Here is a 72,089-nt window from a genome sequence, read left to right as displayed (position 1 = left end):
TTGAGTCATCGAGGGAGCTGGAAGATGGCGATGTCACCATGCGAGTTAGAAATGGAGCACTCGTTTCAGCTAAAGCAAATGGAACAGTCCATTTACATTTTGAGAACAATTATCTTGTTTTGAACAATGTTTATTTATTTCTGGATTTTCTAGAAATTTAGTTTTTTATCTATGTTGCATGAACAATTTTTTGATATTTCTTTTAGTAATAATGAGATTGTTATTTCAAAGAATGGTTTCAAAACATTTCAAGCAACACATATAAACAGATTGTATATGCTCAAACCTAATGAATGAATGATTAATAACTCAGAATTATTTAAAGTAGCTTGTTATCCCTATTTTTCGCCCGTGACACGTGGCATGACCCAATGGGTCCGTAGGCCGTCTTAAAGAGGTCTAGGCCCATCCTGAGACCAATAAGCAAGGAAGGAAGGAAGAAACCCTGATAACCTGAGCACCATCGAGCCCAATAATGCTCAATGGGCGTGAGCGTAACAAAGGAACCGAGACAAAGATGCAGGCCAAACTTATCTCCCTGGTCCCGACCAACCTACATCTTTCGGGATGCCAATTGAGGTGGTAGACTAACTAGTCGATGGAAATAGACCTTGTTAAGAATTCAGGGGAGATATTCAGTGTCACAATGTATGTCTTGGAAAACGAACCCGAGTCCTTGTGAACGAACCAGGATTCTGGTAAATAAATTGGGACATCAGTAAATGAACCCGAACCATACGTCTAGATAGGGTAAGCTTGATCTTCCCTGATGCTGACATGTCCCCGAGAAATCCGAAAGTTGGCCTCCTCAACTAACCTGCAGAAGAGGGTACAAACGGAACGTACACTGTTCCTAGGAAACAATGCTGCCACTACTCTGATAGATCATGTCCCCAGGATCCCCTTAGAAGCCCACGTGGACCAGTCCTAGCTAACGTACTATGGGAAGTTGTAAGGCTTGGCCATGCCCAAGTAGGCCCAATGGGCCCATATTACTACATTTTATTATGTAGCATTCTTTGTATTATGACTCCATTAGCGAACAAACTGTGATTACATCCCTATTGGGCTCGGATTAGTCTGGCCCAAGCCCACTGCACTTGACTGCCTATAAATAGGGCTAATTGTGCACTGTAGTAGGGATCCCAGATTTTCACTTGAACGCAATTACTCTGCTAAAACTTGTAGAAAACTCCATTTTCATAAAGTTCCCTAAAGTCTAATACTACTAACTCGTGGACTAAGGCTCATTAACACCCCAACCACGTCAAAACTCTGATTGTTCATCTCAAATCCTTCCTTTTCACCTCTTGCTTCTTAATACATTTATAGTTTTCAAAAAACTCAGTAAACATAGCAAAACCGCAAGGAAAAAAAGATAAAAAGTTTCAAATGAGGATGACACATATCTTTGGCATCTTAGACTTGGTCATATAGGTCTAGATAGGATAAACCGGTTAACAAAAGATGGACCTTTGAGAGAACTAACATTTGGAACTCTTCCGGTTTGTGAATCTTGTCTAGAAGGTAAAATGATCAAACGTTCTTTCTCAGTGAAAGGAAATAGAGCTAAAGAACCTTTGGAGCTTGTACACAGCGATGTTTGTGGTCCAATAAAAGTACAAGAAAGAGGTGGGTATGAGTACTTCTTCACTTTTACTGACGATTACTCAAGATATGGTCATACTTACTTAATGCTTAGGAAATCTGAAACCTTTGGTAAGTTTCAAGAATTTAAAGCAGAGGCTGAGAAGCAATTAGGTAAGACTCTTAAGACACTTTGATCTGATCGAGGTGGAAAATATTTGGATTTAGAATTTAAAGATTTCTTTCTGGAGCATGGTATCCTATCCCAACTCACACTGCCAGGAACGCCACAACAAAATAGTGTTTCTGAAAGAAGAAACAAGACCTTGTTAGACATGGCTAGGTCTATGTTAAACTACTCTTTGCTTCCTCTCTCATTTTGGGGATATGCATTTCAAACGAAGACTTATTTTGAATGTAGTCTCATCTAAGACCATAAGCAAAACACCACTAGAACTGTGGAATGGAAACAAACCTAGTTTGCACCATTTCCACATTTAGGGCTGTCCTGCTCATGTTCTTAGATCTAAATCAGGGAAACTTGATTTGAGGTTTAAAGTTTGAATTTTTTTGGGCTACACTCCAGAGACAAGAGGCAGTTATTTCTATAGTATCAAGGATAAAAAAAGTATTTAATTTCACAAATGCAACCTTCCTTGAACACGACTATATGAATAACTATAAACCTCAGAGCAAGGTAGTTTTGGAGGAACTCCCAGCTGATAAGATTCCATCACAATCATCTTCATCATTAAATGATAAACGAAAAATTGAGGAAACCACTATTCCTGAAAAGGAAATCCCAGTGCAACGTCATAGTGGGAGGATTGTGAGACAACATGTTCGCTACGAATATGAGGGACATGTCCTTGTTTCTGATACAGACGAGGATGATCCATTAAACTTTTACAGATGCAATGAATGATCCTGAAAAGGAGAATTGGAAAGAAGCCATGAACCAAGAAATGGAATCTATGTATTCCAATTCTGTCTAGGAACTTGGGGACCCACCTGAAGATGTTAGGCCTATTGGGTGCAAATGGATATATAAGAAGAAAATAGGTGTAGATGGGAAAGTAGAGACTTTCAAAGCAAGGCTAGTAGCCAAAGGTTATACTCAGAGAGAAGGTGTTGATTATGAAGAAACATTTTCTCCTGTGGCCATGCTTAAATCCATTCGCATCCTCTTATCCATAACTACTGCCAATGGAAAATGGACATCAAGATAGATTTTCTGAATGGATATCTTGATGAAAGTATCTATATGGTACAACCATAAGGGTTCATCAAGAATGGAGAAGATCAAAAGGTGTGCAAGTTGCTGAAATCCATTTATGGATTAAAGCAAGCATCTAGATCTTGGAATATCACCTTTGATAAAACAATTAAAACACATGGCTTTGAACAGAATATCGATGGAGCATGTGTATACAAATACATCAAAGCAAAAGTGGTAGTTTTCCTAGTTCTTTATGTTGATGACATTTTTTTCATTGGGAACAATGTAGAGACATTGTCAAACATGAAGAAATGATTAGCCAAAAAGTTCCAAATGAATGATTTGGGCGAGGCGAGCTATGTTATGGGAATCCAAATACTAAGGGATAGGAAGAACAAGCTTTTGACACTTTCTCAGGCTAATTATATAGATAATGTGCTTGAAAGATTCTCTATGGAGAATTCCAAGAAAGACCAGTTACCGAACAGACATGGAATTACTCTCTCCAAGGAACAATGTCCTAAGACAACTCAGGAGGAAGAGGATATGAGAAAGTATCCCTATGCTTTAGTAGTTGAGAGTCTAATGTGTGCTGTGTTGTGTACAAGGCCTGACATATGTTATGCAGTAGAGATTGTAATTCATTATCAATCAAATCCTAGTTTAGAACACTGGATTGCAGTAAAGCACATTCTCAAGTATCTTAGGAGAACAAGAGATTATATGCTTGTATATTCGGGGGGTGAGATGAACCCTACTGGATACACTATTCTGATTTCCAATCAGACAAAGACAGTCGAAAGTTGATGTTTGGGTCAATGTTCACTCTTGGTGGAGGAGCTGTGGTCTGGAGAAGTATTAAACAATCCAGCATAGTAGATTCAACCATAGAATCTGAATAAATAGCGGCTTGTGAAGTATCTAAGGAAGCAATTTAGTTGAGAAAGTTCTACATTGGTCTGGAAGTAGTTCCAAATATGGATAAGCCACTAATCCTATACTGTGACAATAATGGAGCAGTAGCTAACTCCAAGGAACCAAGAAGCCACAAGAGAGGAAAGCATAAAGAAAGGAAGTTCCATATGGTTAGAGAGATTGTACACCGAGGTGAGGTGACTGTTATAAAGATAGCGTCGGAACAGAACCTGACTAACCTGTTTACCAAGACACTTCCTACTAAAGTCGTTCATGGGCCATGTGCGTAATACGAGATTAAGGGAGATGAATCACTTTGTTTGAGGGCAAGTGGAAGATTTTTAGGATTAATGCCCTAAAAGCATGTAAAGAAATTTTGTAATGCCCCGACTAATTCTAGACCTCAGACCATTAAAAACTACTAAACATAACTACTATTTTGGAATACATTCAAGAAATAATAGGACTTTATTATAAAAATCCAAAATACGGTACGGGATCCCATTGTTTAATACATAAAAACAAAAAGAAAACATAATCTTTAATGAATTGTCCAAAACTATATGCGGAAAATAAATACATAATTAAAGACTTAAAATAACTTCATCCTTGATCTTCCAGCAGTCCATTCAATCAGTCCATCCCTAATACACATGCCAAGCTGCCATGAATCTATTCCGCCTTCCAAGTTTATTTTCCTGCACCATCTAAAATAAAAGGAATGAGCCTAATGGCCAGCAAGGAAAATCTACTAAAAACATATATCATAAATCATAGGACTATATCATAAAACATATACTATAAAACGTATGACGTAAAAACGTATATCATATAGGACTACAATATTAATGGCCATTAACTCATTACAGTAGCATGTAATAAAACCATCTAGGTCCTCAGTCTACTAATCGAGGTAGGTTAGATCACAAAATAGTATATGATAACCCATCTAGGTCCTCAGTCTACTAATCGAGGTAGGGTAAATCATAACTCTAATCCACGATAATGATAAAAATCTTGGGGTTTGCTATCTAAGCAACCATAAGCCCCAAGCGACTAACAACATATTCATACATATATACATAACACATAGCATATAAAAATATCATAACACATATAATCTAACCTATTTTCCTTACCAAAAACTGGGATATTGGAGACAAGAACGGGATTGGAAAACTCCTAAAATCACCAATAAGAATCACGAGTTTCTAAAGAAATGGAGATAAAAAAGAGATCTAAACCATCAAGATAGAAACTTACCGAAGAACCTTAAGTTTCAAGAACTTAAACACCTAACCAAAAGCCATAATAATGAGTTAGGATTTGAAAGAAAATGAAAAAAAAAAAAAATGAACTACGATGGATTAAACCTGAGGATAAGAATACCTTGAATGAACTAGAACTCTGATCTACACCTCGATACTGAAATAACACTCTATCTTACTTCCCAAGTGTTTAGAAAAGCTTATATTGAAAAAAGATTTTATCCCAAAACCCTAGTGTTTTCTCTCTTAGAATAAACTTAGAAGCTTGGAGCATCTAAAGAAAGCTTGAATAATGAATGAAATGGCTGAGTTCTAGGTCCTATTTATAGAGTTCAAGGAGTGAAACTAACCCTTTTAAAATGAATAAATAAATGAATAATAGTTGAATAAATTTGAATTTTCGTTTCAACAGATGCCCAGAACTCGGTCAAAAACGTTTAAGAGCAAGTCCAAGTGGTTGAGGGCTGTTTCTAATTTAAATCCACAAAGTTTCAAAAATGGCTCCAAGAGCCGATATATCGCCTACCCTAGGCGATATATCGCCCTTACCTATGCCCCAAGCTTTCGTGGTTTCATTCATGCGAAATCGACGTGTTTTCCGTATCATCCGTAGGCGACATGTCGGCCCCTATAGCTGTGATATATCGACATACACTGATATTTTAAACACATTTTTGCACATTTTCAGCATACTTGAAGTTTGTGAAAACAACTTTGACTGAGTAAAACATAATCCTAACAACTGCTAGAAGGTTCTAGAGCTTCTAGATCTATCTTTTATTAATTTATTCATCTAAAATCCTTAAATCCTTAAATAAACATACATGTGACAAGTGTCACGCTCTTAATAATTCTATCTAAACCTTAGGTTATAATAAATATTATTTGTAAGACCAGCTATATTAATCAAACCTTATGTTAAAATTAATATTTCTAAACTATAGGTTAAACTTATAAAATCCATAACTATTTCTATGAGTTTCCAACTAAATCTCGACTTGAACCAATATCCACGAAAACTAAAATACTCCAAGCTACTACTATTACTACTGCTATCTAGCTAAGTATAATTCCGAGACGATACACATTTTATTGAATTTAAGTAAAAGGACGATTTTATTATATTTGAATGTTATAATTATTGTTTGAATTAATTATATGCTAATATCAAGAAAATTCCTTATTTATTCATAAGAATATGTTCTTGTATTATTAAGAGAGAATTAAGATCATATATAATGAATAAAATAGTCAGTAACATATTAAAGTATGAAATCCTTAACGAATGGTTACTAGTACGATTTGCTAAGCATCCGAGATGCGAGTAATCTAGATTCAGATTACTAAAGTGGATAGACATCTTAGTAAATGTGTTGTATATAATAGAGATTATATATGACATGACCGATGAGAATTAATTATCTTTATAAACTTCCCGTTCGACATAAACATTTAATTCTTATCATAATAGATAAATATTTGTAGATCAGTCTAAATCCTGAGTATTCATGAACTCTTGTTTATGTTTATTGGATCTTTTGATTCACTCGTTAAGGTGTCTTAGTATAATGAGGCTAATGACTTTTTTTTTTTTTGGAGATTCAATATCATGGATGGCTGAGAACATGAATTACAATAATGAAATCCATACTTTCCTAATGGATCGAATATTGGTTCCCATATGGGTTAATTCTAGAACTGAATAGTTATTGAGCTCAAATCTATAATTTGATTATAGATTAATTATTCGCTAGTGAATGAATGGTACTTAAGGATCAAGAGGTAATTAGAAGGGTAAAACAATATTTTTGACCAACTCTAATTAACGAATCAATAAATAGAGGACATAATTACATTTATTGATTATATCAATAGACTACAAGAGAAAACTCTGTAAATATAATTCTATAAATACCTAGAGTGCAATTCCATATTTATAGTGGAGTAATCACATAATTAATAAATAAGATTATTAGATTGAAGAGTTTATTTATTAATCTGGTTTATTGGAGCTTCGTATTATAGTTCCATGGTCCCCAGATCACCTTTGTCTTACACTATCAAGGATAAGGATGTCAAAAGAAAGATTTGTAGAGGGAGGGACTTAATTGTAAATGAATTGATTTTCCAAGGAAAGGAAATAATTATGTGATTGTTATGAGTAATTTATTAATTATGAATTAATTAATTATTTAACTATATATTTTTTATTTTGAAAAACTATATTTTAAAATTTATATTAATCTTGTTTGGATTAATATATAGAGAGAGAATAATAAATATCTTATTTAGAATATGATATTTATTTATTTATTTTAAAGATGATACTTTAAGATAAAGTTACTTTTGAATTAATTGATATTTACATTGGGATAAATATATTGTCTTTAAAGTTGATTAAACAAAAAAATGAGAAAAATTAGGGAAACTCTAATTGATGTAGGTGACACACTCACTGTACAGCGAGTGTGTGGCGCCACACACAGGGATTCCCCATCCTGGGATTTGAATTTTGAATTTCAAATTATTTGTTTAATGAATTATTTAATTATTATTTTTAAATATGATTTAAATAATTAATTAAATATAAATATTATATCAGTTTTAATTTGAATTTATTTTTAATAACGCAAAGATTAATTAATTAGATTAATTATCTTTATAAATCTGATAGTACGATACTTTCAGATTAAGGTTTTTTTATTAAGGAATTTTTAAGCGATTAAAAATTAGACTCTCTCTCTCTAAGAAAAGCGATAGTTTTTTCAAACCTGAAAACTATTCAATACCTATTTTCTCAGTCAAACCTCTCTAGAACTCATGTGTTGAGTACTTCTAGGGAGTCACAAAATCAACCTTTTGAATCCTACGTGCCCACACACGTCCTTGTGTGTTTGAGGGTTGTCTGGAAGATCAATGTGTGAGCTTTCAGAACACTGGAGAGGAAGATCGTTGATTTTATACAAAAAGATTCAAGGACGCTTTATAGGCTACAAGAGGTAATCCCTAATCTGTTTTGTATGTTATTTAATATTTATACATGTATATGATTCTGCCTAGTATTTATAACTATTAAAAGGGGTCCATATATTTCGCTGTGTACCTCTGATTTGAACATTTAATACCAACATCTTCATGTACATGTAAGATAGTTCAGTGCCTTTATTTCAACTATGTGTGTGTTGTCTCATACTCTTTTGGAGGCTTATTGGTTTATCCCATGCCAGGTCATGTCTAGGTTTATGGGTTATGCTCTCTTATCTGAGGTGCTGTTCATTTGCTTAGGCACATATTTTTTGTTTTTCCCTATGTTTATATACATACTTACATGTACACGCATATTTGTCAAGCCTTTTAGTCATGGCCCCAAGTGGGTCTTCTAGGATCCTTCATGGTGTCGTGTCTATTGAGGTTTCCTCCTCATATTCTGAGCATGATTTGGAGGAGATAATAGAAGGACATGGGACTCTAGGGTCATTAGCACCTTTTTGGAGTGAGGTTTGGGGCTTCGAGAGGAAGCTTGACCCTGACCTTTGTGGTGAGTTTCCGGTTTCTCCCTCCTTTCCGGTCAAGGGACGTCGCATTGCTTGGAAAAGTTGGGACTGCCTACTTGAAGGGGGGGTGTACCTTCTACGCCCCCATATTCTTATGATGGGTGTAACACTGACGCTACCCCTGTTCCGTTCGAAAGAAGACATGGGCGTGCAAGAGGAAGTGGCATTGGAAAAAGTTTGTTATTAGACTAAGTTCTCGTTTTTCCTGTATTTCAGGTATGTCTAAAAGAAAAAGAAAGCGGCCTCTCCTGTCCACCAGCCATCTCCTGTCTTCGTTGCAGCCTCCATCATCTCCCAGATTATGCTGAAGCTAGCAGATGTGGTGCAGAAGTATAAGCTTGAACCACATATTCACTGCATCCCCCTACCGAGCAGTGTCGCGCCCATGCCCCTCCTCCTAAGACGATGGCTTTTAGCTAGTATATTCTTAGGTCTGGGGGAACTCTTCCACTACATCCTTTTTTCGTCAACGTGTTAAACTACTTCAGCATTGCTCCTTTCCAATTGGCTCCTAACACCTGGATCACTTCATGCTTCCTGTTCGTGTTGTACCAAAAATATTTTGCGTGAGTGCCCTCGCCCCAAGATGTGCACTACATGTACAATCTCAAGAAGGTCCCCAGTAGTCTTGGTTTTTATTATCTTGGGAAAACTTTTGAGGAGAAGGATTTCGGGGTTGGGTCCATTTCCAACCCAGGGAGTTGGAAGCAAAGTTTCTTCTTCACCAAGAGCATTTCTACTGCCCACAGAGATTTCTGTATGTCAGGTACTTCTTCACTACTTTTTGTGCGACCATTTTGGTTATAAATTTCCCTTCTCACTTGAGTAACCTATTATGTACACTTCTTCACCCCATTGCCCCTCTTCTATTTCAGGTGTCGAGAATTCCCCTAAGATTAAAGGGGATTCTATTATCAGGGACATTGTTAAATTTCCTAACTCAGACAAACGGGCTAAGATTCTCTTTACCGAGGCCAACCTTCACGAGTACGGAATGCTTCCAGCTAGCCAATCTGCTTTTCTCCTACCACTTCATGATGGGAAGTCCTGCGAGATAGACACTGGTAGCTCCGAGGCTACCCCGAAGGACAACGATGGTTCTTCATCACCATGTATTATTTGTATTCCAGCATCGGCGTTTGCTAGAAATGTGCTCCTGTTGTACTTCTGAAGCTATCACCTCCTACTCAATTAAAGAGGTGCTTCTCTATGCTTTCGCCTCTTGTGATGGTCCTCTTCCGGTTTTGTCACAGGAACCAACCTTTCTTGGCCCTTCTCGACATGATGAAGTTAGCATGCCACCCCTGCTATATTTCTCTCTCGAGTCCACCTTTCTTTTGAGGAGAGGGATTTCAGATCTTCTCCCTCCCCTTCGCACTTGGCTAGTGGTCTCGAGCCTTTCTCTAGGTTAGCAGAACGAGGGGAGGATTCCCACTCATGGATACATTCTTTTGCTACTCAGCATGGGAAGGCATTTACTCACAAGGCAGAGGGATTTTACGAGGCTGAGTGAGGGGTCATGTTGTACTCGACAGAGGATGACCTGAGCGAGGTTCTCTTGAGGTCGGCTACTCAGGTGAGACTTTTAATACGTGTCCTTTTGTATTCTGGTTACCCTTTTCCTTTATATGATTATATTTTATTTGCACTGACCCTTTTTGTTTGTGTAGAGCTTCATCGCCGCTCACCGCTTAGGTTCTTTTGAGACCAAAGTGTCTTCTCTAAGGTCGGAGCTTAAGGTTTCGAGAGGTGACCTCATTCAAGCCAAAGAAAACATGGATAGGCTTGAGCTTTAGGTTCGAGATCATGAGGGTGGACTTGCTAGGATAGTTCGTGAGAAAAACGTCGCCGAGGCCAAGCTTTCTACTATCGTTGAGGAGAAAGAGCTTCTTTGTACCAAACTGGCTTCCCTAGAAGTTAATTATCGAACTCAAAAGGATGAGGCTGGTTCCTTGAAGGCTATAGTTGCTTCATTGGAAGAAAAGGTTGGCACCTTGACTGTTTATATAAAGACATGTTAACCTCTTGGGTTTTTTTTTTTATTTCTCATCCTTTTAAATAGATTTTTGCGCGCACTTATTATTTTTGTGTCCTTCTCGTCATTATGTATAGTACTATTTTTGCAAGGGTCTCTTTTAGGATCCTTTTTTGCTAGACGGCTTGGTGGCCATTCTAGACTTATTGGGGGATACCTTCGTTATAGCCTCACCCCATGTGGGGGCGTTAGCCTTTGGTAGGAGGTTATCTTTGTGAAGCTTCTTAATTCTCTTGATATTCGTAGGGGTAGCTAATCAATTTGAATCCAAGCGACATCTTGTTGTGTTTTTTTCTTCTTTCATATATATATATGTGCCTCATATCCTGCCCCCCAAGTGCTTGGTAAGATTCATTCCATTGAGCATTTCGATAATTTCACTCCCAACGGAGACTTTATCTGTTATATAAATGCTTGCTTACAAAAGAGATATAATATGCGAGATACGAAACACTTTCATTTATAGCAGGCATATTTCAAAGGTATGTATAGCAACATTGCATCTGCTGTGAGGATATCTGGGCAACCTCTTTGATTTTTATCTACTGAAATTAACATAACGCAAACAAACTAAGTACTTATATTTTTTCATTAGATGTGAAAGTCTTAAAGGTAGTATTTCTTGAGATGTTTCGCGTTCCATGCTCGAGGTACTATAGTATCATCCAAGCGTGCCAGTTTGTAAGTGTTTGGCGGTATCAGCTGGGTGACATGGCAGGGTCCTTCCCAGTTTACCCCAGCATACCTGCCCCTGGGTCTCGCATTTTGGGGAGTACTTTTCTCAGCACTAAGTCTCCTACTCTGAATGCTCTTTCTTGCACCCTGGAGTTGTAGTACCTCATAGCTCGTTGTTGGTATGTTTCCAATCTCATTTGTGCCATTTCTCTTCTTTCTCTAAATTTTCAGCCATTGCCGTATGGTTGACTTAGTCCTCGTATGCCTGTACCGTGAAAGAAATAATCTTCACCTCGTCTGGGAAGACAACCTCGCATCCATATTCTACGGTGAAAGGGGCCTCCCTGGTTGTCGAGTGCGCCGTGGTTCTATAGGCCCAAAACACATTGGGTAGCTCATCGACCCAGGCCCCTTCAGTTTTTCTTACTGCGTTTTTACGATCCTCTTGAGAACCTTGTTAATGGCCTCCACTTTCCCATTGGCTTGCGAATGTACCACAACTAAGAAGCTTCTCCTTATAGTACTCCTTGAACGTCCCCCCCACAAACTGAGTATCGTTGTCAAAAATGATTTTGTAGGGCACTCCATATCTGCAGACGATGGACTTGTTGATGAAGGTGGAGATCTGATTGGCCGTTATTTTGACCAGAGGTTCTGCTTCAACCCAGTTAGTGAAGTACTTCATTACTACAACTACGTACTTTGCTCCTCCTCTACCCACGGGGAGGGCGCCAATCAGGTTTATTCCCCAAATAGCAAAAGGCTAAGGGTTGGTCAGGCTAACCAACTTATTTAGGGATTGTTGGGGGTAGTTTACGTGTCTATGGAATTTGTCACACCTTCTTGCGAAATCTCTAGCATCCTTCTCCATAGAGGGCCAGTAGTAGCCTTGTCTCATGGATTTCTTGGTCGTGGACGGCCCACTCGCATGGTTGTCGCACTCACCTTCATGTATCTCATATATAACTTTCATTGCTTCCTCCTCATTGACACATCACAGGAGCGGGACAGAAAAGCCCTCTTGTACAAGAATCCATCAACTAAGGTGTACCAGACAATTTTGTATGCCATCCTCCGAGCTTCTTTCTTGTCTATTGGTAGAGTTCAATACTCCAAGTATTTCATAATCAAATCGACCCATGACTCTCTTGGGGTGTTGACCATGCAAACTTTCACTCCAGCAATACTTGGCTTGGATAAGTATTCCACAGGTACATACTCGAGCGTATCTTCATCCTTGGTGGAGGCCAACTTTGCGAGGGCATCGACATTGGCATTCTTCTCTCTTGGGATCTGTTCTATGGTATACCCCTCTGAATGATCCAAATAGTCTTTTACCCTCGCCAGGTATGCAGCCATCTTGGGGCCCCTCGCCTGGTACTCACCTCTCACCTAAAATACTACCAATTGTGAATCGCTAAAAATGTGCAAATGGGATACTTTTAGCTTTTTGGCCAACCGCAAACCAGCTAGAAGTGCTTCGTACTTTGCCTCATTGTTCAAAGCCTCAAATCTAAAACTTATCGCACAATACATCTTGTGCCCCTCAGGCCCAGTCATCACAGTGCCTGCCCCAGCTCCCCCTTTGTTGGACGCTCCATCTACATGGAGACTCCACTTCTCGAGATTTCTTTCTTCTTCCTTGCAAACTGATTCACTTTCTTCTTTCTCCCCCTCTTCATTGGGACAATAGGTGAACTTGACTATGATGTCTGGAACCACCTACCCATTGATGAAGGCCTTTGGGGTATAGGTGATGTCAAATTGACTCAACTCAATCGACCATTTTAGCAGTCTCCCTGAGGTTTCAGGTTTGTGCAAGACTTGCCTCAAGGGGTTGTTAGTGAGTACCTCAATCGCATGGGCATGGAAGTAGGGCCTTAACTTTCTCGAGGCCACCACCAAGGTGTACGCCAACTAAGTGTTTACTGATGTAGTATACGGGTTGTTGGTGATTCTTCTCTCCTTTAACCAAGGCAACACTTATGGCATGCTCGGACACTGCTAAGTATAGGTATAGCCTCTCGCCTTTTTTGGGTTTAGCCAACAAGGGTGGCTTCCCGAGGTGCTCCTTCAACTTAGTAACGACCTCCTTGCAGTCTTCATCCCACACGAACTTTTTGCTTCCTTTTAGGATGTTGAAGAAAGGGAGGCACTTGTCTGTGGACCTCGAGATGAACCTATTGAGCGTTGTTACCCTTCCCATTAAAAATTGCACCTCATTCTTGTTCTTGGGTTGATTCATCTCTACTAGGGACCTAATTTTGTCAGGGATGGCCTCAATGCCTCTAGAGTTAACCATGAAACCCAAAATATTTCCCGACGAGACTCCGAAAGTGCACTTGAATGGGTTTAACTTCATCCTGTATCTTCGTAGTGTGTCGAACATCTCACTAAGGTCCCAGTTGAGTTCTTTGGCCTTCTTGGTCTTCATTAACATATCATATACTTATATCTCCATATTCCTTCCTATTTGATTAGTGAACATCCTGTTCACCAACCTCTGGTTGGTGGTGCCTGCATTCTTCAGCCCAAAGGGCATCACTCTATTGCAATAGAGTCCTTTATCTGTTATGAATGAAGCATGCTCCTCATCAGCTGAGTTCATGGGTATTTGGTTGTATCCAGCTTAAGCGTCCGTAAAGCTAAGTAACTCATGTCCGACTGTTGCATCCACCAATTGATCTATCCTTGGAAGCGAAAAGATGTCCTTGGGGCAAGCCTTATTTAGGTTAGTGAAGTCCACACAAGTCCTTCACTTTCCATTTGGCTTCGAGACTAGAACGGGGTTTGATACTTATACTGGGTAGAACGCTTCACGGATGAATCCATTTGTCTTCAATTTTTTGACTTCCTCCTTCAAGGCTACATATCTCTCTGGGTCGAATGCTCACCTCTTCTGTCTCACAGGTTTTTCCTTGGGGTCGATATTTAGGTGATGACACATGATGGAAGGGTTTATCCCTATCATGTCTTCGTGACTCCAAGCGAATACATCAAGGTTATCCTTCAGAAACTTTACTAATTTCTCTTTTATGTCGCTTTGAAGGTTTTTCCCACCTTCAACTTTCTCAATGGTTCCTCCATCACAACAATCGTTTCCAACTCCTCCATAGATTCGACCCTTGGCTCCTCTGTGACTCGACGGCCTAGCTCCCGTGGGTTTGTGCCTTCATGTATCACCATCACCATGGGTTCTAGTGGCCTTGTAGCTATGCGGAGGGAGGTGTTATAAAACTCCCTCACTTCTTTCCGTTCCCCTTTCATGCTTGCTATTCGCCCAGGAGTCGAGAATTTGACATCTAAGTGATATATTGAGGTTATCGTCTTCAATTCTCTTAGGGATGGTCTCCCTAATACCACATTGAAAGCTGAAGTGTAATCTACTACGATGAAGTTTTCCATGACATTGGTTTGTCTTGGTTGTTCTCCCATGGTGAGGGCCAATTCGATCATTCCCAAGGGTTGTATTAAGTCCCCAATGAATCCATATAAGGAGGTATGGTAGGGTTTCAAGTTCTTGATGCCCAAGCACATCTTCTCCAAGGCAAGGTGATACAAGACGTCTACGGAGCTTCCATTGTCCATGAGGACTCGATGTATCCTCATATTGGCCGGCTTGGCGGTCAGCACCAGGGGGTCATTGTGGGGGAAATGCATCCCTCGGGCATCCTCCTCTGTGAATGTGATCGAATCATTCTCCCCCTTACAACTTTTCAGGGGTCCCTGCTCCAGGCTCATGATGCACGGGGGCTGACTTCATCTAGCTTCCATGGCATACCTATCTCCCCCCTTTCTTGACTCTCCTCCAAATCCTGGACCTCCGAAGAACGTTCTTACTTCTCCTTGTACTTTTGGGGCTCTTTTTCGGGCTCGTGGTGAGGCTGACCTATCCTCTAGTCTTTGGTTTTCCTTTCTAACATATTTGCCCAGGTGCCCCTGTGTATGAGTTCCTCTATTTCCACTTTTAAATGGGTACACTTCGTTGTGGTATGAGCAATATCCTTGTGGTATTGACAATACTTACTGGGGTCCATTTTGGATCAGACTTTTTTCATCGGCGGGGGTCTCTTGAAGGGGACCTGACTTTCATTTGTGAGGAAGATATCTTCCCTAGTGTCCGCCAGGTTTGTATAAAAGGTGTATGGTGCTTTCTTGGGTTCACCTCCGCGTTTGTGTTTTCTCTGGTGGTCATCACTTGGCCCTTCATACACTCTCTTCTTCTTTGCACCATTTGAGTCTTCATGGGCCGAGGGCTTGGAGAAGGGTTTAATTTTTCCTACCCTAAGGTTCTCGTGGCCATCCTCGACACAGATGTAGTTTTGTGCTCTTTCGTAGAAGTCGTCTAAGTCAGTGACCTTTCTTTTGAGCATATTGTCCCATAGCTTGCTGTTTGGGTGTAATCCGGCAGTGATAGTCATTTTTAGTTCTCCTCAAGTCAGGCTTCCCACCTTAGCTGCTTCCATGTTGAATCTATGAATATATTTTTTTAAGCTTTTTCCTTCACCATTCTTTACGTTAGCAAGACTGGTGCCCGACATGATGTAATCACGTACTACATGAAGCTGTTGGAGAAATTCGTCAGAAAACTACTGCCATGACCTGATGGTTCCTAGCCTTAACCTCTTGAACCATTTGTATGCAGCCTTTTTCAACGTGAAAGCGAAGCAATGGCACCTTGCTCTACTATTGATCCCCCTCAACTTCATCAAGTTTTTTAAGGCATCAAGATGGTACTTGGAGTCCATAATGCTCTCATAGGGGGTTATGTGATGCTCTTTGAAGTTAGCAGGGAGTCGTCCAACCTGAATCTCCCTTGTGAAAGGTAACTCATAGTCAAAATCATCATCGATAATATGCCCCTCGGACGCAGTGACTATTTTGCTTCAAAGGCTCCACTTCTCAGTGTCTAGCTCTCATCTCCTTTTATTCAAAGAGTCCCTCAAATCTGACGGTTTGGCCTTACCTTTCCCCTTGTCCTCCGGAGGGGCCATAGGGAGCATTTGTAATGTCCTAAATTACCTAATAAGGATTGGGGCCTTCATTAGGGGGCTAGGATGGCAATTTATGAAATTATATGTTTATGTGAGTTATATGATAATATGACTAGATATGCATGTGGGCCCGTTTCTTATTAGAAGGGCAATTTTTGTAATTTGGCCTGTTATGGGAATAATTGTATGTATGTGCATATATGTGATATATGTGAGAGACCACATTATTGTGTGGGTTTATTTGGGTTACTCGGCACGAGACAATCCTAGGGAGCAAGTTAGCGGGGAAGTCACAAAGGGACCCAATACCTGACTCGGGGTGAGTCAAGGGGTATTTTCGGTATCGGGTACATTACCGAGTTATCGGGTAACAGGAATGAATATTCAAGGATATATTTGGAGTTAGTGAGAATAGGAGGGGATATCGAGGATTTTGACCATTTTTCCCTCAGGGACGTTTTTGGTACCCCGAGCCCTCGAGATTTGCTTAAGGTTACTTGAACCTTAAGTAAACCATACACAAACAAAACACTCAGAAAAATACTTAAACACTCAGCCCCTCTCCTCTCCCAACTGAATCTCTCTCTTTCTCTCTCTCTCTCACAATTTTGGTGGATTTCTTGAGGAAGCAAATAAAATTGAACGCTTGGATTAGGACTTGGATTTGTTGTAGCTAGGAGGACATTAAACACAGATGAGGTAAGCTTTAGTCCCTATTTTAATTTTAATTTTGTCATGATTTCATAGAGTTCTTGAGGTGTTCTTGAGCTTTGTGGCTCAAGTGGTTGATTGTGCGTTTTGATGAGTTTTTAGTCAAGTTTTAGGTTGGGTTTTGTTGCTGGTATCATGTTGATGTTATTTTGGGGATTGAATTATGGTTCTAGGAATAGCTTGGGAGGATTTTGGTGGGATTTTGGCTAAGGAAAAGTAGGGGAATTCTAGGTTTGTAGGGTTGGGTTGCGGCCCTATTCTTGGGGCGTTACAACCCATGTGAACCCAGGGCCATGTGGGGGCTTCTGTTTCGGAGGTGCATCGCGACCCTCAAAGGAAAGTCATGGCTTATGGATAGATTACAGGAGGAGGGCCTTCTGTTCTGGGAGGCGCACCGCGACCCTTAGGGGCAAGTCACAGAGCATCTTTGTCCACCTTAGGTCTTGAGTAATGGGAACTCAAACCTAAGGGCTTAGGATTGATTCTACTACCTGTTTTAGTAGAATTCAACGTCCTGGAGGCTAGGACTCAGCCTGAAAGCCTTTAATTGCTCATTATTGACGAGATTCTATATTATGGTTGTGACTAGGTTATCGCTTGGGGCTCAGAACCGGGATCGTGCTCGATGGTCATTCTTATTATACTTTGCACTCGGACCTGAGGTAAGAAAATTGTACCTAATACATGATATATGTGATTAGGGCTCGGGCCCCTGAGAATGAACGTGATTGAGTTATGTTTGTGCTTGTTGGTTAAACGTACTTGAATACTCCGTTTTTGGCAAAGTGATATATGATTGTTTGCATAGTTAGGGGTTGGCCCCCTTAAGGAACATGTTTATTACTATGCTTGCATTTAATTGATGGTGTTATATAATTAATATGTATGCATACTTGTATTGTCTGAAGTATGCTTATCTATATCTGTATATATATGTGTATATGAATACCTAGCTTAGGACTTGACTTATTAGTTAAGGGCGGCAATAACGTGCTGCCCGCTAGTCAAAAGGCTTAGGCCCAATTAGGAACGTACTATTACGTTGGCCAACCCTATGGTCATTGGAAAATGAAGCATTTGGCTAGCTCTATGGCTAGTTACTCAGAGCTAAGGGCAAGGGCCCCAGGTGACTCTATGGTCGCATAGCTAGGGCATAGGGCCCCGAATCGACTTTATGGTCATCTATTGAGGGCAGCTGCCTCAGAATGATCTAATGATCATTTTTTTGTAATTGTATGCATGCATGAGTAGGTTATTACTGCTAGGCATGCAAGATAAGTATTTGGAACCTGTATTTACTGTTCATGCACATGGTTAAGTTTTCTTACTGAGCCTTGGATCACGGGTGCTATGTGGTGCAGGTAAGGGAAAAGGAAAGCCTGACCAACCATGAGTTGGAGAGTTTCAGTGGCAGTGTGTACATGTGCAACTGCTCGTCCACAACGACCGATGACATCTCAGAGGAACTAAGGTTGTATCCCTCATTTTGCAGCTTAGGCTGACTGATTGTACTTTTGACTTGTATATACCCTTTTAAACATCTGTTTGTAATATTTTGGGATCCTATGTACGCATTAAACTTTTAAATGAAAAGTCAACATGTAATGATCCAAAATCACTAATAAGGCTTGAGGGCCTTGATTAGCATGCCAGGAGGGCATAATGGGTTTATGTGCGCACAGGACGTGGCTCGACCACTGACATGCCTTGTGAGCATGAAATAAATGACCTAAGAGTGCTGGAATTGACATTTGCACACAAGACATGGCTCGACCACTGAGAGCTGAGGTTAGCTAAATAATCACTGAGCTCAGCCTAAGCGAGCCGGAGTCAGTGGGTGAAATAGAGGGTGCAACCTAAGGGCATCGACCCTGGATATTGTATGATGACTATGACGTGTTTACTGTTGTTAAGTTGTTGCCTATAGCTTGTTGAATACTGGTTTAAATGGTTTGTGATTTGTTGATTTCTAGCATTGATTGTGCGTCTGTCATAAGGTGCGGAATACCTGGTTAACTGCTTTATGGATCATTTGATTATCTGTATTGTTTATGCTCTGTATTCTGATTTTCTTTCTGGGCCTTGGCACACGAGTGCCACGTGGTGCAGGTAAGGGCAAGGGTAAGGTGGACCAATCTTGAGTTGGAGAACTCTGGGGGCAGGATGTACATAGTCAGCTGCTCGACCGCCACGGTCGAGGGCTAGTACAGGGACAAGAAAACCTAAAATGCTTATTTTTCCATTAGAGTGGCTTGTGAATGTATATGACTTTTGAAATTTTGTAATTGTCCCTTAACCCTATTTTTGGGATCCCATGTACCAAACATTTATCTAAATGGAAATTTATCTAGTTATGACCAAAATCTTTTAACCCTAACCCAATTATGGTTTTTGGATCACATTTTCAACTAAACGACTTGATTAGAAAGTCTTGCACATTTATAAACACATAGTGTAACGATCTTGGTTATCCAGGGTGTTACACAACAATTCCTTTAACCAAAAAATATAACCCTAACCCTTGACATTAACCTTAGTTACACGTTTATGACCAAATGACTTGATTAGTAAGTCTGATACTATTTAAAGTACACAGTGTAACCGTCCTGGATTAGGAGGACGTTAAAACTTAATATCAAAGCTACCAAGGTTTAAGGGTTCCTGAAGACTGGTCGGGCATGTACACTCGCCACTAAAGACAAGCTCGACTCGGTGTTCGGTAACTATTTATTTGGTTATGTGTTTCACTGCTTACATAGGATACAAATGCCTTATCTGCATGCCTTATTAGGGAGCATGAGATATTCTGAAAGGGCCTGGCCCTTGACTGTTACATGAATGGTAAAGAACATGCTTACTAGCATTGTTCTTGCTTGTGAATGCAAAGGAACTGCTTGTTAGCATTATTATATGGACATGTAGATCTAGACATGCTTATTAGCTTCATTATTTGCATATAGGCCAGGAAATTCTTATTAGCACTATTAATACTAGCAAGGATTAAAGAACATGCTTATTAGCATTGCTATACATGTATAAGTGTTTGAACATGCTTATTTGCATCGTTCATTGCTTAGGAATGCCAGAAATGTTTATTAGCATTGTTAGGTGCTAATGAATATCAGAAATTTCTTATTAGCACCATGATTGAATGTATTATATGTTGGCATGCTTATTAGCATCGCGTTTGTTTGCTTGTTTGATCTTGGTTCGTCAGGTGGCAAGAAGTATAGTTAGTACTTACCTAACGACCAATTTGATCACTACATAGTGGGATAGTTATCAGTATGCTTCCTCAAAGGTCAGAGAGGTTGGTTGGCCATGAGATACAGGCCAGGGAAGAGAATGACTAGGGTCAGGCCCCACCACCAACTCCAAAGAACTGGCAGCAGTTGCTTGCTAATATGCAAGCCAGGTTACAGAGGCAGGAAGATGAGATTCACCTCTTGAGACAGCAACAGGTTTCAGCGGGGAACCTACAGCTCACAGTACCGGTAGTGTCTGTTATACCCAAAAATTGGAGAATGCATTCTAGGAGGCTAAGGAGAATGCATTCTAGAAGAGCTAAGGGGAGTGGTCCTAGGAGACCCCAAGGAGAAAGTGGTCTTAGGAGACCCCAAGGAGGATGTGGTCCTAAGAGACCCCAAGGGTGTGTAGGAGGCAAGCCTCCCAAGGTTTCCTAAGTGTTGGCTCGAACGTGTCCAAGGTAAGTAGCTAAGGAGGAGGAGTCTCATGCAAGAGGAAGGAGACTTAGATTTTGATAAGGAGAGCCTATACAATGTTCGATCGGACATGTTTGGAAGATGTTAAAGGAGAATGCCTTGATCTTGTCCAAGGTGAGATGTTATGGAGGAGGTTGCCTCAATGTTGTCCAAGGTGAGGTGCCAAGGAGGTTGCCTCGGACCACCTTGGTCCGAGGAGAAGCCAAGGAGATTGGTTCAAGGAGGAACATGGCATGCTAGAGGAGAGTGCCATGTTAGAGGAGAGTAGTGCATGTCCTACCACCATGCATGTCCTACCACCATGCACGTCCGACCAACACTTGCATGAGTGGTCAGTAGGAGGTGGATCAACTAGCTAGAGGAGACTAAGTCAAGATTCCCAGAGACAGCTTCAACAACATACGCGGGAATCTCTCATTCTTCCCACAAATGGGGGGTTTGTTACATTTCGAATTTTGAATGTTTAAATGTAATAAATATAATAAAATATCCCTATCATAAAGGGATATCAGTTGAGGATCCCAAGCCTATAAATAGAGAGCTTATGGGATGAGAGAGAGGTCCTTGAGCTGTTTCTTTCTAGAGAGAGAAAATTGGGACAGTCTATTCTAGAGAGAGAAAGTGCTTAAATAAGAGAGAATTCTTGTATTTTTGCAATCTGTACTGAAGAAACTCAGTTGGCTCAGTCCATCTGATCTTGAGTACGGATCTATAAATCATAACTCTAAGTGGATTAGGCTATTACCGACAATCGGGGCTGAACCACTATAAAAATCTCTTGTGTTATTTACTTTTCTTGTTTATACCGTCTGTTGTCGTTTTTATTTCTCTTGAAGGCTTGTCGTTATTGACGTTCTCACGTCGTTGGCTAAAAACGCAGTCAACATTTTGGTGCTCTCGTTGAGAGCCTGAAGAGAAAAACAGACGGTCCCTGAAGCAAGATGGCGCCTAAGAACACCACTGCTGCTTCCAAGAGGAAAATCTCCTCTAAAGAGCCTGCTAGATCAGAAGGTCCTTGCCCACAATATCATGAGAATGAGCCTAGAGTCATGCTTGAGGACGTGACTCCAGGAGTTGAAGAGCTTCAAGAGACCATGGGGGCCTTCCAGGAGGAGATGGCACAATTCCACGCTAGGCAAGAAGCGTTTGCTGAAGAGATGGCCAGGCAGAGAGCTACCTTAGAGCAGCAAAAACGCGATATGGAGGCTAGAAGCGAGGAGCTCAGACAACAACAGGAGGAGGTCAACCAAAAACATCGTGAAGCAGCGCTTGCTTTTGAGGCAGCTACCAAGTTGGCCCAGGCCAATGCCCAAGCCAAAGCACGAGGGGCAACCACCCCAGAAGCAAGGACCACAGAAGCTAGTGGCAAGAACAATGATAGACCAAGGAGGGATGGTAATAACCCACCTGGTGAAGGAGATGGAGTCCGATCGCACACTACCTCAACCCAAGGGGAGCACTCTAGAACCCCCTCCAGAAGTCACCAATCGGGCAGTAAGAAGACTCCACCTGGGCAGGAGCAAAATAAAGCTCCTAGAGAGAAGAGGACCTCACATTTCAAAGATGGGCATGGTAGGGATGAGGCTGATAGTCATCCCACCAGCCAATCCAAGGAAAAGGAGGGCCACAACCCATGAAGGGGAGAAAACTGCCCAGAGCGCGCCAAGAAGCCTCCATTGCACCCCGACCAGCGGCGTAGCAGGAGAGAGGAAGTCCCACGTAGTAAGCCCGCTGGGAAATCGAAGAGTACGGTGTTTGATCGGGTAGGATAGCATGCTTCTCAGAAGGATCTAAGGGACGTTATCACCAACAAGAGGAGGACCGTCCCGGTCGAAGGGCAAAATCTGGAACGTCCTACCAGTCAAGTAGAAATACTTGACGGTGGCGCACCAGATGGTAATGCCCGACCAGGTGGTCAAAACCTTGGAACCTCATCAGTTGCACCAGCTATCCAAGCCCAGCTTGACATGCTAGCAGCTGCAGTGCAAGGTTTGTCGAAACGACCTTCCGAGATAGATGAGATCGACTACCAGAGTGGCAGCCCGTTCTGTGCTCGAATAAGAGCAGCCCAACCACCAGCAAAGTACAAAGCACCGGTACTGCCAATTTATACCGAAAAGGCAGACCCGATAAGACATGCTGGGAAGTTTGAGGACCAGATGGAACTGCTCGGGGTGAGTGATGACTATCGGTGTAGAGTCTTCCCCACCACCTTGACGGACACTGCCCAGGAGTGGTATTGGAGGTTTAAATCAAACTCCATTACCTCTTGGGAGGCATTCAGGAAGGAGTTTTGCAGACAATTTAGCACTGCCCGGACTCCGCCAGTTTACGCCAATGACTTGGCAGATATCAAACAAGGAAAAGATGAGTCTCTAAAGAGCTATATACAGAGATTCATGAGAGAAGCCAATAGAGCAACCACTGTAGGAGACGAGGGGAAGATGGTTGCCATATCTGCTGGGATAATTTATCGGAGTCCTCTATGGGACAGCATCCATCGCCATCCAATCTCAACACTTCAACAATTTCTAGACCGGGCGGAAAACTATATGAATTTGGATGATGCGATAGAGAAGGGGGAGAATGGCATAAACAACCCAGGCAAACCAACTGACTCTCCTAGTGATGGTGGAAAGAAGCGTGGGAATAATGGGTCTGACCACCATGAGGAAAAGAAAGCAAAGTTGAGTTCAAGTGAAAAACCAACCAAGTATGAGCCTCAATTTACCAACTACACTACTCTCTTAACCAGCCGAGCAGAGATATATCTTGCTAGTCAAGAGGAGGTTCCTTACAAGAAGCCTCCACCCATCAGGAGAGAGATGAGGAAGAGAGACATGAACAAGTATTGTCGCTTCCATGAAGATTATGGTCACGATACGAATGAATGCAACCACCTCAAGGACGAGATAGAATTTCTTCTCCGGTCGGGCAAGTTGAAGAAGTACCGAGCAGAGACACCCCAAGGAGAAGGAGGTAGAAGCAACTCCGGATTCAAGCGACAAAGATCTCCACCCTTGCAGCCTGGACCTGTGGACTTCACCGTAGACACTATATGTGGAGGTCCACCCTTAGCTGAGGAGAGCAACGAAGCAAGAGGAGGAGTATGTTGAGGAGGAGTGCTAGGAGCAGGAATCACTGGAGTGGCGTGCACATAGAGCATCGAAGGAGATATTATTTTTAAATACCGCTTTCAAAGTGGTAGCTTGATTTCAAGTTTTTTAGACTTGTTATTTAAGTTTGGTGTATGAACTGGTTATTTGCTAACCAGTCATTTTATTTTGAACAATTTTGGTTGTTTAAGACTCGTTATTAGACATGTTTTGTCCATTTTAATTTACGAGTAATAAAAGAGACTACGCGCAGCGTGGTCGATTCTTGCTACAAATCTGCATGTGTGTTAGTTATCCGACTAGTGTTCAACTGGTCGATATGTTCAAGCAGTGTTCAACTGCTTGAGTATTTTCCATATATTCTATGTGTTTCACGAGTAATTAACTGCTCGAACAGATTCAGTCAGGTAGCAAGTGACTAAGGATCTTTCAACCTCCAACCACCTGGGGGGCACATGGGGTATGCTGGTATATAACTTAACACAGGAAATAAGAGCACGAGTTAATATATCTGTTTTTAGGCTGACTTGTAAATTTTCGAAGTCCAAAAAGGCCATTAAGCTAACTTGCTTGGCAAAGCTTAAGTAACTTGGAATTTTTTTTAAACTTAGGAGCAGATACTCGTGTGACCATAAACATCATGCTCATAAAATGTTAGAGCAATAAGAGTGTGAGAAAGTATACTTAGCATGGACTTATGAAATGTCTAGAATTTCTAAGTTAGAAAACTAAGTACTCATGCGAAAATCTAAGGCATACACCAGAGTGACTTTACTCTTCACAAAAAACTTATAACTTTTTAAGTCTAGAGGAGACTTAGAATGTTTTAAGTTAACAAGGAGAAGTAAAGTCTAAATGCCAACAGCTACAAGTTTAGCTCACCAGGTGCAAAGTTTTCTTGCTCAGGAGAGCAGATACAACTTCCCTGGTAGGCTAAGCATGTATCACCAATCAACTTCCCTGGAGTGAATCAAACAAATACGTGCAAAATAAATGCTACATGGTGAAAATTTGTCCTTGGGAGGAGAAGTCAAGTTTTCACCAAGATTGATTGAGAGAAGTCAATCTCTCAAAATAATTTTGGAGGTTCGAACAAGGTGCTTTGATGGTTTTTCCTAAAAGTACCTAAGAGTGCCCAAGAAAATGCATAAAAAAATGTGTGTCGAGCATACACCTTGAGATGGCCGATCGGATGCATGTTGTTTCAAGGAGCATCTCACCTACGTCCAAGGATCTAGGCCTATAATTTGTGCCTAAGGTGCTACATCCGACCAAGAGAAGCCCCATGAAGTGTGGCTCAGACTTTGGTTCGAGGAAGAAACCTCATGTAGTCCACTCGAACCATGGTCTGAGGAGCCCTTGCATGCCAAGAGATGGGCTTAGACCTTGGCCAAGGAGAGGCCACAAAGTATCCGATCAGACCTTGATGGAGGAGCCAAATGCTTGGCTCGGGCCATGTCCAAGGAGAAGCCAAGTTATTGGCTTGGACCTTGGTTCAAGGAAATATCATGAAAGCTCCGATCGGACATGTTCGAGGAGAAGACCATGCATGTGTGCTAAGGGATTGGCTCGGATCTTAGGTTGAGGAGTCCCTAGATGGTTGCCTCGGACAAGTTCGAGGAGAAGACCAAGCATGCCAAAAGATAGGCTTAGACCTTGGCCAAGGAGAGGCCACAAAGGGTCCCATCGGACCTTAGTTTGAGCTTCCAAAAAGATTGGCTCGGACCAAGTCCAAGGAGAGGTCCCATGGACTTAGATTTTGGATGAGGTCAAACACGGTCCGATCGGACATAATTGGAAGAGCCTAGTGCTTGGCTCGAACCTATCCAAGGTGAGCTTGAAGGAGGTTGGCTCGAAGCTATCTGAGGTAAGCATCCACATTACTTGGCTCGGACCTATCCGAGGTGAGCTTGAAGGAGGTTGGCTCGAAGCTATCCGAGGTAAGCTTCAAGAGATTGGACATAGATTTTGGCCAAGGAAAGGCCACACAAGCTCCGATCGTACCATGTTCGAGGAAAAGCGAAGTCATTGACTTAAACCTTGGTTCGAGGAAAGATCATGTAAGCTTCGATCGGACATGTCCGAGGAGGACCATGCACATGTCCCAAATGGTTGGCTCGGACCACCTTGGTCCAAGGAGAAGCTACAAAGAGTCCGATCGAAGCCGAGCATATCCAAGGAGCCTAATGCATATGTCCGATCGGACTATGTCCAAGAAGACCGTGCATGTGACCTTAGCTTGGTGAGCTTCCAAAATGGTTGGCTCGGACCAAGTCCGAGGAGAGGGTACCATGCATACCCAAAAGATGGACTTAGTTTTTGGCCAAGGGTGTGCATTGTCCGATCAGACATGGTTGGAGATGCCAAGAAGAGTGTTCAGGTCCGATCGGATCACATCGATAAGTGTTTAGGAAGGCCCGCGTACGTCTGAGTGTTAGTGTCCGAACGGACATAAGTCTTTGGCACCTCAAGAGACGGGCTCGGACCCTAGTCCGAGGAGAGGCACAAAAGCTTGGTTCGGACCACTTTGGTCCGAGGAGAAGCCAAGTCATTGGCTTGGACCTTGGTTCAAGGAAGCCATGAAAGCTCCGATCGGACATGTCCGAGGAGAGCCATGCATGTGTGCCAAGGGTCCGATCGGACATAGTTGGAGGAGCCTAGTGTTTGGCTCGGACCTTAGTTTGAGCTTCCAAGATGTATGGCTTGAACATGACCGAGGTGAGTTTCCAAAAATATGTGGCTCGGATATGTACGAGGAGAGCCAAGCAAATTTCCAAGACAAGGAGTTCACCCATGGTCCGATCAGATTCACCTATGGTCCGATCGGATCACAATACTAATCCTAGCGCAACCAAATTGAGGATATTCAACAACCTGTCTCTATACCATGATGATCTTGCAACATATACAAAGGGAGCTTATGTTTTCATTGTATCAAGAAAATAGAGTTTGAAGAAGTCACCAGACAAGTTCAGTCATGGAAGTTTACGTGAAAGTTATCAACCGGATAGGAGCTTTCGAATGATCTCAAGAATATTTTGCTAGAAGAAAAGTTTATCATACGAGGGAAATCGTATAATAAACTTGGGGGGCAAATGTTATACCCAAAAATTGGAGAATGCATTCTAGGAGGCTAAGGAGAATGCATTCTAGAAGAGCTAAGGGGAGTGGTCCTAGGAGACCCCAAGGAGAAAGTGGTCTTAGGAGACCCCAAGGAGGATGTGGTCCTAAGAGACCCCAAGGGTGTGTAGGAGGCAAGCCTCCCAAGGTTTCCTAAGTGTTGGCTCGAACGTGTCCAAGGTAAGTAGCTAAGGAGGAGGAGTCTCATGCAATAGGAAGGAGACTTGGATTTTGATAAGGAGAGCCTATACAATGTTCGATCGGACATGTTTGGAAGATGTTAAAGGAGAATGCCGTGATCTTGTCCAAGGTGAGATGTTATGGAGGAGATTGCCTCAATGTTGTCCAAGGTGAGGTGCCAAGGAGGTTGCCTCGGACCACCTTGGTCCGAGGATAAGCCAAGGAGATTGGTTCAAGGAGGAACATGGCATGCTAGAGGAGAGTGCCATGTTAGAGGAGAGTAGTGCATGTCCTACCACCATGCACGTCCGACCAAAACTTGCATGAGTGGTCAGTAGGAGGTGGATCAACTAGCTAGAGGAGACTAAGTCAAGATTCCCAGAGACAGCTTCAACAACATACGTGGGAATCTCTCATTCTTCCCACAAATGGGGGGTTTGTTACATTTCGAATTTTGAATGTTTAAATGTAATAAATATAATAAAATATCCCTATCATAAAGGGATATCAGTTGAGGATCCCAAGCCTATAAATAGAGAGCTTATGGGATGAGAGAGAGGTCCTTGAGCTGTTTCTTTCTAGAGAGAGAAAATTGGAACAGTCTATTCTAGAGAGAGAAAGTGCTTAAATAAGAGAGAATTCTTGTATTTTTGCAATCTGTACTGAAGAAACTCAGTTGGCTCAGTCCATCTGATCTTGAGTACGGATCTATAAATCATAACTCTAAGTGGATTAGGCTATTACCGACAATCGGGGCTGAACCACTATAAAAATCTCTTGTGTTATTTACTTTTCTTGTTTATACCGTCTGTTGTCGTTTTTATTTCTCTTGAAGGCTTGTCGTTATTGACGTTCTCACGTCATTAGCTAAAAATGCTGTCAACAGTATCATAGTCAGAGGTACCAGAGGTAGTACAGCCCTAGGCAGGGGGAGATAGATGGGAAAACCTATATGAAAGGTTCATGAAACAACGCCCTCCAGTTTTTTAGGGTAGCTCACACCCACTAAAGGTTGAACAGTGGATGACCATGATAACCGATATCTGGATTTCATAAGGGTAGGTGGTAATGAGTGAGTGGCTTGTGCCACTTACGTGTTTCAGGAAGATGCCCGAATATGGTGGGAGGTGGTATCACAGACCAGGGCAGTAAACACTATGGAATGGGAAGAATTCAGAACTCTATTCAATGAGAAATACTACAATGACGCATTTAAAGTTGCAAAGGTTGAGGAGTTCAGTAAGTTACTTCAGGGTAACATGACAGTGACTGATTATGCCCTGAAGTTCAATGGATTGGCAAAGTTTTCCAGAGATGTTTATCTAGGGGCTACAGCCTATGATAGCCCAGGATGTTTGTATTACTACTGTGCAGGGATTGACTGTTGGGGTTTTATGCCCTAATTAAAACCCAATTTCTTTGTAATTTTATTTTATTATCAATAAAAGAATAGAAATCATTTTTTTGACTTAGTCAATCACTTTGCTCATATGTTTTATTTTCATGATTATTTGTTTAATATAAACTTCTATTAAACCCCGAGCATATAGTTAATCATATTCATAGTGAACTAATCACAGTGGAATACAAATATGATTATATGTTCAAATATAAGTTACTCCTAAGATTGGTCAGTGCATAGGATTTACACTGACTTGCCAATCTACGATATGATCTACTTACATATTGTAGTTTTAGGTTCTTTCTAGAACATCAGCAAAGTAGATAAGATTAGATGTATTTGTTACATCGGACTCGACCAATATTGACAGTTGATAGGATAAGTAAACATACTGTTATTATCTATTCTAGTCATATCATATAGTTGACCATAGGTCAATTCTCTCTCAATTCTGAGTGATTAGTATTCTAACTGATTGTATTATTTGAGTTCTTTGACTTGTTCGTTACCAACTTACCCTACGGACTAGCCCATACTTACATCTTGGGAACTTGGTAGTATAATTGAGTGGGAGTGTTAATCATAGATATGAACATCTATAGCTTCTGATGAAGAAGTGAAATGATGGTTTCTTTTTAGTTTGGTTCAAGGTGCTAAATGATAGAGATCTCATTTCAGTAATTAATATAGTTTACTGAAATATTATTTACAAGGAACTAAGTGTTTTAAGGATAAAATACAATGAGGGATAAAATAGTATTTTAGTCCCATCTCATTGTAGACCATCTATTATGGTTGTAACAATGGATAATTAACAACGTATCTATATTTGTTATAGAGCGTTCTCTGAATTCAAGAGTGCAATTCAGAGTCTTTAGTAGATTCACAAGGAATTGATAAGTTAGTAAATTAATTTGTTAGATTTATGATAACTTATTAGAGCTTGATTTCATAGGCCTATGGTCCCCACTATACCTTGAATAAAATCATATAGATAGTCTCAATTAATTGATTTAATTATCAATTAGAATTATCAAAGTTGACCAGGTCAATTTTTTATAGTTTCACAGAGTTATGTAATTTTGAGAAGAAAAGAGAAATTAGGGCAGATTTATTAATTAAGATAAATTGGTGTCTAAATTAATAAGTTTAAATCAAGGTTCAAATTATAAATAATTAATTTGATAAAGGATTTAAATTATTATTTAATTAATTAATCAATAGAAAATAATACAAGCCTTGATTTTAAGTCCAATGAGCTTATAATTGAATGGGGAATTTCACGGGCCTAAAGCCCATGAGAATTTCGACCTAGGGCTGATAATTGACTATTATTTTATTTATTTTTTTATTAAAGAAATGACCTAATTGAGTCTATAAAAGGAATGCTAAGTGAGAGTTGAAAACAGATGACAGAGACACTTGTTTCTGAGAAGATCAAAAGATCTAGTAGGTTTTAGATTCTCTCTACAGCATAAGTCCTTTTCTAAGCCTAAATATTATTTTCTCTTCTTCTCTCTGTATCTATCTCATGTGTTAAGAATTGCCCACCCTAGTCTAGGTGATTCTAAGGATACTTTAGAAGGCTGTGAAGAAAATTGAAGAATGGTTTAGTTTCTTGGTGATACTCTGCGATAGAAAGGATACAAGGGTTAGAGAAACTGAAGGAATGACTCAATCATTCCGCTGCACAATAATATTAGTGTTCTTATCATTATCTCTGTATGAAATCAATTTTAGAAACATGTTCTAGGTTATCTTATAATAATTTATTTAATATAAGATCTACATGAAAATAAATAAAATCTTGTATAAGTTTCCCAACATTGACTACCTATGCACAGGATGTGGAGAAGGCGCTTATAGCAGAGAGCACAGAGACCAAGATATGGTGCGAGAATGCGGCCAGGAGGGATTCTAGGAGGCCCAGACCTTCATTTGCAAGCTTTGGTAGTGGCGGAGGCCCTAGTGACCAAAAGAAAAAGACTTCAGATAGAATTTTTGCTTCATGGCCAGAAAGTAGGCCACAGAGTATACATATAGGCTGTCAGGGTAGCGGTGAGACCTGGAAAGCATTTCTAGAGTGTACTTGGTGCAGGAGGTGCCATATTGGGGAATGTTGGGCTAAGGCCTGCTTCGTCTGTGGGAGTGTGGGACACTTGAAGAAGGATTGCTCGAAAGCCAGAAAGGAAGAGCCAAAGAAGGTGGACATCCTAACGCCAGCTTAGGTGTTCACCTTGACCCAGGCAGAGACCGAGGCTAGTCCCTCAGTGGTTACAGGTCAACTTTCCAGTGTTGGGACCCTTTATACTGTTTTGATTGACTCGTGTGCTGCACAATCTTTTGTTGCTAATAGGATTATAGATGGATTGTGTAGACCATGTGACTTTTATCCTGTGGGGTTTGGTACTATGCTGCCTACTGGGGAGTTAGTGGTTTCCAGGAGATTGGTTAAATCACTACCAGTGATAGTGGATGGTAGGGAGTTGTCAGTTGACTTGGTAGAGTTTGTTATGACTGATTTTGATATGATTCTGGGTATGGATTGGCTAGAGAATTATGGAGGAACGATAGATTGCAAGAAGAAGATGGTAACCTTTGAGCCTGAGGGTGAGGACCCATTTGTATTCGTTGGTACTGTGCATGGACCTCGTATACCTATGATATCTGTACTTAGAGCTAGAGACCTATTGTAGGGTTGTATGGGGTTCTTAGCTAGTGTGGTGGATACCACTCAAGTCGTGCGAATGGGACCAAGACAAACCAGATTAGTCTGTGAATTTCTAGATGTGTTTCCAGAGGATCTGCTAGGGTTACCTCCACACAGGGAGAAAGAGTTTATGATCGAATTGGCGCTAGGGGCAGAGCCAGTGTCTAGGGCACCTTATAGGATGGCTCCAGCAGAACTGAAGGAACTAAATTTTCAATTACATGAGTTACTAGACTTGGGTTTTATCAGGTCCAATTTTTCACCATGGGGCTCACCAGTTCTCTTCATGAAGAAGAAAGATGGTTCTCTAAGGATGTGCATCGACTGTAGATAAATGAACAAGTTGACTATCAATAACAGGTACCCTCTGCCAAGGATTGATGATCTATTTGATCAGTAACAGAGTAGGACGGTATTCTCCAAGATAAATCTTTGATCTAGTTATCACCAGCTGAGGATCAGGGAGGAGGATATACCGAAGACAACTTTTCGCACCAGGTACGGGCATTATGAGTTTTTGGTGATGTCATTTGGACTGATGAATGCCCCAGCAGCATTTATGGATCTGATGAACAGGGTGTTCAAAGATTACCTGGTTTAGTTTGTGATCATCTTTATCAATGATATACTGGTATACTCTCAATTAGAGATAGAGCACAAGCATCATCTCAGCTTAGTACTACAGAGGTTGAGAGAACACAAGTTCTATGCAAAATTCAAGAAATGTGAGTTCTGGTTGCAACAGGTGACTTTCTTAGGTCACATAGTCAGCAAGGATGGAATTAAGGTGGATCCAGTGAAGATTGAGGTGGTCAGAGATTTGCCAAGGCCGAAGAATTATTAAGAGATCATAAGTTTCTTGGGATTGACAGGTTATTATTGAAGCTTTGTGGAGGGGTTTTCCAAGATTGTGTCACCACTGACAGAGTTGACACACAAGAATGAGAGGTTCATATGGTCAGACAAGTGTGAAGACAGATTCCAGAAACTGAAGAAGAGTTTGATCACTGCTTCGATTCTGAGTCTTCCTACGGATTAGGAAAAATTTGTGGTTAATGATGATGCCTCGAGGCAGGGCCTAGGTTGTGTCCTTATGCAAACAAGGAAGGTGATTGCCTATGCATCGCGTTAGCTAAAGGAGTATGAGCAGAGGTACCCCACACATGATTTAAAACTTGTAGTAGTATTTTTTGCACTGAAGGTATGGAGACACTACTTATATGGTGAGAAGTGTGAGATATACACAGATCACAAGAGTTTAAAATACTTATTCACCTAGAAGGATTTGAATATGAGGCAAAGACATTGGTTAGAGCTGGTAAAGGATTATGATTGTAAGATCCTCTATCATCCGGGGAAAGCCAACATAGTAGCAGATGCCTTAAGCCAGAAGGGTCCGTGATAGTTGTATAGTGTCAGGCAGATATCCAGGGAGTTGGCTGACGATATGACTAGAGCAGGTATTGAGCTAGTGGTGGGCCAGTTAGCCAACATCACCCTGCAATCTACTCTTTTGGAGAGGATTAAGGGAAAGAAGTTGAATGATCCACAGTTGGGGAAGATCAGAGGGGACGTCCTAGCTGGAGTAGCTAAGGATTACACAGTGTCAAGCATGGACTTATTGAGATACAAGGATCGGATATGCCTTCCAATGGACACTGATATTAGACGGGAGATTCTGGATGAATCTCATACTACCCCTTATTCTCTACATGCAGGCGCCATGAAAATGTACCAAGATCTGAAAGTTTTATATTGGTGGTATGGGATGAAGAGGGATGTGACTGAGTACATGGCCTGACCCTGTCAGCAGGTCAAGACAGAGCATCAGAGACCAGCAGGGTTGTTGCAGCCTCTGGATATCCCAGGGTGGAAGTGGGAGGACGACACGATGGATTTCGTGGTAGGATTGCCCAGGACAATGGGCAAACACGATTCAATCTGGCTCATCGTGGATCGGTATATGAAATCAGCTCACTTTCTACTAGTGAGGATGAATTACACGGTTGAACAGTATGAAGATCTCTATGTGAGAGAGAAAGTTCGCCTTAATGGGACCCCAAGGTCTGTCTTGTCTGATGGGGACCCTATCTTTACCTCCAAGTTTTGGGGAAGTTTGTAGAGGGCGATGGGTACATAGGTGAAGTTCAGTATCGCTTATCATCCTCAGACCGATGGTCAGTCTGAGAGGACTATATAGATATTGGAGGACATGATGAGAGCATGTGTATTGGGATTTCAATGAAAAAAGGTTATACAAAACCGTATAAAAAACGGTGAATAAAGTAACTAATTGGTAACTTATTAACATTTTAAGTAACCAAAATATTTCTTTTTTAAACCCAGAAAAACGAGAAAACCGGGATTTCAGGATAGTTTCAAATTCAAGTATATTACTTTTAGAATCTCGTATTTTTTGATGATGTGGCAAGATATTTTTGTTAATAAAATTTTGTAGGTAATTTTTGTAATTATTTTATATTATAGGTATATAATTGTAAAGATCCCAATAAGAAAAGAAGCAAATGAGGCCCACGTGGGTAATTTTGGGAAGGAGATTGAACTAACTTATCATCGTCATCTTTCCCAATTTAAGATAGACACGTACATACCAGAGATGAGAGAAAAGGAGGCAGCCACCATTGAGAGAAAGTAGAGAATGAAGAAGAAGAAAAGGAAAAAGAAAGAAGAGGAAGGATTCAAGAGAGGTGGACCATGTTGGGAACATTTTTTTTGGTTTGATTCTCTTACCCTTCTCCTTAATATTTTATTTTATTTTTCTTGTATTTTATAAACTATGATTTATTTTGCAATGGGTATTTTCGAGATATTGATTATGAGCTACACTTTTCATTGCTATGATAATTAATGAACTATACTATGTAATTTTGATACTTGTTATTGATGCTAAATGCTAATTGGGTTTTATTCATTCAAGTATTTTTCATGCTTAATGCTTGTCATTGCTTGATCGCCTTTAATGAGTAATTGAATTAATTGTGGCTACTAAAAAGGGTTATAAATAATTTCTTTTGATTTTAATTTTGTAACGATATAGACATATATTATTACATTGCATAATATTTTGGAATTGGTGCTTGGGAATGTATTCTTGTAATTAGATTGGCATAGACATATGTTAGTTTAATTAGAGAATTGATACCATAGTGACTTTGATGGAAGCCTATGAACTAAATTGGAATTCTAGATTAATTATTCCCAGTTTACCACAATATCATTGCAACATTAGCATCAGATTTACATTTAGGAGGAATTAATTATTCTAGCTCATCATCATTGTCTCGCACTCTCATTCATTTATTTACTTTCTTGTTTAGTTCTTAGGTTTAATCAAATCATTATCATATGCTTTATTCCAATTTGTTAAGTGTTGATTTTACACAATTTATTTTTAACACAATCCCTATGGATATGATACTCACTTATCACCTTATTACTTGTGTTGCTGACTGTGTACACTTGCACATTTATATTGCTAATTAATTTCGCAAAAGTTTACACGGCCCGTGCCGAGTGAGTGCATAGCGTACCCCCATAATGGCCCTGCCATGATGGCCTACATTCCGCATTATTATCGCCGAATCTGGCCCATGCCGATCACTCACAAACAAATTCAAGAAAATAGATGCTATAGATACAATTATAGAACAAGAATATAACATTTCAAACATATTCATTTCTTAGTTATAGCCACGTTCACAAGTCGGAGTCGATGCCCTAAACACGGTGCATGTGTCAGTTTTCTTACCTCGAGTCTTGTGCAGATAATAGAATGACCTCAAGGGCAATCCCTTTCTTGAGCCTTGCAAAAATCCTAGTCACAACATAAATGTTATTCTCGTTAAGTACTAAGTCTGAAAATGGGTTCTAGGACTAATCCCTAGCTCTCGGAACCTTCAATTCCATTCATCCGGGTGATGGAATTATCCTCTGAGCCTTATTCCCAAACTTTAAAAAGGAATTTTCACCCTGAAATTGTGCTGGCGCTACGGCGTCGACCCCCATGCGCTAAGGCGAGCAAAAGAGAATAATTTGCACAAATACCAGAATCCACGCCGCGACGCCCTAGCGAAAACCAAGAAAAATCTGGGTTTTTCCCTGCAACTTCTCAAACCCAAAAATCACCATATCCAGTTTCCCAACCAGTTTTCTGCAAAAACTCCAACCCTAAATAGATATACAATCTACATATACCCCTAAACATCAATAAACACTAATTTCTAGCCTAAGACTAACAATTAAGAAATTGGGGCCAAAATTTCCAACTTTTTCCCAAATCCGAAAAATTCTAATCAATCACAACAATTATTTGCTTTCAATCACAATTAAGGCCACAAAAACAGCTCTCAATTTTTTTCCACCATCAACAAGTAAATAGAAACATCCTTAGAATCCCTGAATTCGAGGCCAAAACTTAAACAATTTCTTCAAGAGCACCATAAAGAAAACGAAGAACAAGTGGGGAGAAAATCATACCTCTCCTCTGAAATCCTTGAATTCCTATGGTGATTATGGTCTCCAACAACCACAGTCCTTCCCCTTGAAGATTAATGCTTAGCCTTAAATTGTCTTAAGTGTTTGCCAGAACCTTAAGTCTAAAGAAAGAAAAAAAAAGAATAAGAGATAGATAGAGAGAGAGAGAGAGAGAGAGAGAGAGAGATGTATCGTGTAAGGGGAAGTGCTCAACACTTGGTCCAATTTTTGTTTAGTTTAATGATCAAAAGACCATTTTGCTCCTATCTTTGACATAACCTCAAAACTAAGCACAAGAGCATTTTGGTCATTTAGCTTAAATTCCCACTAAACATCAAATTTCACCACAACTCCAAATTTAATCAACTAATACACTAAAACCAAATATTCTACAATTAATTCCACTTACCGATACGTCCAAAAATATAAAAAAAATTCCCAAAATACCCTTAGGTTCGACCCGAGTCGGGCATTTATTCTCAATGTGAATTTTCTACTGAAATTGCTCGAAAGAATCCACCCAAGTCGAATATCACAAATATATCCACATAATAATGCAGTCTCAAGCATACAACATATAAAATTATAAATATACCCTCAACGGGTCAAAATTACAAAAATCCCCTTTCTAACAAAACCGGGGTTTTGAACACATTTAATTCACTCAATCATGCATTCTCAATCACATAAACATATAAATCACATAAATCAATTAATTCACACATAATTACCCAATGTGCCCTCCCGGCATGCTAATCAAAGAACTTAATTCTATTAGAATTTTCGGGACACTACACTAGGTTAGGCTTCTTTCCTCTCCATAACTCATATGGAGATATATTGTTATTTTTCATAGGTACTCTCATGTTAGGCTTATTTCCTCTCCATAACACAATTTAGCATGTAAAAGCATAGAGTTAATCATCTCAAGATAAGTCTTATTCCTTCTTTCAGCTATCCCATTTTGTTGTGGAGTGTATGGTGCAGTGCATTCATATATAATGCCATGTTGTTCACAAAACACATTTAAATTATTTGAAAAGTATTCACCACCTCTATCATTTCTCAGAGTCTTTATTTTCCTTTCCAAATGATTTTCTACTTCAGTTTTATAGATTTTAAATGCATTAAATGTCTCATCTTTACTCTTAAGTAAATACACATAAGTATACCTAGAACAATCATCTATATAAGTCATGAAGTATCTATTTCCTCCTCTAGTCAACATGTCATTCAATTCACATAAGTCGTTATGTATTAAATCTAGCAAGTATAAACATCTATCAACACTTGGAAAATATTTCTTTACTATTTTAGTTATTTGAAAAGTATTCACCACCTCTATCATTTCTCAGAGTCTTTATTTTCCTTTCCAAATGATTTTCTACTTCAGTTTTATAGATTTTAAATGCATTAAATGTCTCATCTTTACTCTTAAGTAAATACACATAAGTATACCTAGAACAATCATCTATATAAGTCATGAAGTATCTATTTCCTCCTCTAGTCAACATGTCATTCAATTCACATAAGTCGTTATGTATTAAATCTAGCAAGTATAAACATCTATCAACACTTGGAAAATATTTCTTTACTATTTTAGATTTAGCTCATAATTCACATTTATCATGCTCATTCACATCCCAATTAATCTATCAACATTTAACAACTCTTTTAATTGTGCTATAACCTATATGAGCAAGTCTATTATGCCACAAAATAATAGTACTAGAATTAATCATATTGCAAGAATTAGATGCCATATAATTATTGTCATTATCAAGAGTACAACGTTTGATCATTCCATCACATGAATAAACATTTCCCACAAAAGTGCCCAATTTAGTCAAAATGAGTTTTCCAGATTCAAACTCCATTTTGATACTGGATTTACTCAATAGACTTCCACTCATAATGTTTCTAGTCACGTTGGGAACATAGGAAACATTAGTTAGGATCACTTTCTTTCCATTAGTGAAGTACACATCAATGCAGTCCCATCCAAGTACCTTGGATCTCTTTTCATTTCCCATTTGGACTTCAAGTCCCACCTTTGCACTTTCATATGTTTTGAAAAGAGTTTTATCATAGGTTGCATGAATGGCGGCACAAGTATTATACCACCATCCTTGCACTTTTTCTTGAGTTGTATTAACTTCACTCATGGTTGCGATGATCTTAACATCAAATGCATTGGCCTTGGTATCCTTACTTAGGTTTGTAATGATCTCAACATCAAATGCATTGACCTTAGTGTCTTCACTTTCTTTTGCAATGATCTCATCATCAATTTCATTGACATGTTCACCTTCTCTTAAGATTGCATTAGTCTCATCACTACATGCATAAACTATGTCAATTCTCTTTAGAGTTATCATACATTCCTCATCGAATGCATCAAATTCAACTAAAGTCATAGAGATCTCATCATCAATTTTATTAACCCTAATCTCATTATGGTTAATTTTACATTTACCATATCTCAGATGATGATCAATAACTTTATGAATAAAACAAGTATAACAATAACCCTTGAATGGTTTATTAACATCCACCATTGTACCCTTAACATAAACAATAAACTCAAACTCACAAAAATATGGCAACAAACACATTTCATTCAAATTCTAGAAATCTACACATTTAGAAATAATGAATTTGATGATATCAATCTCCTTAAGTATGTAATCTCATTCAGTTGTCTCATTCTTTGTTGATGAAGACTTTGAATCCATTTTATGTACAGCATATCCAAATAGAGTTTTCTTTGATCTCTCATGGTTATGTCTTCAACACAAACCAAATCTTAAAGCAAAGATTTGAAAGTTGTAGAAGATGAACACATTTTCCTCATTGTTGATTATGCAAAATACAAAAAAAAAAAAAAAATTAGAATATAGAGATTTTGATTGTTGGGAATTTTTGACTTTATACATTCTTAATCAACAATGCATAATAGGAATAGTTCAATTTTACAAACCCTAGATGCAAATCAAAAACTTAGTCAATGTATGAATGAAAATCTTGATAATCAAAGAACCATGTTCATGGTATGATGCAAATCTTGATTATAATTGTTTAAGTGATTAAATGATTATAAGAAGAATTTAAAAACATTAAATCATCAATACTAAATACATAAACTGTAACTCCCCGGTTAGCCAAGATCGTTACAGTGTGTGTTTTAAATAGTGCTTAACTCACTAAACGAGTCATCACGCCATAAAAGTGCAACTAAATGTGATTAACGGTCCAAGGTTAAAAATTTCGGTCAAAAGGAATGGATATTTCATTAAAATGTTAAGTTGTACATGGGATCCCATAATAACTGCTTACAAAGTTGTTTACAGTTCCAAAAATGTCATTACAACTCAAAAGTTACAACCCGTCGACCTAAGCGGAAAAAATAGGCTTTAACCCTAGTTCCTCTGAGAAACCTTGGTCGTGGTGGTAAAGCAGCCGCATATGTACACGTCGCCACCTAAGGTCTCCAACTCATGGCTAGTCCAGCTTTCCTTTCCCCTTACATGCACCACACATCACCCTTGAGCCAAGGCCTAGCAAGAAAACTTAAACATGCTCATAAGCAATTAATAATACATTCCTAAACATAATAAAAATGCCTAGCAGTAGTAACCCTACACATGCATACATACCGTTTTCCAAGTACATGATTAATAAATCACACTGGGGCACATCGCCCTAGGATATGGGACTAATAAGTCACCCCGGGGACATTGCTATCCTCTATATAACCATCCTTGGAGTTGGCCCAGCGTACCTGACACATTAGTTTTCCACGACCATTGGGTTGGACAAGCGTATAATGCGCTCCTGATTAGGTTTAACCATATCGAATAGCGCTCAGTGCGCTATTGCTACCTTTGACTCATAAGTTAGTGCTTTTTGACCAGCGCTATTGCCATCCTTGACTGATAAGTCAATGCTTCTCGACCAGCGCTCAGCGCTATTTCTGTTCTTGACTCATAAGCCAAGCCTTTTCCAATTATACAATGTTAACAGGAATTCATCACATAACAAATATCCATATACAGAGCACTCAACATGCTTAATCAATCATTCATAGGCATAATCATAATCATGCACATTTACAAGGGTCCAAGCCCTAATCAAGTCTGTATTCAACATTCGGGCCAAGCCCTAATCATGTACATCACATATTGGGTGCATTTTTCTTACCTCAGGTCCGAGTGTAATATAAAATAAGAATGACCCACGAGCATGATCTTGATAATGAGTCCCTAACAGTAACCTAATCATAACCAAATATAGAATCACGTTAATAATGAGCAAATAAAGGTTTCCGGACCGAGTCCTAGCCTCCGGGACGTCAAATTATAATAAACCAGGTAGTAGAATCAATCCCGAGCCCTCAAGTTTGAATTATCGTAATTAAAACCTAAGGTGGCCAAAAATGACTAGGCAGGCACTACAAGAAAAAATGCTTTTAGTAACACTAAAAATGTGTTATCAAAACCTACGATAACACTTTCTGATGTGTTAAGACAGACTATGTTATCGTAGGTCAGGGTACTTTACATAACACTTTATCAGTGTTATACAGATGTGTTATTGTACTGTCAACGATAACACAATTTCTGTGTTATTTTAATATATAGATAAGTGTTTAATTATGTTATTTATAGTCGATACTATAACACTTTTTTTGTGTTATACTACACTTTAGTACAACACTTTTTTTGTGTTATACTACACTTTACTATAACACATTTTTTGTGTTATACTATACTTTAGTATAACACATTTTTTGTGTTATACTTCACTTTAGTATAACACATTATTTGTGTTATATAATGAAGTTTCCATAACACAATTCTTTGCATAAAAAGTGTTATTGTAATATATATTATAACTCAATTTTCGTATTATTGTTATATTTAGATTTATTTAAATTCTCATTATATATTTTATTTATATTACACTAATTTATGCTATTATATTTTAATTTTTTTTTATATAATTAAAATTAGCTTTCTAATATATACTAGCATCATCAAGTGAACTTGATTTTCAAATTACAAAAAGTAACAACATTCTACATTGAATTAACAATCCACAATTTAGTTTAAAACATGCAACACTGTCATCAACAACAAAATATTCTTTAATTATTCAAGGAGTCTAAAATTTACTACTTTCAACACAGAAATAACGCTTCGCTGGATTTTTCCTCTACTTCTGCATCATCCATTGACAGGTTCTTAGAATTGTAGCTGTTTGACGGTTCTTCAATAACCTCTTTTTCAAATCCATTTTCCTTACAATTCTGGAGCTTAACTGAAGGACGCGTTCTCATCAAAGGTGACAACAATCTAGTAACAGCGGCTTCAACATTGGCTCCACATATTGGCTCTTTTAAATAAGTAACAAAAGGGGTACCGATAAGCTTTCCCTGACAACCCTTAACACTGTCTGACGGGCACCTGAAAAATCCAACTATCTAAGTTAGGAAATCCAGCAGAAGTCTAACAAGCAGTCTGCGTAGATGATCCAAGACATAAAATGACTAGGTTACAAAAAATTAAGACACATATTTCTAAAAAGCAGATAATATAGCCAGTATTATCCAGTCAACACTTGACTTGGAGCGCTTGAACTTTATTCATACGGACTTCAGCTTCTTAATGAACAAGTAGCCAATAATTATTTTAATTGATACTATAATCCCCTTATGAAATTACTTAGTTAAAGCTATTTTTCAATAGATGGATTGGCAACACAAGTTTGTACATCACATGTTTACCAGTGCTATTTACCAATTACATAAGGATAGGGATGCAAGCTTACTTTTCATGTGGTCGATGAATTATTTCAACTCTAGATCTTCCCACGACATTTTTAAAAAGTCTATAAGTGGTCATCCTCCTTAATTGGAGCCAATAGCTCTGAGGGGTTTTCCAAATATCGAAAAATCTTATGTTCATAAACCTGGCAATCGAAATTACAGTTACTCAACCACTAGAACTAAAATTAAGGGAATAAATAAAATAAATTGTAGCAGATATCAATGGAAACCAAATTTACCTCTGCAAGCAGAAGAATCTCATCAGCATTCAAGCAACAAGCAACAAGCATTACTTAGTTGTTCACTAAGATCTTTACAGCAACCTTGCTTTAGCAAACTAACAGTATATAGCATAGGAAGACCACTTCCATCGCCGTAAAACATAGTCACAGTTATAATCAATAACCAAAACAGAGTGTTAGTGGCACCACACATATGAGAACATAATTTATAAGCAAGAAAGTTTCATGCACCTTTAAAAAAAAATACAAATTTCAAGCCATGCTAAGTCAAGGTAATTTCAGCAGCAAAAAAAATTGTCAAGCTAATTAATAAGTACTATTATATCTAATAAAATATATACAATATAAGAAATACATGCCAATAGAAATATCTTGATTGCATAGATACAAAAACAGCATTAAATAATCTAAAAGGTTAAGTTGATAAACAATATTGTAGTATGTACTACTTAACAATACCAAACAATGTAATTAAAGTTCCTATTAACTGCTACAGTGAGTTAAATTTTGACTAATTCTATATAAATATATCTTGCATTATACACAAAGCCATGTCCTAAAGAAGTTACCTTCCCTTCTTCACTTTGTCAGATACAGCTCTATAAGCATACTTCCACCAAGAACGAGGATCAGATTTCACAGAAACATGTGGACAAAAATGCACATATTTTAAGCGTTGATTAAAGGCAGAAAAGTTATCAGCCAGTTTTAACATATCCTTGTATCTATCCTGCAACAACAAGATACTAAAAATTTTCAAGGCCAATCAAAACATGCCTCCAAGTATCCAATCATAGTTGAATTATGAAATTAAACCTTTGATAAACAGAGAATGACATCATCCATAATATACTTTGCATTTTTCTATAATTGGTTCCAGAATATAAGTGTGTTGTTTGACAATTCTATCAGCAGGTTTGCCTTCTTCAGTGCCATATCTAAAAACCTGAAGCAAATAAATGATCAAAGTTTCATAGTTTGAAAATGCCATCAACATATGTAACTGGAAGAATAAACTAAATATTGGTTCTACCTGGACCCACTCAGAAGGAAGCTAAGAGTTTCTCCAAGGTCACACCTGCTGCAAATGGGTGACCAGGATTGCTAGAGAATAGGAAATTAAAATTCAGACAGAAAATAAGAATGTTAAGATTCCAAAACATAAAATTTAACTTGCTATTACACACCTTTCACTATCCTCGTATCTGATATGAATATTTGAAATTGAGAGTTTCAAATTTCCAACTATAGTGTTGATAAAGGAACCCAACCATGATTGATTCTTCAAATAAAAATATATACATATTAATACAGTTATAATCATAATTGACAACCAAATATATGTATAAACATATGTATGGTTCAAAAAGATCAAAAGGTAAATCCTAGAAAAGAATAACATCACAACATTTGAATACTACAACCAAAACTTGATACAATATTTGTTATCAAAGATTCAAAAATAGCACATAAGACGCTTAAGAACCAAATACTAGTTACAAAGACCCATTACCAATTAGAAATAATATGAGCATCCTATGCAAACATAAGTGCTAAAGTTCAAAGATAAGAAAATTAAGAACCTCATTTCTGAAAGCCTGGCTAATTTGAGCAGCAGCAAAAGGAAGCTTGTTCCCATTGTAATATTACAAGTCTTTGAAGTTAACAAATATGCCCTGTGCAGTTTCTGGCCACATGAACCTACAGCAGAGGAGATTTAATTACATATCATTACTGACCAAACAGGAGTCTTAATAAAAAAGAATCGCTAAGAATAATTAGTACCAAAATGTAACGTGCTCACCCAGGGCTCAAGCCAGATTAGAATCTGACCTTGCAAAATGGGTCTAATATAAGAAATAACAACTAAATCAAACAGAAAATAATAGCTTAAAAAATATCATATTTTCTTTGGTCGTCTTGATTGTAAATGTCCGTATGGAACCTGAGTATATTAGTTCTCCTTGTGTCATTTGAAAATTTGTTCATGGACACCATTATCAACTCAACTATAAATAGAGGTTGGAAAAATGGTATACTTACAGTTAAACCCTCGCATTTATCATGAAGACAAACTGTTTCATTCAACACCTCACCAACTCCTCTTGAATCATCATGAAGTAATCTCCTACAAAATCAAAGCAGCTTGTTCGAAGTCATGAGGAAGCAATCCTAGGTGATTAAATCAAATGCATTAAACCAGGGAATAATAATTAATCTTGAAAAAAAATCAAAGAGAATAGAAACCTGTGGAGCATAAGCTTTATCTGACCATCCACTAAACTGGCTCCCCCAACTGAATGGTCAACCAACACTGACAGTTCTGAGATACTGTCTTGCATGTATATTCCAAGATTAATCTGAAAAATAATAACAAAAGGCAAGAAAGCAGTCAGAAATATAATACATAGACAATGCTGAACATGAGAAAAACAAAAACAAAGCATATGTTTTTGGATTTCCTCTCAAAAACTGAATTGAGACAGTTGAACTAAGTACATGCTCAATAATTGATACTTACTATAAAAACTGTAAAATGGAATGGAGGTAAGATCAATGCAGCATATAGATTTTTGGTTCTCTTAGTTTCAGGAGTTTGTTTACATTTCTTCCTGTTTTTGCTATAGATTTCTCAATAGCTTGCTCCTATACCAGACTCTATATTTCCATATTTCCATAATCTCCTTTCTAGATTATTATCAGTCACAATATAAGTTGTAATTGTACAACTATGTTATTCATTTTCTGGTTTATAATAACAAAATTTTATTGAAGAATTCAAATAAGAAGAACATCTGGGAATTGAAGCTAATTCAGAGAATGATTATGCTAACTAAAATGTAATAAAAGCCAAGAGAAGACAGAAGAGTAAACAACATTGTAAGAATAAAAAAGAATAGTACTTGAAACAGGAGTAGTTTAGAAATATATTATTAAAATGATATCTAGACACCAGATGAAATTGATGATGGTTCCACTATAACAGCTAACAAAACAGTTGCCCAACATCAAAATTTTAGCATATCTAGAAACTGTAGCTGCTTCAACCTCTCCACACATAATTAAAGATGCCAAAAATTATCAAATAGAACATAAGAAATTCAAATTTAATAATTCAATATTTCTGCAAATTTAAACATTAAAGGAATTACTAAGCACAAAGTTTAAACCCGTCCAACAACTAAAAGATTTGGTATATGTGCTCATAATCACAATTGGTGGAGGGAGAAGAACAAAAATTATTCCCATACTTCCCACTTCCCAGGCACCATAATCAGCTCTAAACATAAAACTCCAAACAAGCTGGACTGTTTTGTTAAATGGGTAATCACATGCATGTATATCAAATTACCAACAATGCAGAACACACAAAATCTTATATGTCTGTGTTAGTGAAAAAGAGAAATTATTTACCACAACTCTTCCACACTGTTCTGTAATGGAGTACCAGTAATCAACAACTTGTTCTTGGTGCTAAATTCCTGTCAATCACAGCACTAGCAAATGGTAACAAACTAAACTTGAAAAGGAAAGATAAAATGGGAAGTTGTAAATTCAATTGCCATGATTAACCTACCGAAAGTGTTGTATACAACTGTGCTTCACTATTTTTTAACCTGTGTGCTTCATCAACCATCAGATAGCACCACTTGATCTTTGAAAGGACAACTTTATCTTTCAGAACTACTTCATATGTAGTTAATAGTGCATTAAACTTTATTGGCCTGCCAAAATTTTTGTTATTGTAGAATTCATACTGCTAACAAACCTGCATCCAACAGAAAACTTTTAAGAAAAAATGAGGCACTAATTATGATAGCACTAAAAGAGACAATGGTCACAGGTCCGTGACCTCCTCCCAAGTTATTAAAAAACCCTCACTTATGATGGGCACTTTTTGACATAGAAAAAGTAATCATAATGCAGCATGTAGACTGTTACTAATATTAAAATATTTACATTAAACATCTATGTGACATATACCAATATACATGTAATGGAAAAACTTAAACTCACCTCTTGACTTGCACGAGTACCAACATATACAATAATATTCATCTCAGGTAGCCACTTCCTAAATTCTTTTGCCCAGTTTGACAATGTGGATAATGGTACAACAACAAGAAATGGCCCATGGATATGTTGAGCATTCTCTAAAGAGAACAAACAAAACCTTGATCTCAAGTCTATCTCTAAAGAAAAACTCATGACCTCAAATTTCAAGAAATTTTCAAAATAACTACATTTACACCTGTAAAAACCCAAGCATGGATACTGACTGAACAGTTTTACCAAGACCCATCTCATCAGCTAAAATAACATTAGTATCATTTCGCCAAATGCAAAAAGAAAGAGATTTTAAACAGATAACTGCCAAAGTATAATACTTTTACGGTGACACTTAATCATGGAAAAATAGTTCCAAATAAAATGACATACCTATTAACAAGAAAATTCAGACCCTCAAGTTGATAATCACGCAGCTTTCCTCCCCTCAACCATTCAGGCTGCTCATCAAGCTTCCGTAAACTTGCTAAACATTAAAAATGCACCCATTATGTCTGTTGCATATGACAAACCAAATTCTCGACAAAGATACAATGTTTAAAAGCATAGTTGAAATAAAAATCATAGTAGAAATAAGCTGTGTTTAGCAAACTAATGTCTGGAGACAAGTGCACAGTTAAAATGTACTCCTCCCACATATAAAATAAAGATAGTATTTACATTACTAAAAAGTTTGCCTATATTTCTTTGTATAAAATACCAACGTGTTCTTTATATTTCATATTTTCTATCTGAATAAAACTGGTTCATTAAAAAAATAATGAAATGTTTGCCAATACAGAAGAAATGGCAGGATCACAAAGTTGATGCATATGAGCATCAAAATGGTTGTATTTACCTACTTTTGTTCATATTTAGTAGAAAAGAATGACATTGGAACTTTCATAGGCCACTCAAATTTGAGCACACCATCGTTCAAGTTTTTAAAACTCCAAAGAAATACCAACCTTTGCTCTTTTTACCCTGGGGATCTACCAATTTCCCCTGTACAGAAATTTCACAGGCCTGCTCATAGATGACACACTACAAGCATTAGTAAAATATAGAAGCACTTTCTACTTGAGTGAGAATTTGTGTCTGCATACAATCAAAACCCAGTGAAGTAAACTACCCAATGAGCTCAAGGCCAAAACAATGAAGGAAATCAACCCTAAAAAGCAAGAGCAGAAACAACACAAACTAGGGATCCAAATGCATATTCATCTGATGCTAACAAATGATGCATTGCATGATAGCCTTGGTTGAGGATCAAAATGCTGGATAAACCTACACAGTTTTAGGAATGTAAAAGGCTCAAGGGTAGAAAACTACTTATGGAACCATCGGTTGACATCTAATGCAGTGAATACATACTTGAGCAGAATACCAATATTTTCCACAAAAAAGAAAAATAAAACGTTCCTATGTCAATTTTTGTTTTCTTTCAATAAATTGTTAGAAAGATACAATTTTTCAAGACAGAGCCTCCGAATAATGAAAATCGCAAGCTAAAACTTAAATTCACATGCAGATATGCTATGCACTTAAATTAGTAAAGAGAACAAAAGGGCTAGGAACAAGATGATGATGATAATGATCAAACAATTATGCTGTAGTGATAGAAACCTACAGAGCATTTAACTGCAAAAATGGGATGAGGAAACACTGAAAAAAAATCATTAACTCACTAAGAGCAACTTAATTTCATTAGTATAACAACACAAAACCATAACAGAAACCTACAGAGAACTACTTTACTATAACCAAAAAGTGAAATTTATGGAGAACTTTTCGAGCCCATAACAGAAACCATAACAAACTTCAACCATCAATAGAGGAAAACTCATGAAGCAAAAACTAAGATGCTACAGTATTAGTGAACTTCTAACTTGAATAAAAAAAATTCAGACAAATAATCACAAACAAATTGATCTCAGATAAAAAGGCTAACACAGAGAGCTTGAGAAAGAGAGAGAGAGCTCAATGAATGAGGAAAGACTCATCCTAGTCTTCCCTGTTCTTTCATGCAGTGCCAATGACTCTGAATTCGAAAAACAAGGCTAGTATCAATACCTAGCACACATTCATCAAGAGAACAAGTTACCCCAACATGAAGCCAAACTCAACCATTTGAAGCAAAAACATAGATAGATAAAAACATAAACAACACAACAAAATCATTTGATTAGGGGTTATTTGGATAGAGTATTTTCTGATTAAGAAATTGCGTGAAAAACTGAAATGAATGACCCTCTAATCAAGACTAAAATAATTTTTTTTTTTTTTTAAATACCATATCTGAGTCTCCTACAAGACCTTTGGGTGGTGATAGAGATGTACAAAGTCATTTTACAGGCAAACCACCATAAATAGTTTGAAGAAAAAAAAAATTAATTCAAATATGGTATCATACATATAAAACTACATGTAGCTTACTGGCCAGGTCAATCAACTAAAGGCTACTGTATTAACATGTAGCACAATATATGTAGTCTAAGCTAAACCCATGATATTCCTCCACAAGAAAATAGTTTATTGACAAAGTTAAACATATTCTTATTCATTTCCATTTATAATGTGTACTTGTTAACCAATTCTAGTTAACCAATTCATTAACCAATTCTAGTTTTTGTACTTGTTACAGTTTCAGCATACAATAAATACATCATCAAATGTTCACATTTAATTTAACAGATTAAAGAAAAACAACAACAAAAACAAAACAGAAAAGAACTAATCGAAGAGGGCTGACGTGCAAGAGCAAGCTTTAGTCCTGTCTCTATATCTGGGATACTTGGAACTAGTACACCTGGAGTGTCCAGTACATATATGCTCGGCTGATGAGCAATCTGTACCCAAAAAACAAAATAGTTTTGAATAAAATTAAAGGAACTAGAATCTAAAACTTGTCATTAGGAGATATAAATATCTTAAAATGCATATAACCAAAACATGAATCCTAAGAGTAAAGAATGTTTATGCACCCTCAATTTTTCTTGACAGTAGAAAGGAAATCAAACACAAAAACTACTTCACCTTGAAACCAGCAATATCTTGAGTAACATCAGGCAGAGGACCTACTGTTGCTCTCTTATTCTTCCCTTGCACTTAGTAAACAAAACTCAACAAAATCATTTTTGGGTTCAACTTAAATATCAGTCCAGACAAAATCTTAATCACATCTTACCAGGAAAGTAAGACAACACAATTTGATGAATGGAATTAATCAAAGCAAATTTTCCAACACTAGGAACCCCAACAACCATAACAAGCAGAGTTGGCTCTTTCAAAATCGCTTCCTTCAATTTAAACTCCACCAGCTCAAGAAGCTTCGGTACATACACGCATATACATTACATGCCATTAAAATCAACAGAACACGAAAGCAAAACACTATTAAGGAGTATGAACAAACTGAAGAAAACTTACTTACCTTCCTAACATAAGTCTTACTGTGTGCATTTATGGGAATACAATCTTGTTGGAACGATTCAAAATGACGAACCCATTCCTACAGAAACGAAGTCCAATATACAGAAATAACAATAATGGATAATAAATAAATAAAAAATGAAAATGATTACCGGCATGATATTGGGATTGGCAAGGTCCTTCTTATTGAGAGCAATAACGCGTCGTTTGGCGGAGAGGTGAGATTGAAGGTCCTGGTTGGCAGACGACAGGGGAATTCGAGCATCGCGGACCTCAACGACAAGGTCAGCTTGCTTGAGTCGATCGCGAATGGCGCAGGAGGTTGCGGCCTTGTGACCAGGGAACCAATTGATAACTCCACCGCCGCCGTTGAACCCCATTTCTCCTAAACCCTTCTTCGCGAATTTCTTTACACCCATCTTTTTGTTTTAGCTAGAAAACACTGTGAAGTGGTCAAGTCTATATTCGAACGGGTTTGGCGAATGAATAAATTAGGAGTTAGTCGAAGCTGGAGGAAGGGTGGTGGCAGCTGCCGAGTCGAGGTTGTAGTGACTGTGAAAGAATGAAGGTGGAAAGAGAAGATAAGAGAGATAGGTCTACGGGAAAGACCGAGAGAGTACGAGAGAGATAGACCGAGAGAGACCAGGAAGAGAAAGAAAGAAAGATTGAAGAAATGAGTATAGGGGAAATGGGTACACGGGAAAGGAAGAAAAAACTTAGGGTTTGGCGCCTGAAATTTTTACCTTGCCGCCTAAATTTGTCTCATATACAATAACTCTTTTTAAATACTATTATAATCATGTGTTATGGTAATGGGGGTTTGGTGTAGTGAGGCTTCGACTTGACCCTAAGGGTTGCGACATGCCTTCTAGAAAAAAAGCCCCCTGTCTGAAATTCAAGATGCAGGCTGCAACATGCCCCTGAGGGCCGCGGCATGCCTACCTCGATAGAACCGCCTCTATGCCCTGGGTTCACACGGGTCGCGACGGCCAAAAACAGGATCGTGGCGCGGCCCTTCGAACCCTGTTTTTCCAGTTTTTTCTTCAGCCAAACTCAACCAAAAACCACCCCCAATCATACCCAAAACCATTACTAAATCCCAGCACAACCTCAACATCAAACTAGAAACAAAACCCAAGCTTAAACACATTCAAAACACCACCAAAAAGCTCAATCAAATACCTTGAACCTCAAGGTCAAGAACAACCAAAACCAAAATAGAATTCAAACAAAACAGAGTTTACAGCTTACCTCAATTGTGAGTCTAAACCCCTAGCTATAGAAAATCCATCCTAGACCTCAAGATTTCAATTCCCATGCCTTGAATTCACTTATTTCTCCCTCAAAATAATCAAACAATGATAGAGAGAAGGAAGAGGAACAATCGAGAGAAAGGGAGAGAGAGTTGTAAGTGTTCTGTTCTATTTTTGCTTCCTTCAGCCAAGGGAGAAAGTGACTAAGTCACTACCTTTTTGTCCAAAAGACCTAAATGCCCCTAGGGCCAACTCTCTCTCTCTCTCAAAGCCCCTCAAGGGCAATTTTGTCATTCACCACGTACCCCATTAATCATAATTAACGTCTCACAATTCCCGTTACTTCCAATATCCTCAATTAATTACCAAATAATTTCTCATTATCTGCTCAATCCCAGTAATGTACTAAGTACCAAATTACCCCTAGGCTCACCCTAAGCCCGATATTTTACCCCGTTATGACTAAACCGCTAACTTGCTACCTAGGATTGCCTCATGCCGAGTATCTTAAACATATCTGGATAATAATGTGGTCTAACACATATATGCATACATATACAGTTATGCCCTCAATGGGCCAAAATTACTAAAAATGCTATTCTAATAAGAAACAGGCCCACCTACATGCCATTACAACCATATAATAATACAACTCACATAATCATGCATATAATCACATAATAACACAATTAACCTGTTATTGCCCTCCTGGCCTCCTAATTAAGGCACTAAGCCACATTAGGGAATTTGGGACGTTACAACTATCCCTTCTTTACAGGAATTTCGTCCTCAAAATTTTACCTGAACAGCTCGGGATACTGATTTTGCATATCTGACTCCAGCTCCCAGGTCGCTTCCTCGACCTTGCTATTCCTCCATAATACCTTAATCAAAGGTATAGTTTTGTTCCTCAGGACCTTGTCCTTCCTGTCTAGTATCTGGACTGGATGTTCCTCATAGGAGAGATCTGCCCCAAGCTCCAGATCTTTGTAACTCAACAAATGAGTCATGTCTGACACATATTTCTGAAGGGCCAAAATATGAAATACATTGTGTATGGCCGACAGTTCCAGAGGTAAGGCCAACCTATATAGGCCACTTGACAAATGTAATGACCCACTACTCTAGACTTTTGGACCATTAACGAAACTATACATACAAAGCCTTAATAGAACTTACATTTGCGAAAATACCATAATTTTATTAAGTAACTTGTAAAAATAAGAGTTACTTACAAAATATCAAGAAGGATATGGGATCCCATTGTTTGAAAAAAAAAACATAACATGATTTAAAAATAAAAGGGTTACATAGTAAGTGCGGAAAATACATATAAAGACCATAAACAAATGACTACATCCTCGAAATCGAACTCTCAACTCCTTGAATCCGTTCATCACCGATACACATTCTCTAAGCGTCCACGAATCTTACCGCCTCTAAAGTTATTTTCCTGCACATAAAACAAAAAGGAATGATCCTAATGCCCAGCAAGGAAAATCTAACACATAGTCATAAACATAAATTTCATAATAAACATAAAGACATATCATAACATAAGAAACATAAGATAACATATAGAACATATAACATATGCATTTCTATCCTATTTTCCTTACCAAAGTTACCGAGATAAGTGGATAGCGTTGGGACTTTGGAACACTCCTAATAACCATTGTGAAAAGAGTGAGTCTAATGAAGAAAAATAGATGAAAAGGAATGGGAAGACTAAACCATTGAGAAACATACTTACCAAAACTTATGTGCTCAAGAACTTAGATTTCCTAACCAAAATAAAGATTAAGGTTAGAGGCTGAGTAGAAGACTATGAGAACTTAAAAGAACAAATATAGAATTGAGCTAGAGTTTTGGGTTACCTTGAAGACTTGTAAGACCAATCTACACCTCATTCCGAAATACTATAAAACCTTACTTCCCAAAGTGTTTGATAAGCTTATGATGATCAAGCTTATGATTTCCCCAAACCAGGTGTTTACACTCTCACACTCACTTAGCACTTGCAGCCTCTGAACTTAGAGCAAAAGATGAATAATGGCTGGGTATTAGGTCCTATTTATAGAGTTTAGGAATGAAAGGATCTTGATATTACTTGAATAAAAATAATAGCTTTTTAAGTGAAAATAATTTGAATAATCGTTCAGCAGAGGCTGAAGACTCGTTCAAAAAGATGCTGGACTTATCAAGAGGTTGAATGGCTGAAAGGAAAAAGAATTCAAAAACTTTCAAAACATACTGAAGGAGGCGATATATCGCCCCCTGTAGGCGATATATCGCCTGGGCCAGTATGCCCGAGGCAGTCGTGCATCGTCTCGTGTTTTCCGTATCTACATGCTGCGATATATCGCCCCCTATAGCTACGATATATCGGCACACGCTGATTAATTAAACACGAAATTACACATTTTTAGCTAAGTTTGAATGGAGTAAACAGCCTTGACTAAGCCCTCAACGTATTCAAAGCTGCTGACTGACCCTATAGCATTCAAACTTTACTCCTTATTAAATTTAATCCTCAAAATACTTAATCCTTAATCACCCATTCATAACATGTGCTTAAAATCCTATTGGTCCTTATCTAAACCTTATAGTATAATAAATATTATCCTTAATATCAGTCATATAATCAAACCTTAGGTTAACATTAATATTCTTAAACTATAGGTTAAACTTAGAAAATCTATAAGTACTACTATGAGTGTCCAAATAATTCCCGGTCTGAACCAAAAATCCACAGTTACAAAGATAATACTATACATACTATAATACTACTAAATAATTAGCTAAGTAAAGTTCTTGGACTCTACAACAAATCCTTTCCAGGATCTCAAATGGTCCTCCAAACCTAGGGCTTAGCTTGCCCTTCTTCCCAAACCTCCTCACCCCTTTCCATGGTGAGACTCTAAGGAAGACATAGTCTCCCACTTGGAACTCCACGTTCCTACATTTGGGATTAGCATAACTTTTTTGCCTGGTTTGAGAAGCGAGCATCTGAGCTCTGTTCTTCTCAATAGCCTCATTGGTCCTCTGAACTGCCTCATTACCTAAGTATCTTCTTTCTCCTGTCTTATCCCAATGAATGAGAGATCTGCATTTCCTACCATACAACATCTCATAAGGAACCAATCCAATGGTCGACTGATAGTTGTTATTTTAGGAAAACTCTATCAAAGGCAAATAATTTTTCCAAGACCCATCAAAGTCCAACACACATGTTCGCAACATGTCCTCTAATATCTGTATCGTCCTCTCAGGTTGGCCATTTGTCTGACGATGATAAGCATTACTGAACTTCAACTATGCACCCATGACCTTCTACAAACTTCCCCAAAACTTGGAAGTAAATGTGGGGTCCCGATCTGACTCGATCGACCTCGGAGCCCCATGAAGGCACACTATCTCTCTCACGTAGAGATCTGTGTACTTGTCAATTGAATATGTCGTCCGCACTAGTAAGAAGTGATCCGATTTGGTGTACTGATCCATGATAACCCACACTGAATCATTTGACCCACAGTCCTAGGTAACCCCACCATGAAATCCATCATGATGTCCTCCCATTTCCACTCTGGGATAGCCTTGCTGGTCTCTGATGTTCAACCTTAACCTGTTTACATGTCAAGCACTTAGCCACATATTCTGTCACATCCCTCTTCCTTCCAGGCCACCAATATAACGATCTCACATCCTGATACATCTTCGTGGTGCATAGATGCAAAGAGTAAGGGGTAGTATGAGATTCATCCAGAATCTTCCGTCTAATAACAGTGTCCATTGGAACACAGATCTGACCCTTGTACCTCAGCAAGCCTATATCTGACAATGTATAATCCCTAGACACTTCAGCTAGGTTGTCCCCTCTGATCTTTGTCATTTTTGGATCACCCAACTGACCTTCCTTTATTCTCTCCAACAGTGTAGACTGTAGTGTGATATTGGCCAACTGGCCCACCAGAAACTCTATACCAGCTCTGATCATATCCTCTGCAAACTCTATAGGTATCTGTCTCGCACTGTATATCTGTCCCAGACCCTTTCGACTTAAAGCACCTGCCACCACGTTGTAGGGGTGAACATTTGACCCGCAAAAGCCACCCGACCCGAACCCCGAGAACCCAAATTTTTTAAAAACCCATTTATTTCGGGCTTAATTCGACCCGAACCCAAAATATGTCAGGTCCGTTTCTGGTTTTAAAATGCACTAATTTCGGGTTCGGTGTAACCCGAACCCAACCAAAATTTAAAAAAAAATCTGAAAAAATGGTATTTTTGCAAGATTGGATTTTTTTGGCCCAGAACCCAGCAGGCCCAGCTCAACCCGAAACCCAACCCAAAAAAACCCGAAACCCGAAAAACCCAAAAAAAATCGGATCGGTTTCGGTACCATTTTTCTCCACCCGAAAACTGCAAAACTCAAACCCGAAAATCCAACCTGTGTGCACCCCTACCACGTTGGCCTTCCCTGGGTGATATAGGATTTCACAATCATAATCCTTCACCAAATCCAGCCAACGCCTCAATCTCATGTTCAAATCTTTCTGTGTGAAAAAGTACTTCAGGCTCTTGTGGTTAGTATAAATCTCACACTTATCCCCAAAAAGGTAATGCCTCCATACCTTTAATGCAAATACCACTGCTGCCAACTCCAGATCATGAGTGTGGTATCTCTGTTCATACTCTTTCAATTGATGTGATGCATTGGCAATCACCTTCCTCGACTACATAAGAACACAACCCAAACCTTGATGTGAGGCATCATAGTAAATCACGAACTTCTCCTGATATGTTGAAAGACTCAGAACTTGAGTTGTAATCAATCGTTGCTTTAGTTCCTGGAAGCTATTCTGATTCTTGCGTGTCAGCTCAGTCAATGAAATAGCAATCCTTGAGAACCTTTCCACAAAACACCTGTAATACCATGTCAATCCAAGGAAGCTCCTAATCTCTAAAGAGTTACTTGTCCTTGGTCAATCTTTGACTGCCTCAATCTTGGCTGGGTCCACCTTGATCCCATCGCTACTGACAATATGACAAAAGAAAGTTACCTGAGGTAACTAGAACTCACACTTCTTGAACTTTGCAAACAACCTATGTTCTTTCATTCTCTGTAGAACCAACCTGAGATGCTGCTCATGTTCTGACTAGGAATAAACCAAAATATCATCGATAAAGTCGATCACAAACCAGTCTAGATAATCTTTAAACACCCTGTTCATTAGATCCATAAAAGCAGCTGGGGCATTAGTCAACCCAAAGGACATGACCAAAAACTCATAATGCTCATACCTAGTACAAAAGGCAATGTTCGGTATATCTCCCTCCTTGATCCTCAATTAGTGATAACCAGATCGAAGATCTATCTTTGAGAATACCATCTTACCCTGCAATTGATCAAACAGATCATCTATCCTTGGTAGAGGATAATTGTTCTTGATTGTTAACTTGTTCAGTTTCTTGTAGTCAATACACATTCTCAGAGAACCATCTTTCTTCTTTACAAACAGGATTGGTGCACCCCATGGTGAGAAACTGGGTCTAATAAAACCCAAGTCTAACGACTCATGTAGCTACACCTTTAATTCCTTTAACTCTACTAGGGCCATTCTCTAAGGTGCCCTAGACACTAGCTTCGTCCCTGGTACCAGTTCAATCACAAATTCAATCTCTCTGTGTGGCGGCAACCCTGTTAAGTCCTCTGGAAACACATCCAGAAATTCACAAACTAATCTAGTCCCACTGGCACGACCTGAGTAGTATCAACCACACTGGCTAAGAACCCTATGCAACCACCTTGCAATTGATCTCTAGCCCTCAATACAGATATCATAGGTACACGGGGTCGATGCACAGTGCCAACAAATTCAAAAGGATCCTCACCTTCAGACTCAAAGGGTACCATTTTTCTTCTGCAATCTATGGTTGCCCCATACTTCACTAACCAGTCCATACCCAGAATCATGTCGAAGTCGATCATAACCAACTCTATCAAATCAACTGACAACTCTCTGCCCTCCACTGTCTCTGGCAATGACCTGACCCATCTCCTAGATATTACTAACTCCCCAGTAGGCAATAAGGTCCAAAACCCCACAACATAATAATCACATAGTCTACACAATCTATCAATATTTCTTCTAGCAACAAAAGAATGTGTAGCACCAGAATCAATCAAAACAGTATAGGGGGTTCCAGCACTAAAAAGCTAACTTATGACTACTGAAGGACAAGCCTAAGCTTCTGCCTGTGTCAATTGGAACACTCAAGCTGGGGTCAAGCTGTCCGCCTTTCTTGGTTCTTCCTTTCTTGCCTTCGGGAAATCTTTCTTTAAGTGTCCCACTATCCCGCATAAAAAGCGGACCTTTGCCTGACACTCTCCTATATGGTGCCTCTTACATCTGGCCCACTCTTAAAAGGTCCTCCAGCCCTCATTACTGCCCTGGCGGCCTATCTGAATACCACGTGGTCTCCTGTCAGGGCCTGGAGCTAGAAAGGCACGATGAGCCTTCCTTTTCTGATCATTGGGGCCTCCGCCCCTACCTGAACTCATAAATGGAGGTCTGCCCTTCTAATATCTCTCATGGCCATGTTCTCACACTAAATCTTGTTTTCTGCACTCTCAGCTGTGAGTTCCTTCTCAACAACCTATGCATAGGTAGTCACCCCTGGCATAGTGGTAAGGTGAACATCCCTGGCTATCATAGGTTGTAGCCCTTGGAGAAATCTCTCCCTTTTGGTCCCATCGATGGGCACCAAGTCCTTGGAAAACTTTTCCAATCTATCGAATTTCAAGGCATATTCAGTCACTGATGTGTTGCCCTGAAGTAACCCGCTGAACTCTTCAGCCTTTGCAGCCCTGATGGCATATTATAATACTTTTCATTAAACAGAGTTCTAAACTCTTCCCAATCCATGGAATTAATGTTTCTAGTCTGGGATATCACCTCCCACAAAATTTGGGCATCCTCCCAAAACATATATGTGGCACAGGCCACTCTCTCATTAGCAACCACCCTCATAAAGTTTAGGATGGTGGTAACCATGCTCATCCATTGTTCGGCCTTATCCGGATCTACACTACCCTCAAAGACAGGAGGGTGCTATTTCCTGAACCTTTCATAAAGAGGTTGCCATTTATTCCCAGTCTCTGGCGGTTACTCAACTGTTGGCACTGTAACAGGTGGTGCCTCTGGAAAAATGTTCCCTGAAGGAACCTGTTGTTGTTTCACGAGGAAGATTTCTTCTTCCTGCCTCAGTACCCTGGCCTGCAAATTAGCAAGCACCTGCTGCCAGCTCTCAGGAGCTAGAGGAGGGGTCTATCCCTGATTGCTATTATTCTTACCTTGTCTATCATTCTGGCCCTGATCTTCTTTTGCAGCTGATGATTCAATCTGCCATGGAAGCATACTTCCAAGCTTATACCTTGTTGCAATAATCAATTCAGCTAGTTAGGTAGTGATAACAAAACCTCTTACTGCCTCATGGTTCAAGACCAAGCAAATAATCATTCACATTCAACAGTCATGCTAATAAGCATGTCGATTCATATTCATATTCAAGTCTGGTGCTAATAAGCACTTCTTAATAATCATAACAATTAACAATGCACAATTAACAATGCTAATAAGCACTTTCTGACATTCATAACCATATAACAATGTTAATAAACATTTTCTAGCATACATGTATCTATGACAGCGCTAATGACCATGTCCTAACCTACATGTCCATATAACAATGCTAATAAGCAGTTCCTTTGCATTCACAAGCAATATCAGTGATAATAAGCACATCCTTTTATATCATGCAGCAGTCAAGGGCCAGGCCCTATCAATATATCTCATGCTACCTAATAAGGCAGACAAATAAGGCATTTATATCCTATTTAAGCAGTTAAACACATGACCACATAAATAGTTACCAAACCCTGAGTCCAGCTTGTCTTTAGTGGCAAGTGTACATGCCCAGCCTATGTTCAGGAGCCTTTAACCTTGGCATGCTCCGATACCAAGTTATAACGCCCGGGTTAGCCAAGACCATTACACTGTGTATTTTAAATAGTGCTTAACTTGCTAAATGAGTCATTAGGCCATAAACGTGCAACTAAATGTGATTAACAGTCTAGGGTTAAAAATTTCGGTCAAAAGGAATGGATATTTCATTAAAACGTTAAGCTATACATGGGATACCATAATAAACATTTACAAAGTTGTTTACAGTTCCAAAAAGGTTCTTACAATTCAAAAGTTACATCCTGCCGACCTAAGTGACAAAAATAGGGCTTAACCCTAGTTCCTCTAAGAAACATTGGCTGTGGTGGTCAAGCAGTCGCATATGTACATGTCGCCACCTAAGCTCTCCAACTCATGGCTGGTCCAGCTTTCATTTCCCCTTACTTGCACCACATAGCACCCGTGAGACAAGGCCCAACAAGAAAACTCAAACATGTTCATAAGCAGTTAATAATACATTCTCAAACATAATAAACATGCCTAGCAGTAATAACCCTATTCATGCATACATACCATTCAAATAAATGACTATAGTGTCATAAAGGGCCAATCGCCATAAATAAATGATTAACTGAATCATATCGGGGCTCGTTGCCCAAGTACATGATTAATAAATCACATTGGGGCTCAGCGCCCTAGGATCTGGGACTAATAAGTCACCTCGGGGCCCATTGCCCTATCCTCTGTATAACCAGCATTAGAGCTGGCCCAGCGTACCTGGCGCTTTAGTTTTCCACGAAATTGGGTCGGACAAGTGTATAATGCGCTCCTGATTAGGTCTAACCATATCGACCAGCGCTCAGCGTGCTATTGCCGCCTTCGACTCATAAGTCAATGCTTTTCGACCAGCGCTCAGCGCTATTGCCATCCCTGACTGATAAGTCAATGCTTCTTGACCATCGCTCAACACTATTTCCATTCATGACTCATAAGCCAAGCCTTTTCCAATTATACAATGCTAACAGGCATTCATCATATAACAAATATCCATATATAGAGCATTCAACATGCTTAATCAATAATTCAGAGGCATAATCATAATCATGCGCATTTACAAGGGTCCAAGCCCTAATCAAGTCTGTATTCAACATTCGAGCCAAGCCCTAATCATGTACATCACATATTGGGTGTAGTTTTCTTACCTCAGGTCCGAGTGTAATATAAAATAAGAACAACCCCCGAGCACGATCTTGATAATGAGTCCCTAGCGGTAACCTAGTCATAACCAAATATAGAATCCCATCAATAACGAACAAATAAAGGCTTCCGGACCGAGTCCTAGTCTCTGGGACATCAAATTCTACTAAACTAGGTAGTAGAATCGGTCCCGAGCCCTTTGGTTTGAATTCCCGTCATTAAAACCTAAGGTGGACAAAAATGACCAGGCGGGCTGCATCTTGACCCTAAGGGTCGCGGCATGCCTCCCAGACAGAGTGCCCCTATCTGAAATTCAAGACACGGGCCGCGGCATGCCCCTGAAGGCCGCAACATGCCTACCCTGACAAAATCGCCTCTGTGCCATCGGTTCACACGGGTCGCGACGCCCAAAAATAAGGTCGCAGCGCGACCATTCGAACTCAGTTTTCCCTATTTTTTTCTTCAACCAAACTCACCCCAAATCCCAGTACAACCTCAACATCAAACTAGCAACAAAACCCAAGCTTAAAGACATACAAAACACCACCAAAAAACTCAATCTAAAACCTTGAACCTCAAACAAAACAGAGTTTATAGCTTACCTCAGTTGTGAATCTAATCCCCTAGTTGTAGAAAATCAATCCTAGACCTCAAGCTTTCAATTCCCAGTCCTTGAATTCACTTAGTTCTTCCTCAAATAAATCAAGCAATGATAGAGAGAAGGAAGAGGAACAATCGAGAGAGAGAGAGAAAGGGAGAGAGATTTGTAAGTGTTCTGTTCTATTTTTTCTTCCTTCAACCAAGGGTGAAAGTGACTAAGTCACTACCTTTTTGTCCAAAAGACCTAAATGCCCTTAGGGCCAACTCTCTCTCTCAAAGCCCTTCAAGGGCAATTTTTCCATTCACCACATACCCCATTAATCATAATTAATGTCTCACAATTCCCGTTACTTCCAATATTTGCAAATAATTTCCCATTACCTGCTCAATCCCGGTAATGTACCAAGTACCAAATTACCCCTAGGCTCACCGTGAGCCCGGTATTTGACCCCGTTATGACTAAACCGCTAACTTGCTTCCTAGGATCACCTTGTGCTGAGTATCTCAAACATATCCACATAATAATGTGGTCTCACACATAAATCACGTATATTCATACATATACAATTATGCCCTCAATGGCCAAAATTACTAAAATGCCCTTCTAATAAGAAACGGGCCCACCTGCATGCCAATACAACCATATAATAGTACAACTCACATAATCATGCATATAATCACATAATATCACAATTAACTAGTCATTGCTCTCCTGGCTCCCTAATCAAGGCACTAAGCCACATTAAGGAATTTGGGACGCTACATAAACACAATAGAATGATGAAATACAAGATTAGGGTTAGAGAGATACAACCTTTTGTATTGAGTTGCTTCAATCTTCAACTTGGGAATTTCTAAGGCTAATACACAATAAGAATATTATTGTCCAAAATCTCTAGTCCAAGCCTTCCCTTATTTCTTGAAGCTTCAACCAAGTAGAACTAGAGTTGGGATTTAACAAGCCTTGAAGCTCATGCAAGTCAAGCAATGCTTGATGAGTTTCTTGGAGAAAACTTATGGTCTTTGAGAGCTAGAGAGGGAGTGGTTAGAGAGAGAGTTGAAAGGTGTGATCAAAGTTTTTCAACTCTAATAACTCTTATTTATAGTGTAGGCACTGTCATTAAGTCTAATCAATAGGATTAGAGCTTTTAAACACATCATTTGGAGCTAAGTCGCATAACTGTATGGTCTCATATGGACTGCCTAAACGATGTGTCACCTGCTAGGTGGTGATGCATCATCTGAAAGGAGATGTGTTGCCACCCAGTAGGCGATGCATTGCATGCTGGGGGTTTTGTCTCCAAGGTAATTCTAGGTGATGCGTCGCCTCTAATAGGCGACGCAGATGCTCTGCCAAACCACCCCAAGCGTGACCCCAAAATGTCTCCAAATTCCTTCAAACTTTTAGGGAATGTTTAGATATCTCATTGTATCACTTTAGACCCAAAAGAAGTCACTTTTGGATGCCTATTACACAATCTCATGTTTTCACTTCAACTTAAGCAAAAAAAATTAAGTGTTTTTCACCTCAACGTGTAAACATATTAACCATTATATTTAACCAATCTCAATAGGTTCTTGAATCTTGAAATTGATCTTGAATCTCCTTGGAATGATTGAAAGAACCACACTCGCCAATTTTTGGATTTTGGGGTTTTAGGGTTGAAATGGGGGAAAAGGATGGTTGGAATGAATTTTAATAGGTGAATGAAGAGTGTAAGGAGGGAAGAATTGAAGGGTAGGGAGTGATGTGTGGATTTGGTGGGAAAATGGGAAGATTAGAGAGGAGATGATGAGAATTTTTAGGAGAAAATGAGAGGAATTCAAAGGTTTTTGATGTGAGTTTGTAAATATTTAGTGAGGGAGATTTAAAAATACAACTAACCATTTTTCTTAATTTTATCGAGTCCAAGCCGCGACCTGGATTATAGGTCACCACGGCCGTGCAACTCGGTTTGGGAGGCCACAAAATGGCATGCTTTTCACCGCGGTGGTGGGCCTTTGTCGCAAATCTGGACCATAACCTAGGTAATGGATGGTCGTGGCTGTGGCACCTAGAAATTTGGGATCTTGGGGCTTGAATTTATGGGCTGCGTCCTACAAATGTCTCCATTGTGGCTATATACACAAACCCATTTTTTTTTTAAATACTTATTTTTTTCATGTTTTTCACGGTTAAAAATTACATAAAATCTAAAAACTAAGTTCAAAGGTAATAAATGCAAAGAAAAATAAAATAAATGAAAATGTCCAAAATAAAACTAAAATATAATATACAAAATTGCTTTGTTTAACGTCGTTATCTCGACGTTATGTTTCTCTCATGACCTTTATGTTGGGTATTTCAATGAAGTTTCTTTCCCCGTGTACTCATCAGCAGAATTAAACACATTGATATCCTATCAAGAATCTTTTTACCATATCAAACTATTCACACTTAACATATTCCAGTAAATCAAAGATTGCAAGGAAAAACATTCAAAATATTTTAGTCTAATAGAAGCATACCAAAAATGAATTTTACAAATATTCAAGTGAGAAAGAACAAAAAATATATGGTCCGAAAATGCCCTTATCACTCTCTCATTTGAAATTATTTTTTATATGAAAATATGTAATAAATATTAAAAATTTAAATTTCTATTTATAGATTTAGGGTTATATATTTGGCTAAAAATTTCATCCTGCCTCGTACGTACTTCTATTTTTTATTTGGTTAAAGTTGTAAAGAGTTCTTACACATACATGCTTTTCTCTAAAAGGTGAGCTTAAGGTCTGAATTTACATTGAATAAATGAGTCAATATTATACTTAATGTAGCTAGTTTTGGTGATTGATTTATTATTTTAGGGTTAAATATTATTTTTGCCTAAAGCTAAAGTTGTCATTGAGGTTTTTTTATAAAATTTTATTATGTATACAAGGTATAATTTGTAATTTTTATTTTATGATAAAGCATGTAAACTAATAAATGATTCCTTGGCAAAATGACCTATTTTTTTAAGTTATTTTGCACTCTAGCCTAGTTTTGATAATTATTTGCAAAATAACCTCCGACACTCCAGATAGCTGGTCGAAAATTTTCAAACAGCTGGTCAAAATTTTAGACAGAGGTAATTTTGCAAAAAATTGTCAAAACTAGGCCAGAGTGCAAAATAACTTAAAACAATATATCATTTTCACCAATTACTCATTAATAAATTATATATTGCATAATTTAGGAGGACATATTAAGCATTATAAAACACAATATTTTTAATTATTATACACAATAGTTAAATTAGGAATCACATATTTGTTTATTGTTGTTATATGTAGTCTTGCTATATATGCTTATTAGGTTAGGGAGTAATTGATGAAAATAGACTCAATCATAGTCCATTTTCCATTATAGCATATATTTAATACTTTTTAGTAAAATGATATTTTTTATTAATGAATTTTTTTATTACTCATTTTACCCTTAAAATAAAATAATAATAAATTAAAACAAAAATCCTAAAACTATCATCTTCTTCCTCACTCTTTTCACCCATCCACCCACACCCATCCGCAACCACCCACCCTCATCCCGCCGCCGCCAACACCACCACCACCACCGGTGACTACTGCCCATTATCGACCACCAGTGCTAGCGACCACTGCACATCATCAATCGCCACAATCTCTCCGGATATCCGACCACCACCCATTTAAAATGTTAATTTATAAAAAAAATAAGATTTGATATTGTTTTTGTAGATTAAAAATACAAAATGATTGTTTTAGTATATTGAAAGTATAAGTGAGGAATTAGGTTTATTTCTGGAGTTTTATGGAGGTTAAAGCTAGAAAATCTGAAAAAGAAAAAATTAATGGTGGTTTCGGCCATTTTCGAGATAGAGAAACCCATAATTTTTTTATAGCTTGTCTAATTTTTCGACAAGGAGTCTGATATTTTAGACCAGCTGTCTAAATTTCAGACCAATAGTTGTATATTTTCGACCACCTGTCTAAATTTTAGACCACATGTCGAATTTAGACAAATAGTCTAATCTTTAGACAAGTCGTTGTATATTTTTAACCACTTGTCAAATTTTCAGAAGGGGTGTCAAATTATCAGATAGGTTGTCGAATTTCAAGATTTTCAACTTGATTTTCATTTTTTTTATATAAATTTTTAATCTAACTAATACCAATAATTTATATATGTTTGTTGTATTTTTTCAAATGTCATTGAAAAATATTGTAATATTATGTGACAGATTATGGAAAAAGAATGAAGACTCAAATGGATTTCAAATGGCTCACGACCAAGATCAGGTTTGGTACAAACTAACCTAACTTTTTAGACAAGTGGTCGAATTCTTAGATATGGTGTTGAGTTATACACATTGGTTGTTGATAAATTTATTTGAAAAATGTTAATTAGGATTCAATAATGATGATATGCACCTTTATATAGCATTATTTGAGCTTTTTTTTTTTTTTTTACATTTTCACGCTTTTAGACAGGTTGTCAAAATTTTAGACAAGTTGTCAAAATATATAGATAGGTAGTCGAAACATTCAGACAAGTAGTCGAAATATCAAACGAATATCGATTTAATAGTATAAATTTGATCTAATACTGTGCAAGATACAGTTAGATCAATTTAACAACTAGAGAGTGTTCATTACGATCTAATTGGTCATCTTATTATTAAGCATGATTATGACACTCAATCATCTTAGTAGTTTGACAAGGATATCCACCACTCAATCCTTAATCATCAAGTGACAGTTGGTTAACAAAGTTTTATCTGAAAAATATTAATTAAAATCCAATAATGATGACATGCACCTTTATTTATAATTATTTGAGCTTTTTTTTGGACATTTTCACACTTTTAGACTCGCAGTCGAAATTATTAGACATGTAGTCGAAATTTCAGACAGCCTGTCAAAATTTTGAGAGGTGTAGTCTAAATATTGTTGGGGATTTATTGCTTATACTTTCTAATCCAACGATGAATAATAGAAATTAATTCAATATTTCAAACCATAGAGACTAATCAAGAACCGTATTCAAAGTATGAATGCAAATCTTGATAATTAAATAATCATATTCAAAGTATGAATATAAATATTGACAATTAAAGAAAAATTAATTAAATAATTATAACATGACTTTAGAAAAAATTTAATCGCAATATAACCATGGAGTTAATGTACGAATAACACAAATTAGATCAAGAGAAAAAATAGATCTTTGTGGATAGAAAACCAAGTTACATAAAATCATAAGTCTATGATTTTATGTGAATCACAAAATGTAACAAGGCTTGACACAAATGAAGATTTGTTGTCCAAAAATCTATATTCCTAGCCTCCCCTTTGAGATTGCTTGATGCTATTACAATGGAATGAGATTGGGATTTACAAGCCTTATATCTTCATGCAAGTCAAGCTTTCTTGATGAAGATCTTGGAGAAAACTAGTAATCTTGAGAGTTATAGAGAGAGGATTTAGAGAAAGAGAGAAGGTTGAGTGATCAATTCATCAATTAACTCAAACAAACCCTTTAAATAGTATAGGAACCTCATTAGACTCAACCAATGAGATTATAGCATTTTAATTTTAATTTTGGAGCCAAAACATGTCACTGTACAGAATCGTACGAATGGCCCAGGGGACACATCGCCTGGTCCATTCTTTCAAGGTCAAACGATGCGTTGCCTCCCAGAGGCGACGCATCGCAGATGCCACTGACTTGGCACTCCAAAACTTGTCTCAAAACATCCTTAAATGCTCCCAAACATTTTGGGTACTCTTATATACTCCAAAGAAACATTTTAGACCCAAAAAGATGATTTATAAATGCCTATACTGAAAGTCAGCTCTCACATCTTGGCTTTGTGAAATCGTTATGGTTTTGCACCTCTTCGTGCCTAACCAATTTCACCATGTATTTAACCAATCATAACATTCCCCCACTTGGTTAAATACATCCTCAATTCTCAATCCAAACAATATTAGTGCGCAAAATATAGTACCTTTTGGGTTTGAACTTTATCTTAATGAAAACACTACAAAGCTTCTACTGAAATGTTAAGGTATTCTTAAAAGATTGAACTCAACATGCCTAGTGATAAAAATAGGTAATGTCTCACACACCTCTATCTGATTACTCATGTATTTCTCACTTTTCGCACTTAGCACTATTAATGGCCTTGTGCTCATCCATTTCATGAACTTTCTGGGGAGAAATTCCAACTCCCATGAGAGGCGGCGCCACCTCTAAGTTCACATAGGTGAAATTCTGACATCTTTGCTACCTTTTGAGATGCTTGTTACACACAACTGAACTTCATTAAAATCCGTAGGCTTAACCCTCACTGTAATATCCGCCTTTGCATCTTTTGGGTATTGTCATGTGGGGGCAATTTGGTAATTTATGTCGATGCATATGTGAATTGATTTTCTTTTAAATTTCATGATAATATGTGATTTATTTCATGATTATGATATGTATATGTATAGCAAAGACAAAATATGATTCCTTCAAGTATCAGGGGCTTAATTGCCAATGATACTGGAAATTATGGGTTAAAGTATAATTATGAATCTTGTGGTAGAGATTGTAATTTCAATAAGTTAAAACTGTTAGTTTAAGGGGAAATTACTAAAAAGGGTTTAATCAATTGACAGAAAGGCTTAGAACAAGGGTAAGATGGTAATATGACATTAGTGAGTCATTCTAAATAGAAAGAGAGAGGTTAGGGTTAGGGTTGGGGTTAGGGTTAGGTTCATAATCTTTTTTCTCTCTTCCATACACATAATCAAGAGTTTTTCTCTCTTCTTTGAGAGAGTCACACACATAAACACATGTACTTTTGGAGGCTACTAACAATGAAGGAGGAGGATCTTGGATTAAAGAATACTTGGTGGTCTAGAAGGAGTTGTGGAGGCTTGAACAATAAGATCTCTAATTCTTATGAGTATTAGAATATGTTTCTTTGGAGTTTTAATGGTCTATTATAATAGAAATCATTATAGGTTGTTTAAATGGATTAAACAAGCATGATAGGTTTGTAGAGTCCAAGAACTTTACTTATCTAGTTAGATAGTAGTATTATAGTATTTATAGTATTATCTTTATGATTGTGGATTTTTGGTTCAGACCTGGAATTATTTGGACACTCATAGTAGTACTAGATTTTCTAAGTTTAACCTATAGTTTAAGAATATTAATGTTAACCTAAGGTTTGATTAATATGGCTGATATTAAGGATAATATTTATTTTACTATATGGTTTAGATAAGAACCAATAGGATTTTAAGCACATGTTATGTATGGGTGATTAAAGGATTAAGTATTTTGAGGATTAAATTTAATAAGGGTAAAGTTTGAATGCTCTAAGGTCAGTCAGCAGCTTTGAATACGTTTAAGGGCTTAGTCAAGGCTGTTTACTCAATTTGAATTAAGCTAAAAATGTGTAATTTCTTGTTTAAATAATCAGCGAATGCCGATATATCGCAGCTATAGGGGGCGATATATCGCAGCACGTAGATACGGAAAACACGAAACGATGCACGGTTGCCTCGGGCATATTGGTCCAGGCGATATATCGCCTATAGGGGGCGATATATCGCCTCCTTCAGCTTATTTTGAAAGTTTTTGAATTTGTTTTCCATTCAGCCATTCAACCTTTTGATAAGTCCAGCAACTTTTTGAACGAGTCTTCAGCCTCTGCTGAACGATTATTCAAATTATTTTCACCTAAAAGGCCATTATTTTTATTCAAGTTAAATTAAGATCCTTTCATTCCCAAACTCTATAAATAGGACCTAGTACCCAGCCATTATTCACCTTTTACTCTAAGTTCAGAGGCTGCAAGTTGCTAGGTGAGTTTGAGAGTGTAAACACTTGGGTGGGGAAATCATAAGCTTGATCATCATAAGCTTATCAAACACTTGGGGAAGTAAGGTTTCATAGTATTTCGGTTCGAGGTTTAGATTGGTCTACAAGTCTTCAAGGTATTTCTACACCTTAGTTCATTGGTATTATTTTATGTTAAGTTCTCATAGTCTTCTACTCAGCCTCTAACCTTAATCTTTATTTTGGTTAGGAAATCTAAGTTCTTGAGCAAAAAGGTTTTGGTAAGTATTTTTCTCAATGGTTTAGTCCTTCCATTCCTTTCAATTCTCTTCTTCTCTATAATCACTCTTTTTAATGGTTCTTAGGAGTGTTCCAAAGTCCCACCTCTGTCCTCTTATCCCGGTATTTTGGTAAGGAAAATAGGATAGAAATTCATGTGCTATATGTTTTATATGTTATCTTATGTTTCTTATGTTATGATAAGTGTTATGATATGTATGTTTGTAGGCTTGGGCATATGACCCATATGACTAACAAGACCCCAAATAGATTATGGGCATATGACCTGCTTAGCTAGTAGGACCCCACTAATCTAATGGGCATATGACTTGTTTAGTCTATGGGACCCCAAGTAATAATAGCCATTATAGTATGTGTATGAAATAAGTGTAATGTATGTTATGTTATGTTTTATGTTTCTTATGAAATCTATGTATATGAACTATGTGGTAGATTTTCCTTGCTGGGCATTAGGCTCATTCCTTTTTGTTTATATGTGCAGGAAAATAGCTATAGTGGCGGTAAGGTTCGTGGATGCTTGGGGATTGTGTATCGGTGATGAATGGATTCAAGGAGTCGAGAGTTCGATTTTCGAGGATGTAGTCTTCTTTTTATGGTTTTACATGTATTTTTCCGCACTTGCTATGTAACTCCTTTTTATTTTAAATTATGTTTTGATTTTAAAACAATGGGATCCCATATCCTACTTGACATTTTATGTAAGTAACTCTTATTTTTACAAGTTTCCTAATAAAGTTATGGTATTTTCACAATGTAAGTTTTATTAAGGATTAGTATGTTTAGTTTTCGTTAATGTTCCAAAAGTCTAGAGTAGTTGGGTCATTACAAGGTTGTATGAATTTAGGTAGCCTATCTATTTTTTTCAATAATGTATGTAAAATTTTGAAAATGTAAAAAAAAAAAAAAAAAGGTTTCAATAACATTCTATAATCGTACATATCATAATAATAGGATTCGACCATCTGTCTAATAATTTCAATAACTTGTTTTTTATATTTTCAGTACCTGTCTGGAATTTCTACAACCTGTATCAAATCTTTCATGATGTACAAAATCATATCTAGAACATAAAATTATCATAATATTACAAATTCAACCACGCCAAAAATAAATATGTTCAACTAACTCGTCAAAACTTAGGTCATAATATCACAAATTTTCCATCAAACTATTATAGACTTATGTTGATGTTTTTTATGGTATTTTGTTGAAGTATAAGTTGTATTGGATAACTACTAGTCATTTTTTATGTTTGAAACTAATATGACTATAATTTTAAGTGATGGTTAATTTGGACAGCTTTTGTGCTAATTTCGACGGGTTATCATTAATTTTGAGAGGTTCTATATCATTTTCAACATGTAGTCTAAAATTTAGACTACTTGTCTCAATATTTCAATTGGATGTCCAAAATTTTGACTGCCTGCCAAATAATTTCAACAGGCAGATATTTAGACTACTTATCTCAAAATTTCGGCAAGCTGTTTAAAATTTCGACTGCCTGACTAATAATTTCGGCTGCCGATCTAAGAGTGTGAAAATTGTTGGAAATTTGAGTAAATGATAAATTGATGCCTAAGATGGTAATGATTCAGCAAATCACTTTGATTTATTTTGATTGATTTTAGCAAATCACTTTGGTCAAAAATGAGATATTAGAATATTGTGTGATTAATTTTGATTGATTTTCAGAAAATCACTTTGGGTAACAACCGATATTACCAGAATAAGTGTGATTAATTCTGATTGATTTTCAGAAATTAAGGTCCCAGATTTGTGGGATATTTTGGCACTAATGCACTTTTTTTCACACATTTTCAACTCTCCGTGAAGCCTATAAAAGGATACTTCTCCTTTCATTCTAAGACACACAAATATAGAGTATCACTCATAATTGTCTTAGTCTTTTTATCTCTTCAGTCTTTGTAGTATTTTATGGTGATAGATGGGAGGTTTGTTTTGAGTTTGCCTAAGCAGACGCAGTGGTTCTTTCGTCCTACTTGATAGCTGTTGTATTCTGGGAAGTGGTTGCTCACGAATCATCTAGCATTGTTTAGGTAGAAGGGGCAAATCAGCTTTAAGGAAAGCAAGTTTTACATGCCTCGACTTTGGTTTATTCTTTGTATTGTATTTTTGCATTTCTGTTCTTCAATTAAATATATTAATATATTTTGTTCTTCTCTGCTATATTATTTCTAACAATCTTAAAGTAGATTTTGACTCCTTTAGAGAAGACGATCAGATTGAAGGGCATAAACTATTTCTGATTTTTTCTTGATATTTAATCGGTGTTGATAATTTTTATTTTTTATTTTTCTATGCTTCCAATTTTTTTAAATATACATAATATATATAATCACACAACTTTGTAATTGTATGCTCCCGATTCTTGGCATGAGATTCTGCATTTTAGTTTTGATATTTACTTAACATTTTATATGATCGATTTCAATTGCCTCATTTATTAACATATATTTGTGTATACATTGTGTAACACCCTAAGTTGCTAATAAGGTTTAGGACCTTAATTAGCGTGCCTGGAGGGAAATAAGTGAATTAATATGTTAATATATGAATTTGAATGAATATGTGATTAGAATGCATGTTTAGGTGGTATAAATATGCATGTGTACCCCGTTTGTATGTTAGGGGTAAATTGGTAATTTTAGCCCGTTGAGGGCATAAATGTGATAATTGTATTATGTGATTTGTACCACGTGAGTGTGGTGATATTAATGTGATGCACGTGCCGAGATGGTCCTAGAGAGCTAGTTAACTTAAAAGTCACAACGGGATTTTATACCCGGCTCGGGAGGAGCCTAGGGGAACTTTGGGGAATTTCGTAAGTTGAATTGAGAATTAGTGGTTAATGGTTATTGGTGATTGAGTAACCTGGGTAACCATTAGTAACTGCTGAGAGTAACAAGTTTAGATGGGAAATGGTAGAATTGTAATATAGGTGAAAGGACAAAAGTGCCCTTGAGGTTTAGTTAGGAGAGGATATGTATGGAAGGGTAGAATAGTCATTTGGCAAAGGTTTGGATAAACTTCAGCTAAAGGACATATCACTCATGTTTTCTCACCTAGACTACTCAGTTTATGCTGAAAGAAAATGAGAGCTAAGGGCAGAAAGGAAGAAAGGAAGAGAGTTGGGAATTTTGGGACTTAGGGGAGGAATCAAGGTGGTTTGATGCAGTTAAAGCCAAGCAGAAGTCAAGATTGGTTAGAGGTAAGTCTTATCTCTGAAATCTCTGTGTTTTAGCAAGTTTTTATAGAATTGAGGTTGGAATTGAAAGATGGTTTGTGGCTGGTTTGTTTGGGAATTCAGCTTGTGAAATCAAAGGGCTTAGCTTGAAGCTGGAATCAAGGGAGCTTAAGGTTGAATTCTCCACTTGAGGTAAGGATTCTGTGCAATTATGAGGTTTATTTCTGTTGTGGTTTAAGGAATTTGAAGTATGGTTTAGGTTTTTGTAGGCTTTGGTCTAAGTTTCTAACTTACTGGTTTGAACTACTGAGATTTGGAATCAAAGTGTGATTTTTGAAAGTGATCATGTGTTTATACTTGTGGATGATGTTTATAAGTTGTTAGAGGGTTCATTTGGGGTTTTTAATTTGGTTTTGGAGCTTAGGTACTTGTTTGGGTTGAATTGGAGTTGTTTTGGCTTGGGAAAAACGCAGGGGA

The 72,089-nt window shown here is 38.0% G+C and overlaps 2 protein-coding genes and 2 long non-coding RNA genes across 4 annotated transcripts; all 4 read right to left on the bottom strand.

Annotated features, from left to right (window-relative positions):
* Positions 1-40,881: 40,881 nt before the first annotated feature.
* LOC133832060 (ubiquitin carboxyl-terminal hydrolase 9-like) lies at positions 40,882-41,902 on the bottom strand. The gene is made up of 3 exons (XM_062262450.1): positions 41,769-41,902; positions 41,532-41,672; positions 40,882-41,167 (listed from the first exon to the last, which is right to left on the bottom strand). Exons 1-3 carry the CDS (start codon positions 41,795-41,797, stop codon positions 40,882-40,884), a joined length of 456 nt encoding a protein of 151 aa, XP_062118434.1. The 5' UTR covers positions 41,798-41,902.
* Positions 41,903-45,187: 3,285 nt separating this feature from the next.
* LOC133828911 (uncharacterized) lies at positions 45,188-45,438 on the bottom strand. The gene is made up of 2 exons (XR_009891380.1): positions 45,349-45,438; positions 45,188-45,253 (listed from the first exon to the last, which is right to left on the bottom strand). It is a non-coding gene; the product is annotated as an uncharacterized LOC133828911 (long non-coding RNA).
* A 373-nt stretch (positions 45,439-45,811) lies between these two features.
* Positions 45,812-46,110, bottom strand: LOC133828910 (uncharacterized). The gene is made up of 2 exons (XR_009891379.1): positions 46,024-46,110; positions 45,812-45,923 (listed from the first exon to the last, which is right to left on the bottom strand). It is a non-coding gene; the product is annotated as an uncharacterized LOC133828910 (long non-coding RNA).
* Positions 46,111-46,177: 67 nt separating this feature from the next.
* LOC133832059 (short integuments 2, mitochondrial-like) lies at positions 46,178-49,984 on the bottom strand. Its single transcript, XM_062262449.1, has 8 exons — positions 49,403-49,984; positions 49,252-49,329; positions 49,006-49,147; positions 48,855-48,925; positions 48,571-48,667; positions 46,925-46,989; positions 46,787-46,844; positions 46,178-46,305 (listed from the first exon to the last, which is right to left on the bottom strand). The coding sequence occupies exons 1-8, from the start codon at positions 49,667-49,669 to the stop codon at positions 46,178-46,180; spliced, it is 906 nt and encodes a 301-aa protein (XP_062118433.1). The 5' UTR covers positions 49,670-49,984.
* Between the last annotated feature and the right edge of the window lie 22,105 nt (positions 49,985-72,089).

Source organism: Humulus lupulus, chromosome 4 (assembly GCF_963169125.1).
Source record: "Humulus lupulus chromosome 4, drHumLupu1.1, whole genome shotgun sequence".
NCBI classification, from domain to species: Eukaryota; Viridiplantae; Streptophyta; class Magnoliopsida; order Rosales; family Cannabaceae; genus Humulus; species Humulus lupulus.
This window is presented reverse-complemented; position numbering and strand designations above follow the sequence as displayed.

Excerpts from the sequence above, each read along its gene's own strand:
- LOC133832060 (XM_062262450.1), bottom strand. The coding sequence starts at position 41,797 with ATGCTGATGAGATTCTTCTGCTTGCAGAG. Across the intron at positions 41,673-41,768 it reads AGATTCTTCTGCTTGCAGAG|GTTTATGAACATAAGATTTT; the intron begins GTAAATTTGGTT and ends TTCGATTGCCAG. Across the intron at positions 41,168-41,531 it reads ATTCATCGACCACATGAAAA|GTGCCCGTCAGACAGTGTTA; the intron begins GTAAGCTTGCAT and ends TGGATTTTTCAG.
- LOC133832059 (XM_062262449.1), bottom strand. The coding sequence starts at position 49,669 with ATGGGTGTAAAGAAATTCGCGAAGAAGGGTTTAGGAGAAATGGGGTTC. Across the intron at positions 49,330-49,402 it reads CCAATCCCAATATCATGCCG|GAATGGGTTCGTCATTTTGA; the intron begins GTAATCATTTTC and ends TCGTTTCTGTAG. Across the intron at positions 46,990-48,570 it reads ACTAAAGCTTGCTCTTGCAC|GGTTGATTTCCTTCATTGTT; the intron begins GTCAGCCCTCTT and ends CTTGCTTTTTAG.